Source organism: Rhinopithecus roxellana, chromosome 8 (assembly GCF_007565055.1).
Source record: "Rhinopithecus roxellana isolate Shanxi Qingling chromosome 8, ASM756505v1, whole genome shotgun sequence".
NCBI classification, from domain to species: Eukaryota; Metazoa; Chordata; class Mammalia; order Primates; family Cercopithecidae; genus Rhinopithecus; species Rhinopithecus roxellana.
Window position 1 is genome coordinate 36,332,721 of NC_044556.1, and position 71,155 is coordinate 36,403,875.

At 41.8% G+C, this 71,155-nt stretch overlaps 2 protein-coding genes across 3 annotated transcripts; both read left to right on the forward strand.

The window, feature by feature from the left end:
• Positions 1-3,529: 3,529 nt before the first annotated feature.
• HIPK1 (homeodomain interacting protein kinase 1) lies at positions 3,530-52,191 on the forward strand. 2 transcript variants are annotated; one of them, XM_010371975.2, is made up of 16 exons: positions 3,530-3,784; positions 14,564-15,641; positions 26,899-27,022; positions 28,752-28,871; positions 29,666-29,752; positions 30,728-30,912; positions 31,222-31,384; positions 32,152-32,377; positions 36,672-36,793; positions 37,737-37,871; positions 40,502-40,644; positions 42,129-42,311; positions 42,803-43,009; positions 44,316-44,557; positions 46,188-46,318; positions 47,373-52,191. In XM_010371975.2, exons 2-16 carry the CDS (start codon positions 14,566-14,568, stop codon positions 47,859-47,861), a joined length of 3,633 nt encoding a protein of 1,210 aa, XP_010370277.2. In that variant the 5' UTR covers positions 3,530-3,784; positions 14,564-14,565; the 3' UTR covers positions 47,862-52,191. The 2 variants fall into 2 exon arrangements, with proteins under 2 accessions (XP_010370277.2, XP_010370278.2); XM_010371976.2 differs by having other exon boundaries at positions 40,505-40,644; positions 47,373-47,861.
• A 1,626-nt stretch (positions 52,192-53,817) lies between these two features.
• On the forward strand, positions 53,818-56,674 carry OLFML3 (olfactomedin like 3). The gene is made up of 3 exons (XM_010371974.1): positions 53,818-54,056; positions 54,755-55,040; positions 55,371-56,674. The coding sequence occupies exons 1-3, from the start codon at positions 53,943-53,945 to the stop codon at positions 56,189-56,191; spliced, it is 1,221 nt and encodes a 406-aa protein (XP_010370276.1). The 5' UTR covers positions 53,818-53,942; the 3' UTR covers positions 56,192-56,674.
• Positions 56,675-71,155: the final 14,481 nt, after the last annotated feature.

Consider the following 71,155-nt stretch of genomic DNA (forward strand, 5'->3'; position numbering starts at 1 on the left):
AAGCAAAAGGGGCAAGATGTTAATAATCTGGGTAACAAGTATATGGGTCCTCTTTTTGTCACTCTTGCAACATATCTGTATGTTTAACATTATTTCCAAATAAAAAGTATCCTGGGGTCTGGATTTTTAAAAAAATCATTGAAGTTTTCCTACTGTTGGCTCAAGGGACTTTTCTGCTTTTTATCCTTTACTGCAGACCTTCACTCTAATCTGGTTTTCCCAGTTTCACAACCTGTTGACTTCTATTTAAATTCTCTTTTTTTCCTAGCCCCTAGGATTCATAATTTGTTTGAATAGTTTGCCTAGCTTTATGGTTCAGTTTCTCTCAAGACACAGCCTTCTCGTCAGCTTCTCCTATTTGGTCTTAAGCACTGCCGCTCTTGGGCAAGTGACTTCTTGCCTGCAACACTGAATCTAGGCTCTAGGTCCTAGAAGGATGTCAGACCCTGAATGAGACTTGAATGCTTCCAATTGCTAACTGCTCCATCTCCCTCTCCAGCTGCTCTGTCTTTGTTTAGGAGGATATATTTCATATATCTGCCCCTTTCTCACCTTCTTTCCTGTTTAATCAAACCCTCATCATAGTTTTCTGATTAGGATCCCTTTCTCCAGTCTTTACCCACTCCAGCCAGCTATCTTCCTCCACCATCACTAGTTCTCTCTCACATTACCTGTCTGAATAAACTTCTTTTTTGAGACGGAGTCTCGCTGTGTTTGCCCAGGCTAAAGTGCAATGGCACGATCTCGGCTCACTGCAACTTTTGCCTCCTGGGTTCAAGAGATTCTCCTGCCTCACAGCCTTCTGAGTAGCTGGGATTACAAGCATATGCCACCACATCCGGCTAATTTTTGTATTTGTAGTAGAGACGGGGTTTCACCATGTTGGCCAGGCTGGTCTCGAACTCCTGACTTCCAGTGATCTGCCACCTTGGCTTCCCAAAGTGCTGGGATTACAGGCATGAGCCACTGTGCCTGGCCACCTGTGTGAGTAAACTTCTAACAGCTCTACATTGCTTTTCAAAATCTGACTCAATTTACCTTATTACTTCTATATCCTGCCGCTTCTCTGCTTAACTGTAAGCTCCTTCAGGGCACAGACCATGCCTTTTCTTCTGTGTCTCCTTAATTTCTTTTTTCTTTTCTTTTCTTTTTTTTTTTTTTTTTTTTTTTTGAGACGGAGTCTCACTCTGTCGCCCAGGCTGCAGTGCAATGGTGCGATCTCGGCTCACAGCAGCCTCCACCTCCTGGGTTCCAGTGATTGTCCTACCTTAGCCTCCCGGGTAGCTGGGATTACAGGCATGCACCACTACACCTGGCTAATGTTTGCATTTTTAGTACAGACAGGGTTTCACCATGTTGGCCAGGCTGGTCTCAAACTCCTGACCTCAGGTGATCTCCCCGCCTCGGCCTCCCAAAGTGCTGGGATTACAGGCACGAGCCACAACACCCAGCCCCTTAATTTCTTATATAGTGCCTGGCACCAGAAGATGCTCTGTAAATAGTTACTGCATGGACAAATGATGAAACTTTGAAACTTCTTTGACCTTACTATGCTCAAATATCACTTCTGATGTTCTTCTCCGACTCTCTCGCTTATCTTACACATGTCTGCACACGTTTTTGCCTCAATAGACTGTAAGGTCCCTGAGGGAAAAGACCATGCCTTATTCACCTGTCTCATGCATACCTGACCCAGTGTCTAGAAGAGTGTATAGCACAGAGCAGGCACACAAGCAGTTAGCTGGATGAATGAGTGAACGATACTAAAGAGGAGAAAATACAGACTTTAAGAAGCTCCCCGTATAGTGAGAAAGACTGAGGACCTAAAAGCAATGAAAATAGAGGTTAACAAGTGTAAATAAAGAAGGTACAGGTTAATTTAAGTAATCGGATGATGATGTAGAATTCAAATAAAATAAGAGTCAATCAGCAAAGGTTCCCGAGAGGTGAATTCTGAGAGATATTTGAAAAGAGGAAAGGGACATAACTTGAGAGAGCAGGAGTTTAGGAACATGTCAGAGAGTTAGGTTGAACGAAGGCATGATAAACAGTGTGTTTGAAGCTTACATTTTGAGCAGGATCTGTTATACCTAGACCACAGGTTTCTGCCTTTTTTTCTGGCTCATCAAGCAGGCATGTTTACCCACTCTTTTTGTCTTCATATTTCCCAGGTCGGCCCAATGTGAGGACTTTAAGTTCTTTAAGTAGTAGAAGGAAGTTTCTGTGAAAATATGCAAACAAAACTGCCTTGTGGGATCGAACATTTTTGGTAACCCTACTTCTCTAGGGAAATAAACTTCCCTGTTCCAGATAAAATGGAACTGCTCCCCGTGTTGTTAAGCCAGAGAGAAAGTCAAATGACTTCCCTTAAAAGGTACTTCAGCACATTTTACAAAAATTATAGTTTTTTTTTTTTGTGTGTGTGTGTTATGGGGATCCAAGGAAATCAAAGATGTTAATGAGTGAGATCTGAGAAACAAAACTTGATAGTAGAATTTTGTCTTAGCCACATCTGCCCTTCTCCTCAGAGAGTATATGCAAATACCGATGGTGCCCGACAGTCACTTTCTAGGGCTCAGATCACTGCTGCCTCCAGCACTTGTGGGATGGAAAAAATGAAGAGATTACAGTTGCCCTAAAAATGTCCCCCACTTCAGGAATCTGAATATTTTACACAGCAGGAGATATATCGGAAGTCCTACAGAATCTCTTGATTTTGGGAGATCGCAACTGCTTTTCCATTAGGATAACCTAATTTTCAGTGTCCTTTTTCTCAGAATGTTGTGCCAACGCGTTCTGTTTCCTAAATACCCAGCCTTACTTCCTTCTGGTAGAGGCAAGAAAATTATGCTAGCATTCGCTCACTGCATGTTTTGAGCGTTTGAATTCAGATTACAGCTATTCTCTCTCTTCCTAATGTAAACACAGGTTCCCAAGGCGGCAATGGGAGACTCCCCTAAGGGGCTCTTGACGTACAGGGAGACTTCCAGACAGGGTACACAGATGTCACATTGCTAGAACGTCTCTAGACGGCAACGAAACATTAAAGCCTAACCTGAGGTAATCCTTCACCGGCAGTGGAGCTCCTCTAGGCACTGTCTTCCTGTACACTGCCCAGGCTCTGGGGGTGTCACACTAGACTGTGGTGATGTCACACTAGCTGGGATGACATTTTACAGTTGGATCCCCTACCACTGCCAGGCACCTTTAAATCACCGCGGAGTCTACGGTGCGGAGGGGGCGGGAAGTCCAGCCCCCGCACTCGATCCACGCTGGCTCCCCACGGAGGCCTACCCACTCGAGGCCCACCCACTCCCACTGCGATCAGTACTATGCGGTCGTCCTAGAGAGTCCATTCATCTGCACTTCCGCCTCAGTAGGTGTCATGGCGCGGGGCGGGTGAATAGTTCCGGCGAGGCGGGGCCGTCCGGGTTGAGGGGCCGGCCGCTCGGCGTTCCGCTCGTCGGGTCTGGCGACAACGGCGGCTGCGGAGCAAGGGGCCCGGCGGTAGCCCCGGACGGCAGCAGGAAGCCGAGGCGGGAGCGCGCGGGGCTGAGGCGGCGGCGGCGGCGGCGGGAAGGGGCTGGGTGGTGGAGCGGGTGGGAGGCTGAGGAGGCTCCCCCTGCGGGACGGGCGCGGGGACGGCTCCGGGGGGCGGGGGCCGGGGCCCGGGCCGGCTCGCGCGGGGGGTATGATGACCCGGCGGCGGGGCCCCAGATCTCGTCTCCTCCGCCGCCTCCTCACGGCAGCCCCAGCTCGCGGCTGAGAACCAGACACACCGGCGGTGAGTGGGGACCGGCAGGAGGGGGCCTTGGCGGGGAGGGACTTCCCCTCAGCTCCCCGAGGCGGGGCCGGCCGCCGGCTCTCTTGGGGCGCCCAGCCTGCGGGGGGCGCCTTCCTCAGAGGGCCCCTGCCCGGGACCGGGCGCCGCGTCCTGCGGCCCGGCCGCGAGCTGAGGGGATTGCGTTCCCAGGAAGGTGGGCAGGCTCCGGGCTGTTTTTCGGGGCAACTCCCCCTGCCTCCTGCCACTTCTCGCCTGGGCGTGTTGTCCTTAAGTGACGGGACCGCCTTGCGTCTCCTCACTCGGCCGGTTTTTCCCCGGCTGTCGTGGCAGGTTCCCAGTGTGTGGCTTGTGCGGGTGTATTTCACAGCTCGGCTTGTCACCATGATTTTGGGTTATTTGTGCTGTTTGGGACCAGGAAGCCGTGCCTGGAGCGGACGACAGTGGGGTGGGTGTGGGAGCTTTTCTGTCGTCTTCGCTGATGTTCTGTAGTCGTTAGGCTTGTAATTTGTAATGACAGTGGAGACTGCGTGAGACCAGCCCACCTAATGTATATCTGTGCAAGGCAGATCTAGAGGTCTGGCCCAAAGGGAAACTTTTGCTGTCACCACTTTCAAAGCTTTCGTTAAAAAAACAAAAAAGGAAAGGTGGAGAAACAACCAAAATTCTGGTAAGACCCACACTGATCACAGGTCTGTGGGGAAGAGTCCCCTTTTTGTGCCTAGCAACCAAGACCTGGAGTTCCGTCTCCAGGAGCGTTGGTTTAACCTCCAGTTTGTTGTGGTGACGAGCCCTGTGTTTATGCTGGGGAAAATTTCTTTCCTGCTTGGGGAGGGGGGTTGAGGATGGGAGGATGGGGGTAGGGAAGAGAAGGAAAAAAACCCCAAGCTCCAGTAAGTCTTGTCTTTACTTAACCACTGATTCTGTTGTAGGTAAACTCATTTAGAGGCAGTCCTAGATGCTCTTTTTGTCTATTAGTGACACTTTGGGAATTCTCAGTAATTGCATCAAAATAATACTTTCAGCTTTAGACTCTCTGTCCCAATCTGTTCTTTATCTTGTTTCTTAGTAACTGGTGAAAACAACAGTGTGGCTTCCTGCTCCTGATGAAATGGGGTTAAATTAAGTGGCTGATGCCCTCAGCAAACCTACAATTTTCCTTTTGTTTGTGTAAAGCTATTTTTGATTTTTGGTCTGTAGGGTTTTGGTTTTTTTTTTTTTTGTAAGATTATAGAGAATACAAACCATTACTAGGTTTTTAAATATAGAAGCCTAAAAGCTTTCTATAAAACAGTTTAAAATCTAACAAATCATTTGACTTAATTTTCATTATTCATCTGGTGATTTTGGATCTTTACATGCAATTATCTCAGGGTTCTATGTTAGAATGCTGGTATGATGAAGGGTGTCATTGACTTTAAGATACTGTTCCTGGCTTGAAGGATATTTTAGTAAAGTACTTGCGGTTGGAACTGGAGGCAGCCAAGCCAGTAAAGCATCTTAGAATAAAATGGTGAATGAGATCTTATAAATAACTGACTCTGGTTGGCAAGTAGAACTTTTGCTGGTGATACCTTCATGAATAGTTTATCCTATCTCTCGACACTGTAGTTTTGTGGATTTTAGAGCAAGTTCGTTGGTAACTTGAGACTTCAAACCAAACCAGAACTTCCTTCTAAAAGAAAAAGATAATCTCAGAGTTCATAATTGTTTGGAAAATAGACTTCTTTCATTCTGTGCTTTTGTTTTTATAAGCACAGCTCCATCAATGATTTGTTGGTACAAATCAGTGAGTCATACCGGCCTTGTGAAGTTCTTACACTTGGAACTTGTGCAGCTTGTTATATATTGTAACTGGTCTTGAAATTTGAAGTAATTTTGCAAATATGAGCTGCTTGATCTGCCACCTGCATGAGGTATAACAGCAGTCTGTATTTTTTAGGTCTTTTAAAAAAAGTTTACCATTATTCCTCCCGTTTTCTTCCCTTCCTCTCCCTTTGTGCCATTCTGAACACAAGTCATCAAGATTATTTTCCTTTGAGTACCACTTCAACAATCACTGGTTTGTCTCTTGGTTCCTTTTGTTTTTGTTCCTGATCTTCCTTTTAGTTGTTGGAACCCAGCTCCTAAATGCCTAATATATTCCTGTAGTGCATAATTTGGCACTTCAGAAATTTATATCCTGTTTTCACATTTTTCTTTCTTTTTCATGTGTTTTATCATTTCAGCAACATTTTAAGTTCTTTGAAGGTAAGGAAACTGACATTTCTTTTAGATTCTTTAGGGGTACCTGGTACAGTGCTTTCCCAGAGTGCTTAAGGAAAAGGAATGAGAAGACCTGGATTCCTTGCCAGCATTGCTACTCATTAGCTCTGGGTAAAACTCGTTTGGCCTTTTTGGATCTGCTTTTTTTTTTTTTTTAAATTTGAGACAGGGTCTTACTTTGTCACCCAGGCTAGAGTACCATGGTGGGTTCAGGCTGGAGTGCTGCGGTGGGTTCAAGTGATTCTCATACTTCTGCCTCCTGAGTAGCTAGGACTACAGGCACTACAGGCACACACCACCATGCCTGGCTAATATTTGTATTTTTAGTAGAGATGGGTTTTTGCCATATTGGCCAGGCTGGTCTCGAACTCCTGACCTCAAGTGATCCACCTGCCTCGGCCTCCCAAAGTGCTGGGATTACAGGTGTGAGCCACTATGCCTGGCCTGGATCGCCTTTTTCTCATCTTGGAATTAGGGGGTTTTAGCATCTTTTAAGGTCCCTTTTATCTGTAAGAGTTCCAGTACTTTTTTGCCAGTGTCTTCTGCTCCAGTTAAATATATCTCCTTACTCTACACAGCTTTTTATTTTTCCACATCCTTTGGCATACTAGCATGGCAAAAGTCATCTCATTCTTCTGAAAGAGCCTCCTCCATCTTCCATTCTCCAAACTGCTATTGCCTTACTTAAGTCCCGTTTTCCTTCAGCTTTTGCTGGCATATTGTTTATGTTTCATATTGGTCTCTGCTTTGTTAATTTTAACTTTTTCTTATCGTGGAAGCTCCTCACGGTATAGTTTTCTTAATTCTAAACTTTGTAGACCTATAGACCGTCGTGTGCAGGTACTAAAATGTAGTGCCTTTTTATTAAATACGAAGCACTTTTTTTTTTTGGGGGGGACGGAGTCTCACTCTCTCGCCCAGGCTGGAGTGCAGTAGCATGATCTTGGCTTACTGCAAGCTCCGCCTCCCGGGTTCACGCCTCTCTCCTGCCTCATCCTCCCAAGTAGCTGGGACTACAGGCGCCTGCCACCACGCCCGGCTAATTTTTTGTATTTTTAGTAGAGACAGGATTTCACCGTGTTAGCCAGGATAGTCTTGATCTCCTGACCTCATGATCCGCCCGCCTCGGCCTCCCAGAGTGTTGGGATTACAGGCATGAACTACCACGCCTGGCCAAGCACTTTTCTTTTGTTCTGTTGCCATAGTCATTCCAAATAAATCTAAGTGAACTATTGATTTTGATACAAAGCAACAGCCTCTGCCACATTGAAGAAGTGAGCTTTAAGTACAGACTAGAAGGGTAAGTGAAAGGAAAAGAAAAGTCTAAGGGGGAAAATGAAGTTCAGAGAGGAAACATGTTGAAGGAACTAGGGCCAGGGAAGGCAAGGTGTATTGTGGGAACCCAGAGAGACTTGGTAGTATTGGAAGAGAAAGTGCCTGGGGAAAAGCGCAGATGAAGCAAGGCTATGCAAGTAATCATGGTCCAGATCTTGCAAGGCCTGGTAATCCAAATTAGGAATTTTTTGGTCTTTTTCGTTAAGTTTTTCAGTGGGGGACAGATACCTTTTTTTTTTTTTTTTTTTTTTTTTTTTTTTTTTTTTTTTTTAGATGTGCATTTTTAAAGCTTCACTTGAAAGGTGAATAATGAATTGGGAGAGGGGAGCTTAGAAAAGGGGCTTGAGGATAGCATCGTGCCTCACACCTGTAATCCCAGCACTTTTGGATGCTGGGGTAGGTGGACCACTTGAGCCTAGGAGTTTGAGACCAGCCTGAGCAACATGGTGAAACCCCATCTCTACAAAAAATACAAAAAAAATTAGCGGGGCGTGGTGGCATGTGCTGGTAGTCCCAGTTACTCTGGAGGCTGAGGTAGGAGAGTGGATTGAGCCCTGGAGGTCAAGGCTGCAGTGAACGAACCATGATCATGTACTGCACTCCAGTCTGGGTGACAGAATCTCAAATAAAGGGGGGAAGTTGAAAGTACAGTCTGGAGGAAACCAGTTAAGCTGTTCAAGTATGGAATTGTGCAGTAGGGGTGGAGAAAACTTAGGAGAGTAGAGAGTGAGTTAGGTGTTTGTTGGAAAGAATTTTCTTCCCAAACTTGTCTCACTTTGGTTTTACAGAAGATGTACTCTTATCGTCTGTAAAAATATGTATCAGAGTATGTGATCGACAATATGTACCCTTGTGTTCATGTCATCTGAGGATAAGTGCTAGAACAAGAAATCAATATATAGTATAGTTTTTAGGTCATTTGGCTAACCAACTGTTAAATTGTATGAAGGAGGCAAAGATGACATTGAGCAAAAGCAACAGGAATTTATTACTGGTGTGTCAGGAAAAAAGTTACTGAGGGATAAGGACAAATCAATGGAAGATGATTACCTTGGTTGTCATATCCAACTGTTCCATTCAGGGTTATAATATTTGGATGCTTTTAATAAGATTATCTACCTATAGTGCTTATAGTGTGGAGCACCCAGCAAACGATGTTAAATGGATGTGACCATGCCAGGGAGTGGGAAAGTTGTTAATCTGTTTTTGAAAGCCTTGGATTCTAGCAATTATCTTTTAGCAATAAGTACAAGTACCAATGGCCTTTTGCCCGTCATTGCTAATTTGGTATTAATGTACTGGGCAAATTTTGTCATTATATTGAGATGACTAAGTCCTTGGAAAGTCAGGTTTGAAATGTAAAGACTTCATTCATTGCTGGAGTCAAGAGGTGCAGCATTTGCAGGAAGTCAAAAATAGCTTTTTATGCCAGGTACAGTGGCTCACGCCTGTAATCTCAGTATTGCGGGAGGCCAAGGCAGGAGGATTACTTTAGAGCAGGAGTTTGACACCAGCCTGGGTAACATAGTAAGACCTCATCTCTGGAAAAAAAAAAAAAAAAAAATTAGCCAAATGCGGCATGTGCCTGTAGAAATTAGCTAAGCGTCCTGGTTGTGTGCCTGTGGTCCTAGCTACTTGGATGGCTGAAGCAGAGGATTGCTTGAGCCCAGGAGTTCGAGGTTACAGTGAGCTGTGATCACACCACTGCATTTCAGCCTCAATGACAGTGGCGAGAACCTGTCTCAAAAAAAAAAAACAAAAAACAAACAAACAAACAAACAATGAATAAATAGCTTTTTTTTAAAAAAAACAAAACTTTTAGGTTCAGGGGTACATGTGCATGTTTGTTACATAGGTAAACTATATGTCACAGGGGTTTGGTGTACAGATTATTTTGTCATTCAGGTAATAAGCATAGTGCCTGACAGGTATTTTTTCTGATCCTCTCCCTTCTCCCACCCTCCACCCTGAAGTAGGCCCCAGTGTCTGTGGTTGACCTCTTTGTGTCCATGTGTTCTTGTTCTTTAGCTCCCACTTATAAGTGAGAACAGGCAGTACTTGGTTTTCTGTTCCTGTGTTTGTTTAGGATAGTGGCCCTCCAGCTTCATCCATGTTGCCTGTTGCTGCAAAGGACATGATCTCGTTCTTTTTTGTGGTTGCATAGTATTCCATGGTGTATATGTACCACATTTTCTTTAGTCTACTATTGATGGGCATTTAGGTTGAATTTCATGTCTTTGCTATTGTGAATAGTGCTGCAGTGAACATGTGCTTGTGTCTTTATGGTAGAATGATTTATATTCCTTTGGGTATATACCCAGTGATGGGATTGCTGGATCTAATGGTAATTCTGTTTTAAAATATTTGAGGAATTGCCACACTGCTTTTCACAATGGGTGAACTAATTTATACTCCCACCAGCAGTACAATTGTTCCCTTTTCTTCACAATCTTGCCAGCATCTGTTATTTTTTGACTTCTTAGTAATATTCATTCTGACTGGTGTGAGATGGTATCTCATTTTAGTTTTGATTTGCATTTATCTAATGATTAGTGATGTTGAACAATTTTTCATATGCTTGTGGACTGCAAATGTGTCAAAAATAGCGTTTTAATTTATTGGGTTGCTATTCACATTGAATTAAAAATATCTGTAATTTGCCTCATAAATTCTGATATACAGTAAGTTTTCCACAGGTGTTAATTCTGTTTTTGTTGTTGTTTGAAAGCTCTCCACCTAGGAAGAGACTTGCCCCCCCACTTGCAAAGGCAGGTTTAATGGAACATAGTATCTTTATCCTCTGTCTAGAAATTGCTATTTTAGCTGAATTTCAGAGTAGAATATAAATGAGTCTGTTGGTTTTTCTAGGCCAAGATTCTGTGATTCTGTATTTTCTTCTCACCTTGTGTTAGTTGAGGTCAGAATGAGTCTCAGCCACATTGTAAGAGCCCTGGTGGTCTGATACTGACTTTTTGTACGTCACACCCTTGCTGTGGGGAAGACCAGTAAAAGAATTCTGAGTTGTCCTTTCCCTTTGGGTGAACTAAATTTGTCCTTATGGATAAAGATTATAATCATTTAATATTAAAACATTCTGAAAAATGTCCTAGAACTTGTGCTTTTTTCAGTGTGCAGTGTGAAGATCTGAAATCATAAGTAATCTTTTATTATGTTTTTTGGGTAAAAAGTTGGCAATAATGTCAACTCTGCTAAATGCAAAATTTTATAGAGTATCTAGTTACGAATACTTGTTTTTTTTTTTTTTTTTTTTTTTGAGACTGGTCTCGCTCTGTCACCCAGGCTGGAATGCAATGGCGTGATCTCGGCTCACTACAACCTCCGCCTCCCGGGTTCAAGTGATTCTCCTGCCTCAGCCTCCTGAGTAGCTGGGATTACAAGTGCATGCCACCATGCCCAGCTCATTTTTGTATTTTTAGTAGAGATGGCATTTCACCATGTTGGTCAGGTTGGTCTCAAACTCCTGACCTCATGATCTGCCTGCCTTAGCCTCCCAAAATGAATACCTTTTTAAAAATTTGGTATTTCATGAATTCTTTTCAGTATTATTACTTTTATGACCCCCCTATTCCTAGACAGTTGCTGCAAACTGCAAATTTTCTATTTAGATTCTTTCACTACTTTCAGTTACATAGAAGTCATGTTTATGTTTTTTGATAGATTGTTAAAATTAGCAGGTGAACAATATTAACATTGTTAATGGAAAACAAATTTAGAAAATTTGCTTTCTTTTGTTGTTCAACAGGTTGGCTTAATTTTATGATAAGAAATACTTATATTTTAATAGGTGCATTTTGTAAAGGAGCTACTTGGTTTCAGATTTTTCTTTTATTATGTTTGGTATTTCAGTGAAGTAGATAGAACAAGATGATTTGTAAATTCAGTCTCACAGTTAAATTGTACTGACTTTAGCTTTTAATTTGTACTTTTTTTCCTCTTCAAAGTTTATATAAATTATGGAAACTCTTAAAGTAAATCTCAACTGGGTTTTAGAAATTGAAGGCAGAGGATTTGTTCTTTCCAGCTGACTAGTCCAGTGCAGGTAGTTTCTAGTTGTATTCAGGCACAAAGAAATGCACATACTGCCTTTTGATTTCTGTAACATCCTTTGTCATGTTTCCTTCCTTTCTTGTTGTTTGTGTTTATTCTCTTGTGATTAGTAACGTTATACTATATGGATTGGAGTAGAGACTTCCCCCATGACTCAAGGACCACACAGATAAAAGGGAGGGAAGACATTAAAAAAAAAAAAAAAAAAGCAAGGACTGAGCATTTGAAAATACTGCATTTGAATATGAGTGGTAGGGAGTTGTATTTAATAGATAGGAGATTGGTAGGCAGGGGTCAAGTAATTCATCCAACAGATATTGAGTATGTATATATTGTCAGTCTGTAGTAGGCTTTGGTGGTATAAGAGAAGAGCAAGACAGAGATTGTAGATGTCCTAGAGCTTATACTGTAGTTGGGAATGTAGCATTAAAGAAATGCTTTCAAGTTAACAGGGTGCTGTGGGAATGCATGGTAGGGGCAGGGGATGATTGTAGGGAGCATTTCTACATGTGGCAGAGGTGACAGAGGGCAGTTTTCGCAGCAGAAAGTCTTAAACATATTTAGAGGGCCTGGAGGTGAGTGGCCTTCCAAGAACTAAAGAAAGAAGGGCAGTGTGGCTAGAATGAGGGTTGAGGGGAGGGAATCAAAGTGGGGAGATGTTGGAAGGCAGCAAGCAGATTTTGGAGTGCATTTTAAGGCAGGTTGAGACAGTTTTTTTTTTTTTTTTTTTTTTTTGGAGACAGAATCTAGCTCTGTTGCCCAGGCTAGAGTGCAATGGAGTGATCACAACTCACTGTAGCCTCAATGTCCCAGACTCAGAAGATTTTCCTGCTTCAGCCTCCTGAGTAGCTGGGACCACAGGCATGTGCCACTTATACTTGGCTTTTTTTTTTTTTTTTTTTTTTTTTTCAGTAGAGATGGAGTTTCCCCATGCTGCCCTGGCTGGTCTTGAATTCCTGGGGCTCAAGTGATCCTTCCACCTTGGGCTTCTAAAGTGCCAGGATTACACGCATGAGCCACTGCGCCTGGCCTAATTTTTCTTTTCTTTTCTTTCTTTCTTTCTTTTTTTTTTTTTTATGCTAATGCTTCCCAGGCTGATCTTGAACTTATGAGCTCGAGTGATCCTCCTGCCTGGGCCTCCCAAAGTGCGGGAATTACAGGCACGAGCGACTATGGCCAGCCAAGTTGAGTATCTTGGACTTTATCTCCAAAGCAATGAGAAACCATGGGAGAAGGGGATGCAAGGTGGTTAAAAAGAGAGAGCGGTTATCCGATTTGCATTGTTTAAAAGCAAAGATCTATTAAGTGGATTAAAGGAGATTAGTTTGGAAGCTACCGGCAGTTTGAACTAGAATGGTGCCAATAAGGTTAGGGGAAAAGGGCTGATTTGAAATAGGAGCTGGGGGGCAGTGGCTCATGCCTGTAATCCCAGCACTTTGGGAGGCTGAGTGGGGTGGATCACCTGAGCTCAGGAGTTTGAGACCACCCAGGCAACATGGTGAAAACCCATCTCTACTAAAAATACAAAAAAATTAACCGGGTATGGTGGCGCACGCCTCTAGTCCCAGCTACTTGGGAGGCTGAGGCAGGAGAATCGCTTGAGCTCCAGAGGCGAAGGTTGCAGCGAGCCGAGATTGTGCCACTGCACTCCAGCCTGGGCTACAGAGTGAGACTCTGTCTCAAAAAAAATAAAAATAAAAAAAAGAAATAAAAGAAATGTACTTGGGAGATGGAATGGATAAGATAGAGATTAGATATGGAGGAATAAGGGAGAAGAATGAGTCGGAATAATAGTATTAAATATGTGTCAGACACTATCACTTTACAGGTATTAAATCATTTAATTCTCAGAACAACCCCATGAGGTAGGTATTGCTATCACCATTGTGTAGCTGAGGAAACAGACATCCCTGATTTTTTTCTTTTTTTTTTGAGAAAGAGTGTCACTCTTTCACCCTGGCTGGAGTGCAGTGGCACGATCACAGCTCACTGCAGCCTCTACCTCTGGGCTCAGGTGATCCTCTCACTTCTGCCTTCTGAGTAGCTAGGACTACAGGCGTGTGCCACCATGCCTGGCTAATTTTTTTTGTTTGTTTTTTGTTGTTGTTGTGTGTGTGTTTGTTTTAGAGACGGTTTCACCATGCTGCCCAGGCTGGAGCTCCCTCATTTCTGGCTTGAGGCACTGGATGTGTGATGGCATCTCATAATTAAGATAGAAAACTGAAGGTGGAGTGGAGGCTCATAAGTTTAATTCTGAATGTATTGAATATGAGGTGTTTATAAAATATCCAAGTTGCAGTGTTAAGTAGTCATTTGGATATCGGGTTTGGAGTTCAAAGCGAGAGAATTCTGGGTTAGAGATAGAGATTTTAGTCTTTTGCAGATGACTAATTTTGAGGCGTAATTATTAAAAAGGGGGAAAGTGTAGAGCAAGGAAAGAGGGATTACTATAGAGCCCCAAGACATATGAGATTGGATAGTTGAAAATGGAGAAGATAAATATGAAATGGCTTGTATGCTATGTCAGGTGTTTGGACTTTATTCTGAAAAGATAACTTTCAGTTTAATCTTTGGGCTTATTGAGCTGGAAGTGTCTGTGGGATATTCAGGGACAGAAAGCTGGACTGTTCTTTATCCTTTCCTCATATTTTTCTGCCAACTTTCCTTGGTTCTTCAGAATATACTCCCTAGCTTTCTCATCATCTTGGTTACTTTTTTTTTTCTTTTCATTTTAGTATTTTTATACTAGAGACAGGGTCTCACTATGTTGCCTAGGCTGGTCTTGAACTCCTCAGCTCAGGAGATCCTCCTGCCTTGGCCTCCCAAAGTGCTGGAATTAAAGGCTTGAGCCACTGTGCCTGGCCCATACTGGTTACTTTTTTCTCTTAAAATGTGGTAGACAGTTGAATGCATTTTATGTATGACTTGAGCGGAGTGGATAATCTTCACTTTGTCCAGCAGGTTGTGTATACTGTTTCTATGAATATAGGTCAAGATGAGAACATTATTACATCATGTTTCTTTTATCAAGTAAAAGTGTGTGTGTATATGTTTTAAACCTAAGCCTTGTATCTCTTATCCTTGTGGTCTTATTCCTCCTTTCTCTCAATGTAGGTATGGCATCACAGCTGCAAGTGTTTTCGCCCCCATCAGTGTCGTCGAGTGCCTTCTGCAGTGCGAAGAAACTGAAAATAGAGCCCTCTGGCTGGGATGTTTCAGGACAGAGTAGCAACGACAAATATTATACCCACAGCAAAACCCTCCCAGCCACACAAGGGCAAGCCAACTCCTCTCACCAGGTAGCCAATTTCAGCATCCCTGCTTACGACCAGGGCCTCCTCCTCCCAGCTCCTGCAGTGGAGCATATTGTTGTAACAGCCGCTGATAGCTCGGGCAGTGCTGCTACATCAGCCTTCCAAAGCAGCCAGTCCCTGACTCACAGAAGCAACGTTTCTTTGCTTGAGCCCTATCAAAAATGTGGATTGAAACGAAAAAGTGAGGAAGTTGACAGCAACGGTAGTGTGCAGATCATAGAAGAACATCCCCCTCTCATGCTGCAAAACAGGACTGTGGTGGGTGCTGCTGCCACAACCACCACTGTGACCACAAAGAGTAGCAGTTCCAGTGGAGAAGGGGATTACCAGCTGGTCCAGCATGAGATCCTTTGCTCTATGACCAATAGCTATGAAGTCTTGGAGTTCCTAGGCCGGGGGACATTTGGACAGGTGGCTAAGTGCTGGAAGAGGAGCACCAAGGAAATTGTGGCTATTAAAATCTTGAAGAACCACCCCTCCTATGCCAGACAGGGGCAGATTGAAGTGAGCATCCTTTCCCGCCTAAGCAGTGAAAATGCTGATGAATATAATTTTGTCCGTTCATATGAGTGCTTTCAGCATAAGAATCACACCTGCCTTGTTTTTGAGATGTTGGAGCAGAACTTATATGATTTTCTAAAGCAAAACAAATTTAGCCCACTGCCACTCAAGTACATCAGACCAATCTTGCAACAGGTGGCCACAGCCTTGATGAAGCTCAAGAGTCTTGGTCTGATCCACGCCGACCTTAAGCCTGAAAACATCATGCTGGTTGATCCAGTTCGCCAGCCCTACCGAGTGAAGGTCATTGACTTTGGTTCTGCTAGTCATGTTTCCAAAGCTGTGTGCTCAACCTACTTACAGTCACGTTACTACAGGCAAGTGGCAAATGCTGAAAGAGTTCTGTCCTTATATTTAGCATATACCCCATAGGCTACATATAGCAGTGAATTGGTTTATAGATTCTGAGATAGAAATAGGATATGTTTTAGCTCATTCTATGTGTGTGACATTCCTATATATGACATTTTCTTATTTCTGAAATTTTATCTAGCACTGGAAAAATTAACTCAGTCTGATTCTGAAAGTTGTTACTAGTTGAATTATACTAGCACCTGGTTCTTTTCTTTAGTATCATTATACCTCATTTTCCCATTTTATTTATTTAATTAATTTATTTTGAGACGGAGTCGCGCTCTGTTGCCCAGGCTGGAGTGCAGTGGCACGAGCTCAGCTCACTGCAAGCTCCGCCTCCCGGGTTCACGCCATTCTCCTGCCTCAGCCTCCTTGAGTAGCTGGGACCACAGGCACCCACCACCATGCCCGGCTAATTTTTTTGTATTTTTAGTAGAGACGGGGTTTCACCATGTTAGCCAGGATGGTCTCGATCTCCTGACCTTGTGATCTACCTCCTTCCGCCTCCCAAAGATCTGGGATTACAGGCGTGAACCACTGCAGCCGGCCTATTTATTTTTTTTTTTTGAGATGGAGTTTTACTCGCCACCCAGGCTGGAGTGCAGTGGTGTGATAACGGCTCACTCAGCCTCTACCTCCTGGGTTCAAGTGATTTCTCCTGCTACTCCTGTCCCGAGTAGCTGGGACTACAGGTGCCTGCTACCACGCCTGGCTAATTTTTTTGTTTTTAATAGAGATGGGGTTTCACCATGTTGACCAGGCTGGTTTCGAACTCCTGACCTCGGGTGATCTGCCTGCCTTGGCCTCCCAGTGATTACAGGCGTGAGCTACCATGCCCAGCCATTTTCCCATTTTAAAGAGTCTTGAAATATACAAAGATATTTATTTATTTGTAATGAATCTGAGCATATGCTGCTGTTTTTTCGAAGCTCTTCTCTTGGCAGGTAAAATAACTTGGGACTAACTCCAGGTTTAACTCTAGTAACATTTTATTCTTTTACATTTTCTTCTGTAGTAGCATGAATTGGATCAGATGATTGCTACAGTCTCTTCCTGTCTTAACGTTCTCTAAATACTTTGAACTTATTGGGTTATCCTAGAATGGCCTTGACCCAAGTACCTTATACTTTAATGATATATATTTCTAGATTGATACTTTTAATGTAGTTACCATTTTAACATATAATAATTATTGGGGCAGTATGTAAATGCTGATATATATGCTTTTGTCTATATCATAACCAAGGCTTTTAAAATGTGCTTTTTGTCAGCGCCCGTTTACTTACTTGCCTAGTTATTAATTTTAAGGAATCTAATATTTAGTTTTAATGGCCATACATTAAATACAAATCATGTAAGCATCCAATCAAGAAGTGAAATAATAAACAAAAACATAGATAACCTATAAAATATGTTTATAAGGAGCTATGCATGCCAGATACCTGTAATAAAATTTGAGGAAATAGAAATTCTGAATTAATAATTTTATATTATGTGTGAAAATAATGTGAAGATATTTTAACCCATGCAAGGACTCAGAAAAAATGTCATCTGCATGTTTACTATTTTAAAAACATTGTGCTAAGATCTTTGTAATAGGAAGTTTACAGTTTTGACCATTTGGTACCACTCAGTGTGCTAAGGATATTCACAGTGTTGTGTAACCATCACCGCTGTCTGTTCAGTATATTCACAGTGTTGTGTAACCATCACCACTATTTCCAAATGTTTTTACCACCCAAAACAGAAATTCTAACCATTAAGCAATAACTCCCTATTCTCCCTTCTTCCTACCATGGTAATCTTGATTTGACTTTCTGTCTCTATGAATTTGCATATTCTAGATACAATATATGTCTTTTTGTGTCTAGTTTATTTCACTTAGCATAATGTTTTTGAGGCTGATCCATGCTGTAACATGTTTCAGAACTTCATTCCTTTTATGGCTGTATAATATTCCATTGTTTGTATATACCACGTTTTGTTTATCCGTTCATCTGTTGGTAGATATTTGGGTTGTTGCTACCTTTAGGCTGTTGTGAATAATGCCACTATGGACATTGGTGTACAAGTATCCTAGTCCCCATTTTCAGTTCTTTTGGGTATATAACTAGGAGTGGAATTGCTAGGTCACATGATAATTCTATGTTTAACTTTTTGCAGAATTACCAAACTATTTTCCACAGAGGCTGCATCGTTTTACATTCCCACCAGCAGTGGATGAACATTCCAGATTTCTCCACATTTTCTCTAACATTTGTTATTTTTTTTTTATTTAAAAAAAATTGTTTATTTTTACAGAGACAGGGGCTCCCTCTATTGCTCATGCTGGAGTGCAGTGGCGCGATCATAGTTCATTGTAGCCTCCAGCTCTTGGGCTTGAGCAATCCTCCCCCCTCAGCCTCCCAAGTAGGTAGGACTACAGTCACACTCCACCATACCTGGCTAATTACTATTATTTTACTTTTTGTGGAGATGGGGTTTTGAGGGTCTCATTTTGTTGCCCAACCTAGTCTCAAACTACTGGCCTCAAGCCATCCTCCTGCCTCAGTCTCCCAAAGTTCTGGGATTACAGGCATGAACTACCACTCCTGGCCTTGTTTTGGTTTTTAAATAATAGCCATGCTTTTTTTTTTTTTTTTTGAGATAGAGTTTCACTCTTGTTACCTAGGCTGGAATGCAGTAGTGTGATCGCGGCTCACTGCAGCCTCTGCCTCCCGAGATTCTCCTGCCTTAGCCTTCCGAGTAGCTGGGACCACGCGGGCACCTGCCACCACACCCAGCTAATTTTTGTATTTTTAGTAGAGACGGGGTTTTACCATGTTGGCCAGGCTGGTCTCGAACTCCTGACCTCAGGTGATCTGCCCTTGGCCTCCCAAAGTGCTGGGATTATAGGCGTGAGCCACTGTGCCTGGCCAATAATAGCCTTTTTTTTTTTTTTTTTTTTTGAGACGGAGTCTTGCTCTGTTGCCAGGCTGGAGTGCAATGGCACAATCTGGGCTCACTGCAGCCTCCACCTCCCAGGTTCAAGCAGTCCTGCCTCGGCCTCCCGAGTAGCTGGGACTACAGGTGCCACCATGCCCAGCTAATTTTTGTATTTTTAGTAGAGACAGGATTTCACCATGTTGGCCAGGATGGTCTTGATCTCTTGCCCTTGTGATGCACTGGCCTCAGCCTCCGAAAGTGCTGGGATTACAGGCATGAGCCACTGGGCCCAACCAATAATAGCCATCCTTATGGGTGTGAAGTGGTATCTCATTGTGGTTTCGATTTGTATTTCCCTAATGATTAATGATGTTGAGCATTTGTTTTATTTTGTTTTGTTTTGAGACAGAGTCCCACTTTGTCATCCAGGCTGGGGTGCAGTGGTAGGATCACGGCTTACTGCAGCCTTGACCTCTCAGGCTCAAGCAGTCTTCCCACCTTAGCCTTTCTGTAGCTGGGACTATGGGCATGCACCCCCACACCTGACTAGTTTTTTGTAGTTTTAGTAGAGACGAGGTTTCACCGTGTTGCCCAGGCTGGTCTCAAACTCATAGGCTCAAGTGATATGCCCACCTCAGCAACCCAAAGTGCTGGGATTACAGACATGAGCCACCATGCCCAGCCCGGCATTTTTTTATGTGCCCGACATTTGTATATCTTCTTTGGAGAAATGTCTGTTTAAGTCCTTTCCTCATTTATTGAATTGGGCTTTTTGTTGTTGAGTTGTATAGTCTATATACTAAATTTTCATCTATTCCTTGGGTTACCTTTTTACCTGTTGATAGTGTTTGACATGGAAAAGTTTTTAACTTTGGTGAAGTGTAGTTTGTCTACTTTTTCTTTTGTTGCTTGTGCTTTTGGTGACTTACCTAGGAAGTGATTGTTAAATCAAAGTCATACAGATTTTCCACTGTTTTCTGTTAAGAGTTTTATAGTTTTAGCTCTTATATTTCAGTTTTTGATTCTTTGTTGATTTTTGTCTATGGTCGAAGTTACAAATCCAGTGTAATTCTTTGGCATGTGACTATTCAGTTCTTCAAACACCATTTGCTGAAAAGACTATCCTTTCTGCATTGGGTGGTTTTGGCACACTTGTTGGAATCATTTGAACATATATACAAATAATTCTTATCTTCTATTGCTTTCCCATTTTCAGTTTTGGGCTGTCTGTTCCATTAATCTATGTATGTCTTTATGCCAGTACCACACTGTTTTGATTATTGTAGCTTAGTAGTAAGTTTGAAATCAGGAAGTGTGAGACCTCCAACTTTGTTCTTTTTCAAGATTGTTTTGGCTATTTGGGGTCTTTGAGAGTCCATATAAATTTTAGGATGGGTTTTTCTGTTTTATACAAAAATCATAATTGCTTTTTATTAAGGATAGCATTGAATCTATAGATCGCTTTGGGTAGTGTTGACAGCTTAATATTAAGTCAGTCCATCCTTACTTCTTTATATCTTTTTACAGTTTTATAAAACTGGTAATTTTTACTTGAGGTGAGGTAAAGAAACTCTTAGAGCCTTCGTTTTCTGGTTTTATGCTGCCCTAGGCAACCTTGGCTAACTTTAAGAATCTCATCTCTATTTATTTATGCCTTGGGAGATTTAAGTTCCAACTACATTTGCTTTTTAATACTCTCCTTTGAGCAGTCTCACCACCAGCCACACCCACATACATATATATAGCATACTCTACTGATGAACTGAAGAGTTCAGCACAGCATCCCATTTTGAGTCCTCAGGAGGGACTAGGCAGACCACAGCTGAAGGAGGAAGGCTGATCAGCTTTTCCTTTCTGTCTTGACTGTGCGTACAGGTGTTCTTTAAGTATTTGTTTGCCCTGTCAAAGACAAAGTGCATTCTCTTGTGATAACAGAGTAGTTTTTAAATTGAAAAAGAGAGAGCAATAGGAGATAAAAATTTTTTGACTTTGTTATAATTGGGACATGTTAATACAAAATAAAATGAATTATTTGACTGCTTAGCTTTCTGTAATATGTAATTCTTTTGGATAATTTTCAATGTTAGGTTGCTGATCTTTGTATTTTTTTATCCTTTTAATTTAAGCTGTCAATTGATTCATTTTGGTTTTTCTTTTTTATAGAAACTACGATTTTCAAATCTTCAAAGTTACCTTCGACAGAGCTTTCTTTAAATTCACTGCATTATAGTTGTTGACTGTAATTTTAAGTGGAGCTAAGTTTGCCTCTTAAAAACAGGAGTTCATTCTGTGTGTTACTGAGTAATTACCCTGTATACTGAAGTTCAGTACCCAGGGCTTGACCATGTTTAGGATTTAACATGAGTGTTCTGTTGTGTCACAGTAATACTTGATAATGAGCCTAAGGCAGATGGAATAGCAGCTCAGGCATTCCTTCTTTATCACAGTTTTATCCGCAGTGGTCCTCTTAAGCTTCTTTCATGTTGCTTTGTTGCTGTATTAGAGACCATTAAGTCCTCACCCTTCTGTCTTTCAAAAAACCTCTGTGAAATCCATTTGGCTGGTGAAGCATTCTGACTCCAAAGCTAGTCCTCCTCTTACCCTGTTTTTTAGTTTACATTGCTTTGTCTTTCTGATAACTTGCCAAAGTATTATCAGCTCACATAAATTTGCCACCTCGCTGTGTCCATTGGTCCTGGGCATGGCTAAATGATTCAGGCAGTGGAAATAATATACTTTATTCTCTGGCTCGCTGTAAATGTGCAGACTCCAAGCAAAGCTCCTGTCTTTGGGGCTTGAGTTTAAGAGACAAAGGTTTGCCATGCTTACAAGCTGAACGTTTTTCCATACTGAATTAGCCAGCCTTTATTTCAAGCTGAATCACTTTGTTACTTATGGAAGGAAAAGGTCTAGAGAAGGAAAATGTATCTTCCATTTATCCTAGACAAACAAATAATCTAATTTCCTCTGACAGTCAAACTATAGTTTCACCTAAGCCACTGATGCAGGAAGTTAGGTTTTAAGTAACCTCTCTAATCTGGTAAGTAAGTAGGTTTGATGTCTCTGAGATAGGAAGAAAGAAACGAGAATGTTCATGGAAATAATCAGTGATTTGTGTTAAGTGATTCTAACCTTAGCTTGCTCTGGGTGCCAGTGAAATTAACCTCAACAATGTTGGTTGGAAGAATTTTTCAACTTAAAGAAGTTTGAAGCTGGGGAACCAAAAGGCAGGGATTGTTGTTTCTATCACTTAACTGTAATAACCAAAGCCTGTTTAGTATTTGTTTTTTAAGGATGGGATGTGTCTTCAGAGAGGAGACTTGCCGTCTTCAAAGCACAATCAATGCCATTTTCCTACTGAAGTGAACACGGCCAGTTTTAAACAATTTCTTTCACTTTCCTGTGCTTCTGTAGTTAACCTTTTTTACTGCCCAGTTAGAATGTTAAAGCTGGAAAGGGACCTGGAAGAGTAATTATCTAACTCCGCTTCCTTATTATACAAATGAGGTAGAACCAGAGTTTTACTTGTCTATAGAGTTTATATTGAGGGATTAAGAAATAATGAGGCCAACAGGAAAGATGTAATGAAAATAATTCTAATAATTATAATCTGGATTCACAGTTTAAAGTATTCAGTCCTTAGAGATGAACCTGCTCGAGTGATGCCTTACTGTTCAGTAAAGTAGAAAATAACTTGTCTTTTTGCTTCGTAGAGTTTGGGTAAGTCTAACATTTATAGGCCCAAATAATACAAAGCCCTCAATGAACTAAGCAGCCTTACTGGTTTTTTGTTTATTTTTGAGACAGGGTCTCAGGCTGTAGTGCAGTGGTGCAATCATGACTCACTGCAGCTGTGACCTCCTGGGCTCAAGTGATCTTCCCACCTCAGCTTCCTGAGTAGCTAGAACTATAGGCATGCACCACCATACCTGGCTAATTAAAAAAAAAATTTTGGTAGAGATTGGGTCTTGCTGTGTTGCCCAGGCTGGTCTCAAACTCCTGCTCAAGCGTTCCTCCTGCCTTGGCTTCCCAAAGTGCTGGAATTATAGGTGTGAACCGCTGTTTCTGGCTATATATATATATATATATATTTTTATCTGCTTTCCTTTTTTGTTTTTCCTTTTGCTATTTGCCTTTTTATAAGGTGGATGTGGTAGAGTTGCTGTTTTGACTGAGCTTTTGCTGGAAATCCTTAACTGCTTTTGTCACTCCAAAAGCAGGGTGAGACCAAATGAAAAAACTTTCAGCCAATCTTCAGTTTGTTTTTAAAAAATGGGACTTGGGGGCTGTGGAAGTGATACTTTCCTTAATTTCCCAGAAAACTTTAAGCTCTAGACAGTTATCATATATTATTGCTACCTTCCCTTCCCCCACTCCCCCGACGGAGTTTCTCTCTTATGCCCAGTCTGGAGTGAATTGATGTAATCTTGGCTCACTGCAACCTCCGCCCCCTCAGGTTCAAGCGATTCTCCTGCCTCAGCCTCCGGAGTAGCTGGGATTACAGGCACCTGCCACCACGCCCAGCTAATTTTTGTATTTTTAGTAGAGACTAGGTTTCACCATGTTGGCCAGGCTGGATTTGAACTCCTGACCTCAGTCTATCCACCCGCCTCGGCCTCCCATAGTGCTAGGATTACAGGCGTGAGCCACTGCGCCTGGCCTATTATTGCTACCTTTTAAAAAAGCAAGTTGTAGAGTGGCCTGGCCATTCTTTGTGACCTACCTTTTGGACTTCAAAATGTCTTTCTAGTATGGTAGGAATAGCAAAATCAATATGCTGCCCTCCAATTGATGCTTCCAAATGTTCTAAACCCAGTTTTTATTTTGGCACATAGCCAGTTGTGCTCCTCCTGCCAGCTATTTTTGGCACTGTCGTGAACTTGGAAATTAATGATTCTGCTCACTAGGAGTAGAAAATTTTGTTCCTTTTCAATTTTAGAAAAGCTTTTATGTTGTTTCTGGGTAGTCTTACTCACTAGCTTATTAATGCGCTTGTCAAACTTGTGCAGTGTTAAAAACATGCCATTATGGTTGAGATTTCGTTGAACTCTGAAATTCCATCAGTAATATGTGCTTCTAGCCACCTGTAACAGGAATATCACTTTTGAGGGTTACTTCTTTTCTTTTCTCTTTTCTTTTTTTTTTTTTTGAGACAGAGTCTCACTCTGTCACCCAGGCTGGAGTGCAGTGGCAGGCACCATGTCGGCTTACTGCAACCTCCGTCTCCTAGGTTCAAGCAATTCTCCTGCCTCAGCCTCCTGAGTAACTGGGATTACAGGCACCCGTCACCACACCTGGCTAATTTTTTATATTTTTAGTAGAGGTGGGGTTTCACCATGTTGACCAGGCTGGTCTCAAACTCCTGACCTCAGGTGATCCCACCCGCCTCGGCCTCCCAAAGTGCTGAGAATACAGGCGTGAGCCACCACACCCGGCCAGTTATTTCTTTGGTAAACAAAACCACAGTTCAAATTAAATACTACAAAAACTGATGATATTGGTGGTTCCACCCACAGCTGTTAAAAGGTGTAAGCCTGAAGAGGCTTGGGTTGACTGCTATTTCTATTTAAGGATCAGAAAAGCTTTCAGGCCCTGTGGAGTCCCCAGATTTACTGTTTTCTAAGGGCCACTATTTATGTATAAATACTAGGGGGGGATTTTTTTTCTTTCCTTCTATGCCTAGTTTGCTTAGATGGGGAGGGATATTCTTATTTAGGGAAATTATATTCTCCATGCTTAATCCTTGCCTTCCCTCAACCCCCTGCACATATACACAAAGCAACAATAAGCACATATCACTTGAAAGTAGTTTCAGAAACTTAAGTATTCTGTGAGGAGACATGGCCAGTTAGATGGTTCTTCATGGAGAGATCTGTTTTCCATTTAACTCCTGTTACATGAGGAATCTGGATCTGGAGTGTCCTTATAGATTGTAATTCCATGACTTGTAAGAAGGAAAGGAAATTCTTTGGAGAAGATGATCAAGTGCCTAAGAGCTGAAATCTTGGATCCAGATAGCTTGGGTACCATCCTTTTTCTTTTGTTGAGACGGAGTCTTGCTCTGTTGCCCAGGCTGGAGTGCAGTGGCACGATCTCAACTCACTGCAACTTATGCCTCCCAAGTTTAAGTAATTCTCCTGCCTCAGCCTCTGAGTAGTTGGGATTACAGCCGCCCGCCATCATGCCCAGCTGATTTTCGTATTTTTAGTAGAGATGGAGTTTCACCATGTTGACCAGGCTGTTCTTGAACTCCTGATCTCAAGCAGTCCACTCACCTTGGCCTCCGAAAGTGCTGGAATTACAGGTGTGAGCCACTGCGCTGGCCAAGAGCACCATCTTTTAGTAGTTGTATAGCCTTCAGCAAGTTACTTTAACCTCTTAGTGCCCAGTTTCTTCATCTGTAAAATGGAGATAATACTTTTATTACATAGAATGTAAGGTGCCATTGATTATAAGATACAACATTATTTTTGTATCACTTAGAAAAGGAAAAGCACTGCCATTAAACTAAAATATACCATCATTTGTAAGAATCTTCTTAATTTCAGAGGTGCTGAAATGTAAAAAGATGTGTATCTTAGAATTGATGACGTATAATAATAATACTTTGATAGGATTGTTGTAAGGATTAAGTGACTCAACATTTATAAAGAACTTAGAACAGTGCATGGCACACAGTAGGCACTATTTATGTGTCATTTATTATTGTTATTAGTGTTACCTGTTATTTTCTTTTTGAACCCACTTATTGCTTAATTAGTCACGGTTTGACATTTGCCCTTGTATTCCACCATGTCAAATATAAATTTATGTAGATGAGTATGTACTTTTACTTATTGAGAAACAGTGTAATACATAATATACTCAACTCTGGAGCCAGACTGCAGGGATTCAAGTCCTAGCTCTGCCACTTATTTGACTGTGACTCTAGGCCAATAACTTAATATTTCTTTTTCTCAGTTTCTTCTTATATAATGGGGATAATTCTATTTTAGATATGTTCGTATATATAAAGGTCTGAGTTTATGGATTACCTTAGTCATCTTTTTAAGGTTCCCTAGTGTTTTATTTCTCACTTGGACTGTTAATGAAAATGAATATTTCTAAAAAGCACACTGAAAGTTCAGAGTTTTAAAATAATGGTAATATAATAATGTTATTATATCTAACACCTATTAGTATTTACCATGTGCCATGCACTGGTCTAAAAGCTTTCATATATTTATTTAAGCTTTACAACAACTCTGTGTGGTGGGAACTCTTACTGTCTCCATTTTATAGATGAGGAACCTGAGGCACAGAGATATCAAGTAATACACCCGAAACTGTTAAATGATGGTACTAGGATTCAAACCCTGACAGGCTGGCTCTAGAGAGTGTGCTGTCAACACCATGTCTCTTCAGAAGGCCTTTCTTATTTTTTTTTTCCAGAAGGCATTTCTGTCATGAGGAGTTATTGACCAGGGTTTTTTTTTTTTTTTTTTTTTTGGACTGTCTTGCTCTATCGCCCACACAGGAGTGTAGTGGTGTGATCTTGGCTCACTGCAACCTCTACCTCCCGGGTTCAAGCAATTCTTTTGTCTCAGCCTTCTGAGTAGCTGGTATTACAGGCATCCACCACCACGCCTGGCTAATTTTTTTATTTTTAGTAGATTCGGGGGTTTCGCCATATTGGCCAAGCTGGTCTCGAACTCCTGACCTCAGGTGATCCGCCCGCTTCGGCTTCCGAAAGTACTGGGATTACAGGCATGAGCCACTGTGCCCAGCTGACCACGTCTTTTAATTGATTTTTTGTGTGTGTGTGTGATTGAAAAGTTTCTAGGAATAATAATAAACAAGATGTATTATCCCTTATCTCTGATTGCAAAATTCACAAAGCTCTCATAAATGAAAATTGTTCTTTAAGTTTGGTACAAATTCATTTAATTGGCAAGACCTGACTTGAACCATTGTAAAGCTATTTGAAGTCTTTATTTAGCCAATTTAGTATGACTGTTCCATGTTTTGTTGCAGAAATATTAATGTGTTTGATTATAGGGCACTGCACTGAACTCCACTGGGATTATTATATAATATGTACTTTGTGTTCTGCATTACCTTTCTGAAATTCAAAATATTCTGTATTCCAAAGCACATCTGGCCCTGAGTTTCAGATGATAGATTGTATACCAAAGATTTTTTTCCATTTCATTGAATAAATGTTCCTTTAGCTAATACTAAAACAGGACTTAGTCATATAGTTAATTTTCCCAAATAATGTTTATTTTTTTATCTGATATTTTTTGTTTTTGCTAGAGCTCCTGAAATTATTCTTGGGTTACCATTTTGTGAAGCTATTGATATGTGGTCACTGGGCTGTGTGATAGCTGAGCTGTTCCTGGGATGGCCTCTTTATCCTGGTGCTTCAGAATATGATCAGGTAAAAGTGTTTATTTGGATGGAAATAGAATGCAAATAGTTACTTGTGAAATAGATTCTAGAGAAAGAGAAGTACTAAGTACTCCTGAAGTATTTAGATAATAGGGAAAGAGTAGTCCAATTACTACTAAAGAACTTTTTAAAGAATAGTAGAATTTTCTCTTCCTGCCTTTTAGGCTAAAGTATGTTTGCAATTCTATAATAAAAAGAAGAATTTTATATTACTTAAGGTTGATACTTTGCTAGATCTGTAATGATTTATTAGAGACTTAACTTTCATTAACTAATGTGCTTTGTGAGTTAGGAAAGTAGAGTAAGGATGAGGAACTGGAATTTTAAGAGAACTTCTGCTTAATCAGAACTATTATAATTTTCCTTTACACATGATACACTGAAGTACTTTCTTCAGACTGAAACACTTTAGGTCCCAGAAGCTGTGACATACTGAGTCTCTAAGATAGGATTTAGAAAGGAAGTCATCTGAGTTGTAGTAATAGATGATCTGTATCTCAAAATAGACAAACTTTAGGAGATACACTATAATTTCCTAAGGAATTTGTCCATTAAGGGAAAATGTTTTACCATGGAAGTAAATTGTGAATTCTCATTTCTTGTTATTTTTTTTGAGATGGAGTCTTGCTCTGTCACCCAGGCTGGAGTGCAATAGTGCGATCTCGGCTCACTGCAACCTCTGCCTCCCTGGTTCAAGCAATTCTCCTGCCTCAGCCTCCCAAGTAGCTGGGATTACAGGTGCCCGCCATCACGACCAGCTAATTTTTGTATTTTTTAGTAGAGACAGGGTTTCACCATGTTGGCCAGGCTGGTCTTGAACTCCTGACTTCAGGTGATCCGCCCGCCTTGGCCTCCCAAAGTGTTGGGATTACAGGTGTGAGCCACCGTGCCCAGCCTTCTTATTTTTAAAAAATGTTTCTACCCTTTATGATGTTAGCTCCTTGAGGGTAGAGATTGTTTCATATCACTGGTATATCCTCAGCTCCTAACACTGTGTCTGGTACACAGTAAGTACACAAGTTTTTTTTTGTTTGTTTTTAAGTTTTTATTTTTTTAGAGACAGTCTTGCTCAGTCACCCAGGCTGGCGTGTAGGCGTGGTCATAGCTTACTGTAGCCTCTGGCTCCTAGGCTTAAACGATCCTCTCACCTCAGCCTCCCAGATAGACGGGACTACAGGTGCATGCCACCTTGCTTGGCTAATTCTTTTATTTTGTGTAGAGTTGGGGATCTTGCTATATCAGCCTAGGGTGGTCTCAAACTCCCGGGCTCGAGCTATTCTCCTGCCTTGTCCTCCCAAAGTACTGGGATTACAGGTGTGAGCCCCCATGCCTGGTCTATATTGTCAAATATCTTTACATGTCCATAAATATACTTCTACCTTATTTACAATGTCTGCGTGGTATTTTGGTTTCCAGTTACAGGATTTAGAAAGGAAGTTATCTGAGTTGTAGTAGATTCCACAGATTTGAAGTATTAGAAGTCAACAGGAAAAGCAAAGATTATAGCCAAAATTTTCAAAACTGGATTTCCTTGTAAATAATGGATACAGTAGCAGTGGATGGGTTAGTATATATAGGTATTTACAGATAAATTTCAGTTGTATTGATTAAAGAATTGATTTCTTCTTTTGCCTAAAGTTAATAATGTTTTGGTGTAAAAGTCTTTAATAATTTCCCTTTTCACTTCAAATAGATGTTTAATGGTTTTGATGTTTCAGATTCGTTATATTTCACAAACACAAGGCTTACCAGCTGAATATCTTCTCAGTGCCGGAACAAAAACAACCAGGTTTTTCAACAGAGATCCTAATTTGGGGTACCCACTGTGGAGGCTTAAGGTCTGTCTTCCCTACTATCCTTACGATTCCTATACTCCACCCCTCACTCCCCAACTTTGAATTCAAAGTTTATTAAATTCTTCAGGTAGAGGAGGGACAGGAGAGGGGGAAACATTTTGAAAAATTATTTCTTTGTACCCGTTTGGCCTTATCCTTGGTTGAAAAACAAAACATTAAGTGCTAGTTCAGTTGGCTGAGGTTATTTTGTATATGTTCAATCCGCAGCTGATAGAAAGTTTGGAGAGTAGTGCTCACCATTAAACGATAGGACTAGAGACATTTAGTAATGACTGATTTTTAGAGAATTCTCAATGAACATGATAAAATCACATAATTTTCTAACTGCCCACATTCAGGACTTCTATATTTTTTCTTGAAACAAATACCTGCTTTTTACTTCTGAGCCTACTCTGTCAGGTTCAGAAATATCTGAGTAATTTGACTAACTCTGTGACTGTGCCTCTGATCCTGTTGAACAGTTAGCGTTTGAGATATCAATTCATTTCAAAGTAGCTTTAAGAGAATAATGGTAGTGTCCCTTTTTACCTGACATTCTTCAGGAACTGTGCTGTATCATTACTTGCATGTTTATTTTATCACTGTTGAAAGGGTAGCTAGATATCAAAGTCACATCTGTCCACTGGAAGATTTTCTGGTTGTGAATTACTTTCATGTTTGCCATCTATGGTTGGCAGGGTGACCACACTTGTCTCTTGTATTCTGGCTTTAGTTTTGAATAAAATGTGAAAATAACATACAGATGGAATTTAAGGAGGAGAATCTTTATTTTATAGACGCCTGAAGAACATGAACTGGAGACTGGAATAAAATCAAAAGAAGCCCGGAAGTACATTTTTAATTGCTTAGATGACATGGCTCAGGTGAGTATGGAAAGTTTCAGAAAGTCAGACACTTATTTTTAAGCAGAGACACACTTCTCTTGATTATACTGAAGACAAATTTAATGTTATCTTTATAGTATTTGTTTTCAGTTTTTATAAAAAATGCATTAATATTCTGCCATGTATTAAAGGAACATTTAAATCCTAACCAAGTATATTTTTAGAGATTACATATTTCTCTCTTGCTTTTTACTTAACTGGTCTTGTTACATAGCAGTGTTTTAAAATATTATTGAAAGTTTCTTGTCCCATTTTCTCAAATACTTGAGAGCTATATTTATTGAGCACCTATTATGTTACAAACTCTGAACACTTCACACTTACTTAATTTTTTCAACAGTAGAAACTTTTATATTTAGGTAGTAACAATCACTATTGCTCAACTACTTGTTCCAATTTTTTTTTTTTTTTTTTTTGAGACAGAGTCTTACTCTATTGCCCAGGCTGGAGTGCAGTGGCATAATCGCAGCTCACTGCAACCTCTGGCTCCCGGGTTCAAGCGATTCTCCTGCCTCAGCCTTCCAAGTAGTTGGAATTATAGGCATGTGCCACCATGCCCAGCTCATTTTAGTATTTTTTTAGTAGAGACGGGGTTTTGCCACATTGGTCAGGCTGGGCCTCGAACTCCTGACCTCAGGTGATACACCTGCCTTGGCTTCCCAAAGTGCTGGGATTACAGGCATGAGCCACCATGCCCAGCCCCCAAATTTTTAATGAGAAGAAATTGTTTAGCTTTCTTCTACCACTAAATTTAGATGAAGATTTTAATTAAGCAGCATAAAAAGAGCTTCCTCCTGTGAAAATGATTACACTTTCATAAAAAGAATTTCCCTGGGTTTCTCTTTTGATCATAGTTTGGAGGGAAACACAGACATAGTTTGGAGGGAAGGCAGCTATGTAGTGTCAGTGCTAAAGGTTAAGTGAAGAAGTATAATTCTGAATTTTCTTTGGAAGGTGAATATGTCCACAGACTTAGAGGGAACAGACATGTTGGCAGAGAAGGCAGACCGAAGAGAATACATTGATCTTTTAAAGAAAATGCTCACAATTGATGCAGATAAGAGAATTACCCCTCTAAAAACTCTTAACCATCAGTTTGTGACAATGACTCACCTTTTGGATTTTCCACATAGCAATCAGTGAGTATGGTATATTCTGGGGCTTTTGCCATGTGGTTCTTTGTTGAGTTACTGCCTTAATAATAGCACTATCAAATGAGCCAGCCACTTTGGTGCTTATAAATCTGGCTCAGCAGTGCTTTTCTTTCTCACTGAAACATCATAAGATAAAAATTAGATGTGTATTTTTCTTCCCTATGATTACACAGATTCTTGATTTATTTTATCTGAAAGTGATTGGGGAAAAAAAACTTTGATCCATGTTCATCTTGAGTTATTTGCTGTTTAAATCTCAGCATTCATTTAATGAATCTTTAATCTCTTTTTCAGTGTTAAGTCTTGTTTTCAGAACATGGAGATCTGCAAGCGGAGGGTTCACATGTATGATACAGTGAGTCAGATCAAGAGTCCTTTCACTACACATGTTGCTCCAAATACAAGCACAAATCTAACCATGAGCTTCAGCAATCAGCTCAATACAGTGCACAATCAGGTATTCAATAAATAATTTTGGAAACTCAAGCTTAAGTGGGATAGAAACTAGTAAGAATACAGGGCAAGGTAAAGAACCAATTTTTGTTTTGGTGGTCTTGTTGCTTCTTAGAAATTCTCTACGTGACAAAAGTTGATGGAAAACAGGGTAGACTGATAATACCTACCAGGCACAGGCTAACTAAAGTTAAATATAAAGGCCTAATCCATGCCCTCATATGTTCAGCATCATCAAATAAATGGAGTCTGACTATTGTACTACTTACCGCTGTTAGTTGTACTAACTTTAACCAAATGACTTTCTCCCTGTTAGGAGAAGGATTTTATATCTCTTGTTACTGTATTGAAAGGTTTCCAATCATTAACTTTAAGGGTGGTTTTGCATTTGTTTGCTGGCCAGTGATATTTACATTTAGGTTTGTTTCTGAAGATGTAAGCTTCCCAGTTTCTTGACTGAGTGTCCTTTTTTAATGGAAGAGCCTATGAGATTTGGTGAGATCTTCCATCTGGCAATTTTTGTTCAGAAGTAGTTGGGGTTTGTGTAGCCACAGCCAGCATAGAGCTATTCTTTTTTTTATTTGCTTATTTGACCTTATAATATGCCTTCGATTTAGGGACTGGGAAAATTTCTTAAGCAGAGAGTTATTTCAGAGGCAGCTAACATTACATTTTAAAACATTCTAAGTTTTTCTGGATAAATTCTCTATATGTAAAATTATTGTGTCTCTACTTAATACAAGTGTACAAATATAATCCTTTTGTTTTTAGGCCAGTGTTCTAGCTTCCAGTTCTACTGCAGCAGCTGCTACTCTTTCTCTGGCTAATTCAGATGTCTCACTACTAAACTACCAGTCAGCTTTGTACCCATCATCTGCTGCACCAGTTCCTGGAGTTGCCCAGCAGGGTGTTTCCTTGCAGCCTGGAACCACCCAGATTTGCACTCAGACAGATCCATTCCAACAGACATTTATAGTATGTCCACCTGCGTTTCAAAGTAAGTGGGGAAACTCCTGTATCATATGGTATTATATCAGACCTACCTGCTTCAGCAGCTCTAGTTGTTTAGTTCTGATCTTTACAAGTTTAAACTCTGTCTCTGATGATGAAGGTAACTAAAATTGGGTGATATCACAAAATGGGTTTTCCCTTTTTATATTGGCTATTTATCTAATTATGCTATCTGATGCATTATAACAGCTCACTTTATGTTTCCTTAATTGAATTGCCTCACACCAGTTTTCTTGCCCATTGAGTCCTTGTGTCAATGTCATATGCCTTGTATAAGCATGTATCTGTCAATATGTAGAATCTATACAACTTGAAAAAAATTCGTTGTAAGCAGAATTGCTAAATATTGGATCTTATTTCCTGTATCATTCTATTATAAAAATTATGTTCCCAATAAAAATGATTTTATTCTAAAATGTAAATACCATGTTCAAGAATGTGGAAATGTCTTAAATTACTTAAGGATAGAAAAATCATTATTTACTGAACTAAAAAATCCTACAGGCTGAGGTGCTTGTGTGGGGCAGGCATTAAGATTATCTTCTTCAGCTTATGAATCATACAGTTTCTGCAAACTCCTATCAATAGAGGAACAGAATAGCTGAAGGAGGAGGCTGAGTCCCTGTGTTGCAATACGATTTTAATTTTCACATTCCCATCCTTCTTAATTTTCACATTGTTGTTCTGTAATCTAGTCTGTCCAGTTTCTTTTTTCTGTATATGGGAAATGTGTGTTTAATCATTTGGTAAGCCATTTAGAAGAATGTTACTTTAAGGCTAAAATCCAATGACACATTTGACTTTCCCAAGAGAAGGTCAGTGTCAGTACCCTGTGAGAATAAACCAGGATTCAGGTGTCTCAAATAACACTTTACATAGAAGCAGGTAGCATTTTTGCCTTTTTACATCAATTACTTATTGACTGTGACTCTCTTGTTTGTTTGGTTTCTGACAGAGTTGGAGCAAGCAGAAGGAAAAGAGGGGCTAGGGAAGTCTGAGAGATTACCAGGAGGACAGGAGAGCAATAGCGATGTAAACCAGGGAGAAACCACAGGGAGAGCGGAGGAACAGATTCAAAATCCGTAAATGCACATTTAGCCTAACTTACCAAATTATTTTCTGCATATGCTTCATAATAGTAAATTCTGTAGTTGGGGTTGTTGTATGTTGAGTGATTCTTCCACTGAGCTTAGCAGATTAGCCACTTTTTTCACCACTTTTTCCAAAGAGTTTCATTGGAACAATTTTCAAATGTGGGACCCTGAAATTTTTTGCTGCTTCTCAGATGATAAGAGATGAAGCAGAAGAACTTTTGAGTTCCTTTAACAAAACAAAATGTAGACTAAAGAAGTTAGAGGGGAAAAGTGGTATAACCCTTTTTACTATAATTAGGTAAGTATAAGCTTTGACATTTTTCCTATCTAGGAAGTATAAATAACCTGAGGAGCTAGTAGAGCATATTTAAAATTTTCCAAATGAAAAGGGAGTTTTAAAATTAAGGTGATTATGATGATGCCTGATATGTATTATTATATGCCAGATAATGTTCTAACTGCTTTTACATGTATTAATTTATCTTCACTAACAATTCTAGGAGGTAGGGTAATGTCATTATCTCCAATTTATACATGAGAATTTTGAGCATGGTTCCTTCATATGCCCAAAGTCCTATAACTAATAATTGCAGAACCATGATTTGAACCCAGGCAGAGGAGTTCATAGCTTCTGTATTTTGAAGTGTTATTCCTCATTGCCCCTCTGTTGCCAGCCACCACTATTTGCTCATTTCTGCGCAGCAATGGTCTATTCCAGGTTGCCCACTTTTCTTGGACCATCTTGTTTTTTTACAAGATGGCTATACGTTACAGGAGGATAGATCCTCATCAGTTAGGCAGTTTATTCTTTCCATACTTCACTGGTTCTTTATTTAAAGGACTATGTTCAATAAAACAAAATAATAACAAAAAATGAAACTATAATCCTTTTTAGGTCAGGAGCCAGGGAGAACCTTCCAACAGTGTTGCCTTTTGTTAAATTCTTTGTTCCCACTTTTGGGCTCAGCCTAAAGTACAATAGCAGTCTAATACATTAGAATCACATTTGTAGGTCAGTACTATAAATACAGCTTTCCATACTGTCCTGGTTGGCCAAAATAGATACACATTTTGCTTAGTAGTAACTACTATTCTGTAATTTTGTCACTTTTGCTTTATTGCCTGGGAGCCATAGATGAGCTTCTGAAGTAAACATTTCCTCCTAAATTTTACCAGTTTGTAGGAGGCTATTATACAATACCAATGTCTTATAGTTAGGCATGTATCCATGTCCTACTTTAGGCAAGAATTTTGTGTGGCTTAGCCTTATTAGATAACATTGCCTAATGAAGCATGGCTGGCAACTTTTTAATCTTGATATATGAATTTGTTACTTTTTATTTTTATACAAGTAGAACTTAAAAAGATACTCCGATTTTACTATGCCCTCTTATTTTGTACATTGCTGGATTGTATTTTTCTTCATGACAGCCTGTTATTAAATTACTCATAAATTACTGAAGTGGAAAATTAGAAGACTGACTTGCTGAAAACAGCAGTATTAGGTCTATGAGTTATGCTCATTTGATACCTCCATAGCAATATTAAGAGAAATTAGTTGGTAATAGTTGAGAAAATGTCACTGAAGGAGTCTTTAATTAAAATCTTTATATCCTTACTTAACAAAATTGCAGATATTAGTGAGTTGGAAGTATAATAGAAACTTAAATTCTTTATATTGCAAGTTTTTAAAGTACAGAAGCAACTGAAGACTCTCAAGTCTTGGCAAAAAGAATTGTCTTTAGTTGTGCTTTTCCCCAGAAGGAGATCTGTTTGTAGGAAAGATTTATTCAACATTTGTTCTAAGAGCATAATGAATAAAAAATAAGACATGGTCATTGTTATAAAGGCACTGTTACAAAGAAGAATTCTTGATTTTCTTAGCTGTCCATTAACTACAAAAGAGCCCTATTAGATGTCAATGACAAGAGTAGATTTCTAAAATAAGTAGAAGAAAGTTTCTATAAACCAGAGTGTCTGCTTTTAAAATATTCTTATGCTAGGCATAATTTTTTCAGTTCATGCCTGGTTAAGGATAAAATATATGTCTGATTTATGGACTAGGTTATATTTTTTTGAGGAATGGGGAAAAGTGTAAATAAAAAGGTAACTTAGATTATAAATTATTGAGCTTTTCATAATATTATCTGATTCTCTAAAAGTTATATTTAAGCCTTTGCTTTTAAAGATTAGAGTTTTAAAATCAAGTTTTTTTCCCCCTAGTGGATTAAAAAGTGAATAATGCTGGGCGCAGTGGCTGACACCTGTAATCCCAGCACTTTGGGAGGCCAGGGTGGGCAGATCACGAGGTCAAGAGTTCGAGACCAGCCTGGCCAACATGGTGAAACCCTGTCTCTACTAAAAATACAAAAATTAGACGGGTGTGGTGGTACGCGCCTGTAGTCCCAGCTACTTGGGAGGCTGTGGCAGAAGAATCGCTTGAACCTGGGAGGCAGAGGTTGCAGTGAGCCCAGATCACGCCTCTGCACTCCAGCCTGGGTGACAGAGCAAGACTCCGTCTCAAAAAAAAAAAAAACAAAAAGAAAAAGTGAATGTAATTTACTAAGTGAAGGCTTGTTTTTGCCTGTACTGTTAATGGAAATGGGATGAATATTGTGTTTTAAATTTTGTAGCATAAAAAAAATTTAGAATTCCTTTAAGCCAACCCTCGCTATATCAAACATCTTTCCATTAACCTAACCTGAGGGGAACAGTCTCCCTTTTCTTAACTTCCAAGACTTCTGTGAATGAAACTTCTTTTTTTTGGGGGGATGGAGTCTTGCTCTGTCGCCCAGGCTGGAGTGCAGTGGCCGGATCTCAGCTCACTGCAAGCTCTGCCTCCCGGGTTTACGCCATTCTCCTGCCTCAGCCTCCCGAGTAGCTGGGACTATAGGCGCCCGCCACCTCGCCTGGCTAGGTTTTTGTATTTTTAGTAGAGACGGGGTTTCACCGTGTTAGCCAGGATGGTCTCGATCTCCTGACCTCGTGATCCGCCCATCTCGGCCTCCCAAAGTGCTGGGATTACAGGCTTGAGCCACCGCGCCCAGCCTAACTTCTTTGTTTTAAGTGTCTAGGACTAAAACCTGAATAGTGGATTATTTGAACAGAAAAGCTGAAAACAAAATAATCTAAAACAGTACTCCCAGACCCAGCGAAACTATTTAACTGTGATGCTGTTTTCAACAGCTGGACTACAAGCAACAGCAAAGCATTCTGGATTCCCTGTGAGGATGGATAATGCTGTACCAATTGTACCCCAGGCACCAGCTGCTCAGCCACTACAGATTCAGTCAGGAGTTCTTACGCAGGTAAAAGCTAGAGCAATGTGGATACTCAATATTGCTAAACACTGTTGAGATTCAGATATTTTGTCCTAGAAAATGGTATTTCGTTTGACTCTAAGATCTTTCTTGGTCATGATTCAGTGGACTTAAAATGAAACATCTCTATGGAACAATATGCTCATTCCTAACACTATTGCAACTGTGCCATTGTCTTCCTTAGACTTGCAGGGAAAAATATCCAGACATTCTTGAGAAATGGTCTTCTGAGTAAGTTTAGTTTAATTTTGCGGGATGAAGTGTTTTTTTTTTCGTTGTTGTTGTTTTTTAAATGTTGGCGCTCATACAAAGATAAGTATATATGCAGCATTTTGATTCTAAAATATAAGGTTCCACTTTTGCACCGTTTGTGTCCCTTTTGCTCACTCTTAGAATATCACAGTTGAGAGGCTGGATCACATCAGGATGCCTCTTCACGTATTACATTCCTTCATTCCTTGTGTTTAACCAGACTGTAGAAAGCTTTAAAACTTTATACTTGCTATGGAACATTCGACTAAGATGATAGAGAAAATAGTGAAGTATTTAAATAGCAACAAACAGTATATTTTATATATTATATATAAATGTTTGTGGCCTATGACACATAGGAAATTCTCAAATCCAAAAACCCTATTTTGTGAACAGGAGGAAGAATTCTTAATAAATATCTTTGTTTCATAGAACTGATACCCTGAATCTAGCCCAAGGAGGATTCCTATATTTCTTTGTTTTAGGCCATTGGCATTTGACGTTGTGGGCCAGTGCTGTACAAAGTTGAAGGGGGAAAGTCGTGTTTGGTATATGCATTTTAGGTGCTATCAAATTACTGTTCATTGTCAGTAATAACTTGGGGGGAATGAGAACCCTTCTGAATCCAGATGTCCTGCCTCCGTGTTTGTTTCACTCACCTGCCTAATCTACGTTTCAGGGAAGCTGTACACCACTAATGGTAGCAACTCTCCACCCTCAAGTAGCCACCATCACACCGCAGTATGCGGTGCCCTTTACTCTGAGCTGCGCAGCCGGCCGGCCGGCGCTGGTTGAACAGACTGCTGCTGTACTGGTAATTCCCCTCACTTGATTGTGTTACTAACGGAGTTTCTTTGGTTTCTTTCTTTTTTGTTTTTTCCTGTTTGTTTTTGTTCTGTTTTTTTCTGGTTTATTTTTCAAAAAAAATTTTTAGCTTAGTCTTTGCAGAGGGCATGGAAGCATGTGCCATCTTGTGGCTGTGTTCTTGCTACATCTTTTAATGTCTCATTGTTTTCCTCCCCAACATTTGCTGTAGCACTGTCTGACTGATGGTTATGTGGCTCTGTAAGGAGCCAGATCCCTTGATTCTTCTTTGCCAGCCTAGTGTGATAAAAGCTCTCAATATAGCCTCAGAAGAGCTTCAACATTGTTACTTGTTTTCTGCCTTATCTTTTACCCTCTGATCCTTGAGCATGAAGGAAGTGGCCTTTAATTTGGCTCAGCTACAGGTACCCGGATGGCCAAAATTGAACTCCTTGCCAAGGTAGCTTTCTCCTTTTCTTGCTGTTTTAAGGTTCTAAAACTTTTCTGCATGTGGAAATGCTTGAGATGCTCTTAATTTATTGCTTTATCAGTTGATATTAACCATCTTTCTATGGACACATGAAGATAGCTCTTTTTGCCACTCAGGATCAGTGGCAGCTTATATCTTACATTTAAAGATATTCCCTTTAGAATGTATATCATATTGGAGGTCATATTGTTGGTTGAAATTAAAAGTGAACACATTTTTAGGAGTTTTGGGAGGAATTAATTATTTTACAAATAGGTTTTTATACAAACGTTGAAAGTATGGCCAACAAACTATGCAAATACATATGCAAATACAATATCTTTGTTATTAAAAGTCATGGGGAATAGTTACTTAATATAGCTGCAGTTGTAGTATTGGACTTAGAGATAGAAAAAAACAAGACTTTGAGGTGTGTTTCAGGATTTGTAACCTTAAGAGTGATTTTTTGGATGTGTTTTGGTTTATTTGGGGAGTTAGAATTGTTTATTGGATATCCAGCATTTTATCATTTGAAATTTAAAATTAGGTAAGCATCCAAAAACCTGAAAGGCACTATTGAATCCTGTTATTTCTCTGTTTTCAAAGTTGCTTTAATTTCATTTGTTGTTTCTTAACTATTCATGTGAGTGAAAACACTTCCAGAAACATACTTTGGTTGGAATTTGGTTTTCAGTTTAAAAGTCTTTGTCACTTCCAGATTAATTTTCTTGTGAGCATAAAACCTGAGTGTGAGGGAGTCAGGTATATTTCCAGCTTGATTGATCCAAGCCGCTGGTTTTAACTCACTCATCTGTAGTTTCGAGGTTGGAATGCTAGTTGACACTTCTCCTTTGCTGCTTCTCTTAAGTTTGCACTAGCCATTTGCTAAGCTTTGCATATTTTTGTTCTTCCTCTGTCAAAACAGTTCGTCGCTTGGAACGCCAGATTTCTGCCTCACGTTGGAATGTTATTTCTTGCTTTGTATTAAACTACATGCTTTGTCTTGTGCAGGTGTTGGCTTATGGAAAGACGCATGGTGTGACTTAACATACTTCTTTTATTTTTTGTTTTGTTTTGTTTTGTTTTAAATTCTGCTTATGGTAGCAGATGTGTTTGCAGTTTCTCTGCTTTGAAGGCTTCTTGTTTGGAACCAGTATTTGTAACGAGTGGATCTGTTACTTGCAGAAATATTTTTAAAACAGTGTGTTGATGGCCTTGCAATTTGAAATTCAAGAAACAGAACCATATGTACCCAGGCATTGTAGGTAATCGTACTGCAAAATTCAAGTTTAAAAAGGAAACTTCCAAATCTGTTTCCATTTTTTTTTTCAAAAAATGCCAGAATTTCTGTGAGGAAGAAGTACAGAAAACATTTGTTGCTCTGTTTATTGCAAGTGACATGGCTTTTTAAAAACTAGAAATCATGCATTTTCTTGTAGTGATTAGTTTTTATGTGGAAATATTCCTGCAAAGGATACATAAAAACATATTTTAGGTAACTATTAGAAACAAAGTATGATGCTTTCTGCATCTATTTCACAAACATCTTACTTTTAACCTTATTTTGAAATTCTATTATGTGGCTATAAATGATGAAGTTAGCTTTTTCTTGCTGGCGTAAGATTTTTTTTCCCAAAAGGATTAGGCCTTTGGTCATCCACATCTGGCTCCATTTTCCAAGTACTACCCTTTGAAAAAAGGGAACAGCTCTGCCCTTTGTTTTATGGGTTGAATTGATCTGATATCTTATCTGATTGGCAGTCAGATTAAAAAATTTTTAATCTCCAGGGAGTCCTCTTAACTCTTTCTAGGGATATATTTTAGAATTTTTGCAAAAATGAAACTCCAGCATTTAACCAGCTCTTATCTCTGAACCTTCGGACTCCTTTTCTCTACAGTATAATAGGAGCTCTTAACCGCAGGGATCTTCTTTTCTTTAATACCAAGGTGGTCAGGTTATGGGGGTGGGTGAAAGAAAGCAGTATGTTTTCTTTCCCCATTCATAAGACTTGTAACTTTGAGCCCCTCTGACCTTTCTTTTTTAATCTCTGCAAGTTAACAATCTACAAACAACTTCTTTTAAGATATGAATTTTTCTTTCTTTAAAAAAACAGAAGAAAAAGCCAAGAATGAATCAAGTCTGTATGTTTTTTGTGTGTGTTTCCTTACAGCAGGCGTGGCCTGGAGGGACTCAGCAAATTCTCCTGCCTTCAACTTGGCAACAGTTGCCTGGGGTAGCTCTACACAACTCTGTGCAGCCCACAGCAATGATTCCAGAGGCCATGGGGAGTGGCCAGCAGCTAGCCGACTGGAGGCAAGTGTTCTGTGTTACTCTGGGACATTTGTAAGGGCAGATCCCATAGGGTGGGAGCACTTGATAATAAGGAGAGACTAGTAAGAAAATAAAGGAAAATTTGACTCTGTTGGAATCCTTTAAGAACCCGTATCAGGCTAGGAGACGGTGTTATAAGAAAACTTTGAATATAGGAAAGCAATAGGTTCTTAAGAATCATTTCTTCTAGATTTTTTAAAGAGAGTCTTAAGTGATTAGAAACCATACAGTGAGATCCTAAAGCCTGATAATCTAGGTCCCCAACTTTATTTTTTATAATGAAAATCCTTTTTTCTTTTTTTAAATTTTTATGGTTACATAGTAGGTATGTATGTTTATGGGGTACATGAGATATTTTGACACAGGCATGCAATGTGAAATAAGTACATCATGGAGAATAGGGTGTCCATCCCCTCAAGCGTTTATCCTTTGAGTTACAAACAATCCAGTTACACTCTTTAAGTCATTTTAAAATGTACAATTAAGTTATTACTGACTGTAGTCACCTATTGTGCTATCAAATAGTAGGTCTTATTCTTTTTTTTTTTTTTTTTTGTGCCCATTAACCATCCCTACCTCCTCACTAACCCTCTACTACTCTTACCAGCCTCTGGTAACCATCCTACTCTCTATGTCCATGAATTAAATTGTTTTGATTTTTAGATCTCATAAATAAGTGAGAACATGTGGTTTGTCTTTCTGTGTCTGGTTTATTTCACTTAATGAACTTGAGTTCCATCCATGTTGTTGCAAATGACAGGATCTTATTCTTTTTGTGGCTGAATAGTACTCCATTGTGTATATGTACCACATTTTCTTTATCCGTTCATCTGTTGATGGACACTTAGGCTTCTTCCAAATCTTACTGTGAACAGTGCTGCAACATAGGAGTGCAGATATCTCTTTGATATACTTATTTCCTTTCTTTTGGGTATATACCCAGCAGTGGGATTGCTGGATCGTATGGTAGCTCAATTTTTAGTTTTTACAGGAGCCTCCAAACTGTTCTTCATAATAGTTGTACTAACTTAACATTCCTACTGTGTACAGTTGTTCCCTTTTCTCCATATCCTTGGCAGCATTTATTATTGCTTGTCGTTTGGATATAAGCCATTTTAACTGGGGTGAGATAATATCTTATTGCAGTTTTGATCTGCATTTCTCTAATGATCAGAGATGTTGAGCACCTTTTCATATGCCCGTTTGTCATTTGTAAGTCATCTTTTGGAAAATGTCTATTCAAATATTTTGCCCATTTTTTGATCGTATTATTAGATTTTTTTTTCCATAGAGTTGTTTGAGCTGCTTATATATTCTGGTTATTAATCCCTTATCAGATGGTAGGTACTCAACTTTGAAAAAATAAATGCAGCTGCATTTTGGCTAATTGCTTTTGATGTCTCTTTGGTCCTGATTCTTCATTGGTTTTGGAATTCACTCTTCTCTCTTTCTTTCTGTTGGTACAGGAATGCCCACTCTCATGGCAACCAGTACAGCACTATCATGCAGCAGCCATCCTTGCTGACTAACCATGTGACATTGGCCACTGCTCAGCCTCTGAATGTTGGTGTTGCTCATGTTGTCAGACAACAGCAATCCAGTTCCCTCCCTTCGAAGAAGAATAAGCAGTCAGCTCCAGTCTCTTCCAAGTGAGTCTGTGTTACAGCTGATAGTTAAAACTGTGCCAATTTGAGAGATATGTTGCCTTGCATTTGGAATATTTTATAGACATATCATATAGATATGAAGCAGCAAGTCGCTGCCAAATTGAGGAAGAGCAAATCATTTCATCTGCACATGTACACCAGGTGTGTCCTGGTTATGATGGTCCTTTCTCTCTGCTGCCACTTTGAATCTGGGGCATTTTATGATGTTTTTATTTTACTTTACAGAGTGAAATTTAGTCCTGGGATAAAGGACTCATAAAAGTAAAATGTCTTTTGTATTTTGGTGTTCTTGTCCCTGGAAACTCTTGCCAGCATGGTGCTTATTTTCATTGGAACTTGTATAGTTAAATGTATTTGCTTAATGATTATGTAAAAAGGAATCAACGAGTAAATTGGAAAGCAGTCTGGGGAAAAGATGTACAATTTGGAAGGCCAAGGACTGAATCATCTTTCCATGTGAACTTTTCCTACAGGTCCTCTCTAGATGTTCTGCCTTCCCAAGTCTATTCTCTGGTTGGGAGCAGTCCCCTTCGCACCACATCTTCTTATAATTCCTTAGTCCCTGTCCAGGATCAGCATCAGCCCATCATCATTCCAGATACTCCCAGCCCTCCTGTGAGTGTCATCACTATCCGAAGTGACACTGATGAGGAAGAGGACAACAAATACAAGCCCAGTAGGTAAGATAAGTGAACGGTTCCTGGCTCTGTTGGTCTTAGACTGTTGGCTTCAGGCAAGTGGGCCCAGTTTGGCCTGTGAAAGAAAGGACCAGCAGGGCACGGTGGCTCACGCCTGTAATCCCAGCACTTTGGGAGCTTGAAGCCAGAAGATCACCGGAGGTCAGGAGTTCAAGACCAGCCTGGCCAACATGGCAACACCCTGTCTCTATTCAACATACAAAAATTAGCAGAGCGTGGTAGCACATGTTTGTATCCCAGCTACTAGGGAGGCTGAGGCAGGAGAATCACTTGAACCCAGGAGGCAGAGGTTTCAGTGAGCTGAGATCGTGCCACTGTACTCCAGCCTGAGTGACAGAGCAAGACTGCATCCCCTTCCACCCCCACCCCAAAAAAAGGGCCGAAGAAAAAGGTATTTTGGAAGCATAGCCTTCGATGGGGCTTTTGGTGTTGGGCATACAGAAGAGGGAATGATCTCTTGCTTTTACCTGAGAAGGTAGGATTCACACATGAAAGTAACTTAGGAGACTTTACAGAGTCATACGTAAATGAAGTTTAAGTGAACTTGGAAGAGAAAATTTCGAATGAATTTAGAGCCTGTTAGTTCAAAAGGACCAATTGTAAGATGGTAGAAGCAATATACAGGAGGTGTTAGAGGTGTGGACTCTGAAGTCATTCTGTCCTGGGTCTGAATCCTGTCTTCACCACTCATCACTTCTTGTGTGACCCTGGGCAAGTTCCTCATCTCCCTATTCTTTAGTTCCCTCATCTGCAAAATGGTGTTAATAGTACCTACTTCATAGGATTGTTGTAAGGATTCAGTGAGATGTATGTAGAGCATGAGAGTAGTGCTTGATACGTAAGTACTCAGAAGTTAACTGCTGCTAATATTACCTTTATTATTACCATCTTTATCATCATTGTTATCATGGGAGAACCAGAGACAGATCATCTAAGAAACATTGCTTAAAAGGGCAATTGAAGCTCGGTATGGTGGCGCATGCCTGTAATCCTAGCACTTTGGGAGGCCAAAGCAGGAAGTCACTTGAGCCCAGGAATTTGTGACCAGCCTGGGAAACATTGTGAGATCTCATCACTACAAAAGATAAAAACAGTTGGGCATGGTGGTACACACCTGTAGTCCCAGCTACTCGGGAGGCTAAGATGGGAGGATAGCTTGAGCCCAGGAGGTTGAGGTTGCAGCAAACTGTGATCACTCCACTGCACTCCAGCCTGGGTGACAGAACAAGACCCTGTCACACACACAAAAAAGAACAATTCAATTTTCATGTATTTTTCTTTTCCTCAGCTCTAGCCTGAAGCCAAGGTCTAATGTCATCAGTTATGTCACTGTCAATGATTCTCCAGACTCTGACTCTTCTTTGAGCAGCCCTTATTCCACTGATACCCTGAGTGCTCTCCGAGGCAATAGTGGACCCGTTTTGGAGGGGCCTGGCAGAGTTGTGGCAGATGGCACTGGCACCCGCACCATCATTGTGCCTCCACTGAAAACTCAGCTTGGTGACTGCACTGTAGCAACCCAGGCCTCAGGTAAGTGTATCTTCACAACTTGAGTTGAATTCTCCTTTGATGTGTGTATGCTTAAATATTTTGCCATAATCCACTTATGTCAGTGGTAGAGACCAGTGGTTTAGACATTCTTAAAGAGTCCTTAATTCAGAAATCAGTTCCCTGCACAATGGGAAATTATTTTTGGCCATCACTTTATCTTCCTGTGTTTATTTTGCTTGGATTAATGCACAAATGAGATTGTAGTCTCAGAAACACATTCAGTGCTGATGGGAGAAAGCAGACAAGACGTGTGATATTGCCAGAAGTATTAGGCAATTAGGTTTGCCATAGATGATTTGAATTTGGCAATCGAGATGTAGACAGGACTTGATAATACTGAAAATGACTACAAAAGTGTTTTGGAAAACAGTTATATTCTTTAGATTTTTTTTCTCACCCAGTGTCATAGCAGTGATGCTTTTGTTGGTTCTATTACCAACCCAATGACTTCCATCTTCTTTGCTCTGATACATACTGGACTTAGGCTCCCTGGTTCAGTTATTGTGTTAGTTGGGTAATAGTAGCTGCAGTAACAAATCCTAGATTTTTGTAGCATAACATAGTAGAATTTTACTTCTCTCTCATATAACTTCTTGGTACAAGTGTTTGATTCCTGAGCATCCAGTCAGAAGGAGAAAGTTTGAAGGAGGCACACACATGGTTTAATCTCTTTAGCCTGGAAATAAGTGGAAATAGTGAATACTTCTCACATGGCTCCACCTAGATGCAAGTGAGCCCAGGCAATGTAGTCTTGTCAAGGCAGCTGCTTTTCAGTGACAACTTCATACCAAGAAAGGGGTTGGTGAAGTTTAGGTATCAACATAAACCTGGGCCATACCTGTAAAAATTATGTTTTATTATGTATTATCTTACTGCCATAGACATAAACAGGGTTATAATTTGAGGGTATTGTGTTACACCTCTGTGTGATTCTTTTCAGAAGTAGACAGTTGTCCCATTGCAGACAAGGGAGAAAGCTTCCTGATGCCAGGCTACTGAACAGAATTATTAGGACCTCCATGCGCTCTTGGGTCCAGAGAATATAGGCTATCACATGAAACACTGAATGGATGCTCTGGTTTTCCTAATGGGAACACAGAAGCAAGCAAAATTTCACATTCAGCTGTCCTGTAATTTCTTAGAATTTGAAGACAGTAAGTGCCCGAGATATAATTTTGCCTTCTTTTAAACCCTCTTGACACTTTAATATCCTAAGAATTGCCAATAGCTTTCTCAGCTTCATATTGTCATTTCTGTGCTTGTTGAATCCCTTCCTACATAAAACTATAAACTCTTAGAGAGAGGGACGGTGTCTTAGCATATTTGTATTTCCAGTCCTTCCTTGTATATAACAAAGAGATTATAGTTATAATATTTATAATATTGATTTAAGTGAACAAATCTCCTATGTGGAGATTTGTGCCAAGACAGAAAAGAAATGGGTGATACAGGTTATTTTCTTCTGGGATAAATAGAATTGAGGAAGTAAGACATACATGAGACCTTAATGCTTGCAAACTACATACAAATGTGGACTAATTAATATGATGCCATCTGAGGTTAGCTCAGTGATGTCTACTCATAACTATTAAGCCTGATGCTTTTTTAGGTCTCCTGAGCAATAAGACCAAGCCAGTAGCTTCAGTGAGTGGGCAGTCATCTGGATGCTGTATCACCCCCACAGGGTATCGAGCTCAACGCGGGGGGACCGGTGCAGCACAGCCACTCAACCTTAGCCAGGTAAGCGCTACGGGCTACTGCCTTCTCTTTGGGCCCTGCACTGTTGTTACTTTCTGGAGAACCCTGCTTCTGGCTGGATGCTGAATAAAGCCAAATGAAGCCCCTTTTGTGTCAAATAATTTTGTGTTCTGTGGCTTACGTCGTACCGCATGTGCTGCATCTCATCATTCACTCTTTGTGTTCAGGATGTACATTCTAGGTTTTCCATCAAACCTCCCTAAGTCTACCCTGGAAAGTTAGAGAAACGTCTGGGATTTAGAAAGAGCCTGGGAAGTTTAACCATGTCTGTGATAGGCATATGCTTTGAGATCAGATTCTCTTTATCCCCCAGGCCGTGAGTAAGCTGATCCTTACCTTGTTTACTTGAGTCAAGAGACTGAAAAGCTCACTGGCCACCAAATTCAACTGGTTCTAGGTCCTGCTTGTTGCTAGAAGTCTGGGATTTGGGACTTCCCCACTCTCCGAACACCCCCTGCCCCAACCCACCCTTCTACTTCTTTCATTACCTTATTTGTGTTCATTCTTAGAGGCTAAAATTCGAGTGCTTGTATGATGTCCACCAGTAGTGAGAAAGTTCAATATGAGGGTGTGTGAGAGAGAGCACATGCAAGTGAAAATGTAAGTTTGAGTTAGTGTATGTATTTTAGGCTCCACATTTCAAGAGGGGTATGAAGAACTTAGAGGAGAAGAACAAAAGAAAGCAATGGTAAGAAATAAAGGTTAGGAAAAATTCAAATTTACTGATGCCAGAATAGGGTGAGTTGAGTCACCAGTTATTAAATTGCAGGAGTGGGGAATCCTGTGGTCTCTTGATTCTCCCTCTTCCTGTCATACTTACAAGCAAACTGCTGCTACCTGAGCCAGGTTAGGATCTATCTTGCTAAGAGGCAGAAGGAGGGGTGGCTGATTTCTGACAGCATTCAATGCCAGTCTGGGAGATTATGTGCTGTACCCATTCGGAAACAGTACAAGTCAGGACCTGAGCTCTTAACTTGGCCTTTCGTGCCCTGAACCAGAGTGACCTCAAGATTCCTCACTTCCTTCTTTCTTCCAGAACCAGCAGTCATCGGCGGCTCCAACCTCACAGGAGAGAAGCAGCAACCCAGCCCCCCGCAGGCAGCAGGCGTTTGTGGCCCCTCTCTCCCAAGCCCCCTACACCTTCCAGCATGGCAGCCCGCTACACTCTACGGGGCACCCACACCTTGCCCCAGCGCCTGCTCACCTGCCAAGCCAGGCTCATCTGTATACGTATGCTGCCCCCACTTCTGCTGCTGCACTGGGCTCAACCAGCTCCATTGCTCATCTTTTCTCCCCACAGGGTTCCTCAAGGCATGCTGCAGCCTATACCACTCACCCTAGCACTTTGGTGCACCAGGTCCCTGTCAGTGTTGGGCCCAGCCTCCTCACTTCTGCCAGCGTGGCCCCTGCTCAGTACCAACACCAGTTTGCCACCCAATCCTACATTGGGTCTTCCCGAGGCTCAACAATTTACACTGGATACCCGCTGAGTCCTACCAAGATCAGCCAGTATTCCTACTTATAGTTGGTGAGCATGAGGGAGGAGGAGTCATGGCTACCTTCTCCTGGCCCTGAGTTCTTAATATTGGGCTATGGTGAGATCCTCCTTTACCCTCTTGAAACTTCTTAGCCAGCAACTTGTTCTGCAGGGGCCCACTGAAGCAGAAAGTTTTTCTCTGGGGGAACCTGTCTCAGTGTTGACTGCATTGTTGTAGTCTCCCAAAGTTTGCCCTATTTTTAAATTCTTTATTTTTGTGACAGCAATTTTGGTACTTGGAAGAGTTCAGATGCCCATCTTCTGCAGTTACCAAGGAAGAGAGATTGTTGTGAAGTTACCCTCTGAAAAATATTTTGTCTCTCTGACTTGATTTCTATAAATGCTTTTAAAAACAAGTGAAGCCCCTCTTTATTTCGTTTTGTGTTATTGTGATTGCTGGTCAGGAAAAATGCTGATAGAAGGAGTTGAAATCTGATGACAAGAAAAGAAAAATCATTACTTTTTGTTTATAAACTCAGACTTACTTGCCTATTTTATTTTAAAAGCAGCTTACACAAGTCTGTATTTTTACTATCAGGCATTTCTCCTCAAAATCTCATCTTTGTTTATTGGACATTTAAACTTACAGAGTTTCAGTTTTGTTTTAATGTCATATTATACTTAATGGGTAATTGTTATTTTTGCAAAACTGGTTACGTATTACTCTATGTTACTATTGGGATTCTCTCAATTGCTCCTGTGTGTGTTATAAAGTAGTGTTTAAAAGGCAGCTCACCATTTGCTGGTAACTAAATGTGAGAGAATCCATATCTGTGTGAAAACACCAAGTATTCTTTTTAAATGAAGCACCATGAATTCTTTTTTAAATTATTTTTTAAAAGTCTTTCTCTCTCTGATTCAGCTTAAATTTTTTTATTGTAAAAGCCATTAAGGTGGTTATTATTATATGGTGATGGTTGTTTTATTATATGCAAAATCTCTGTCTGTTATGAGATACTGGCATTGATGAGCTTTGCCTAAAGATTAGTATGAATTTTCAATATTACACCTCTGTGTTTTGCTCATCTCTCCCTTCTGTTTTATGTGATTTGTTTGGGGAGAAAGCTAAAAAAACCTGAAACCAGATAAGAACATTTCTTGTGTATAGCTTTTATACTTTAAAGTAGCTTCCTTTGTATGCCAGCAGCAAATTGAATGCTCTCTTATTAAGACTTATACAATAAGTGCATGTAGGAATTGCAAAAAATATTTTAAAAATTTATTACTGAATTTAAAAATATTTTAGAAGTTTTGTAATGGTGGTGTTTTAATATTTTACATAATTAAATATGTACATATTGATTAGAAAAATATAACAAGCAATTTTTCCTGCTAACCCAAAATGTTATTTGTAATCAAATGTGTAGTGATTACACTTGAATTGTGTACTTAGTGTGTATGTGATCCTCCAGTGTTATCCGGGAGATGGATTGATGTCTCCGTTGTATTTAAACCAAAATGAACTGATACTTGTTGGAATGTATGTGAACTAATTGCAATTATATTAGAGCATATTACTGTAGTGCTGAATGAGCAGGGGCATTGCCTGCAAGGAGAGGAGACCCTTGGAATTGTTTTGCACAGGTGTGTCTGGTGAGGAGTTTTTCAGTGTGTGTCTCTTCCTTCCTTTTCTCCCTCCTTCCCTTATTGTAGTGCCTTATATGATAATGTAGTGGTTAATAGAGTTTACAGTGAGCTTGCCTTAGGATGGACCAGCAAGCCCCCGGGGACCCTAAGTTGTTCACGGGATTTATCAGAACAGGATTAGTAGCTGTGTTGTGTAAATGCATTGTTCTCAGTTTCCCTGCCAACATTGAAAAATAAAAACAGCAGCTTTTCTCCTTTACCACCACCTCTACCCCTTTCCATTTTGGATTCTCAGCTGAGTTCTCACAGAAGCATTTTCCCATGTGGCTCTCTCACTGTGCATTGCTACCTTGCTTCTGTGAGAATTCAGGAAGCAGGTGAGAGGAGTCAAGCCAATATTAAATATGCATTCTTTTAAAGTATGTGCAATCACTTTTAGAATGATTTTTTTTTTTCCTTTTCCCATGTGGCAGTCCTTCCTGCAAATAGTTGACATTCCTAGTAAAATATTTGCTTGTTGAAAAAACGTATAACAGATGAGTTTATACCAAAGAGCCTATTGTATTGCTTACCGTGTCCCCACACTATGAGGAGGAGTTTTGTGGTGCCGCTGGTGACAAGGAGCTCACAGAAAGGTTTCTTAGCTGGTGAAGAATATAGAGAAGGAACCAAAGCCTGTTGAGTCACTGAGGCTTTTGAGGTTTCTTTTTTAACAGCTTGTAGAGTCTTGGGGCCCTTCAAGCTGTGAAATTGTCCTGGTACTCTCAGCTCCTGCATGGATCTGGGTCAAGTAGAAGGTACTGGGGATGGGGACATTCCTGCCCATAAAGGATTTGGGGAAAGAAGGTTAATCCTAAAATACAGGTGTGTTCCATCTGAATTGAAAATGATATATTTGAGATATAATTTTAGGACTGGTTCTATGTAGATAGAGATGGTGTCAAGGAGGTGCAGAATGGAGATGGGAGATTTCATGGAGCCTGGTCAGCCAGCTCTGTACCAGGTTGAACACCGAGGAGCTGTCAAAGTATTTGGAGTTTCTTCATTGTAAGGAGTAAGGGCTTCCAAGATGGGGCAGGTAGTCAGTACAGCCTACCAGGAACATGTTGTGTTTTCTTTATTTTTAAAAATCATTATATTGAGTTGTGTTTTCAGCACTATATTGGTCAAGATAGCCAAGCAGTTTATATAATTTCTGTCACTAGTGTCATACAGTTTTCTGGTCAACATCTGTGATCTTTGTGTCTCCTTTTTGCCAAGCACATTCTGATTTTCTTGTTGGAACACAGGTCTGGTTTCTAAAGGACAAATTGTTTTGTTCCTTGCCTTTTTTCTATAAGGGACAAGATTTGTTGTTTTTGTAAGAAATGAGATGCAGGAAACAAAACCAAACCACATTCCTGCCCCCAGTCCAATAAGCAGATACCACTTAAGATAGGAGTCTAAACTCCACAGAAAAGGATAATACCAAGAGCTTGTATTGTTACCTTAATCACTTGACTAGCAGTGTGTGGCTTTAAAAACTTTAGAGATTTTTCAGTCTTAGTCTGCAAACTGGCATTTCCGATTTTCCAACATAAAAATCCACCTGTGTCTGCTGAATGTGTATGTATGTGCTCAATGTGGCTTTAGATTCTGTCCCTGGGGCTTAACATTGTTGGCCCTGACAGGAAGGGAGGAAGCCCAGTGAATTTAGTGAGCAGCTGGCCTGGGTCACAGTGACCTGACCTCAAACCAGCTTAAGGCTTTAAGTCCTCTCTCCGAACTTGCATTTCCAGCTTCTTCCTTTCCAGGTGAGAGAAGAAGCGGGGAAGGGTTCAGTGTAGCCACTCTGGGTTCATAGGGACACTTGGTCACTCCAGAGTTTTTAATAGCTCTCAGGAGGTGATATTATTTTCAGTGCTCAGCTGAAATACCAACCCCAGGAATAAGAACTCCATTTCAAACAGTTCTGGCCATTCTGAGCCTGCTTTTGTGATTGCTCATCCATTGTCCTCCACTAGAGGGGCTAAGCTTGACTGCCCTTGGCCAGGCAAGCACAGTAATGTGTGTTTTATTCAGCATTATTATGCAAAAATTCACTAGTTGAGATGGTTTGTTTTAGGATAGGAAATGAAATTGCCTCTCAGTGACAGGAGTGGCCCGAGCCTGCTTCCTATTTTGATTTTTTTTTTTTTTAAACTGATAGATGGTGCAGCATGTCTACATGGTTGTTTGTTGCTAAACTTTATATAATGTGTGGTTTCAATTCAGCTTGAAAAATAATCTCACTACATGTAGCAGTACATTATATGTACATTATATGTAATGTTAGTATTTCTGCTTTGAATCCTTGATATTGCAATGGAATTCCTACTTTATTAAATGTATTTGATATGCTAGTTATTGTGTGTGATTTAAACTTTTTTTGCTTTCTCCCTTTTTTTGGTTGTGCGCTTTCTTTTACAACAAGCCTCTAGAAACAGATAGTTTCTGAGAATTACTGAGCTATGTTTGTAATGCAGATGTACTTAGGGAGTATGTAAAATAATCATTTTAACAAAAGAAATAGATATTTAAAATTTAATACTAACTATGGGAAAAGGGTCCATTGTGTAAAACATAGTTTATCTTTGGATTCAATGTTTGTCTTTGGTTTTACAAAGTAGCTTGTATTTTCAGTATTTTCTACATAATATGGTAAAATGTAGAGCAATTGTAATGCATCAATAAAATGGGTAAATTTTCTGAATCGTGGCTGTTTTTGACTTCTGTTATAGGATATAAAGGGGATCAATAAATGACGTCTTTGAAAGTGGCTAAGCATATTATATTTGAGCATCAGTAGAGTACTAGAGACAATTTCATTCTTCATACAAATCTCCATACTGGAAATGAATAGGGTTTGGCAGGGAATACTTCCCAAGAATTCAGTGTCCAGGGCCCTTACTTCACATCATCTGGATCTGACCCTTTGAAAGAGGTAGAAGATATCTGAGACAGGCTAATTAAGCTTTGTTTCCTAGTATATTTTGCCAAATAGCAGTAGCAGAATGAAAAGATGAGTCACCACAGGAAGCTGCTATTTTTCCCCTCCTTTCAAGCTGTACTGTTAAGAGTCATGGTTCTTTTTAGAGAAGGAACCTCTCTGATCAGATTCTCTTGATTCTAAAGTGAGTAGAATTTCTCCCGATAAATAAATAGGGGGTTGTTTGGATTAATGACTGCAGGTCTCTGAGTAAATACTCTATTTGATTTTTTTTTGGACCTGTGTGTCAGGCCATGTCTACCTTATGGTGGCCATTAATTCATTTTGGATGCTCCTGCTGCCTTAGTTGGGGTATGGAAATGAGAAACACTCAGAAATACCCTTTTGGACCACAACCGAGAGAAATAACCAACAGTCTTTTATCCCAGTGGTAAGGGGGTCAGAATACACTGATTTAGACTGCAACCACATACATACATGTATATGTATTTCAGATTCTGTCCCCCCCCCGCAATAAATGAATGTATAGTAAATTAATGTGAACTCATTGAACACTCCTCAGTTTTGGTGAGAGAATATACCTGGCCTCTTTCAAGCAAAGGAAAGCCATGTAAAACAGCGCTGCTGTCAGCCTTCCTTCCAGACAATCAAGAGTTAATTTACTAACTTCTCAGTGACCTCTTTTTTTTTTTTTTTTTTTTTTAAATCTCAGTTATATTTTCTTCCTTGGGCTAAATCAGAGAGAGATTTGCATAGCCAACCCAAGCCTATCCAAAATAGTAATTGGATAGTCTTGGGGGAAATCTGCATTTTAGTGGTGAAAACCCCTGTAAATTCAATATATTTGGCTTTTGTGGAAAATTTTCCTCGTGGGGTGAAGTCTAAGCCTTAGTTTCTATATTAATCATGAGAGATGACACTAGGTGCTTAGCACAAGGTGGCGCCAATGAGCTTTAGACTAAGTTGGGCTTGACCACTTGGGCCTTTTTTTTTCCTGCTTCCTCCCCTCAAATCTCACCTCCCCAGCTTCCAGCTTCTACTGAACACGGCTGAAAACAACCCACTCATTGCAGGGAAGGGAAGGATTAATGAAAGATGATAGTTTCTTAAGAGGTCAGCACTGGTGAAACTTTCCTGAAACAGGAATGGCGTTCGCTGAGTTTTCTCTGGGGTCTCTGCTTCCTGCAGCTAGCTTCCCTGCTTGACTGCCCAGAGGCCTCTGCCTTTGGGTTTCCATCTCTTTCCCCTCCAGGGGAGCCTACAGCCTAGGCGGGAGGTGGTTAAGGCTTCTGGCTGCTGTGCAATGGGGCCATCTGTGTTTGATCAATCCTGGCGGAAAGGAGGGGGTGGGGATTGTAAAGAGACTGAAAGCATTCCAGAGTAGTGAGAGAGACCCAGAGATCAGAAAGAGAGAAGGCACCGCCCCCACCCCGCCTCCAAAGCTAACCCTCAGGCTTGAGGGGAAGAGGCCGACTGTAAGTTCCTTCTACTCTGGCACCACTCTCCCGGCTGCCATGGGGCCCAGCACCCCTCTCCTCATCTTCTTCCTTTTATCATGGTCGGGACCCCTTCAAGGACAGCAGCACCACCTGGTGGAGTACATGGAACGCCGACTAGCTGCTTTAGAGGTGAGGGACCCCTTTCTCTTCCAGCCCAGCCTAGAAGGATTCCAGGTCTATTGGTTCAACCAGTTTGTTAGGGATCTGGGGATAACAAGAAAGGGCTCTGTAAGACTACAGAAAATTCTCCCATAATAAGAAGACCTTCAGAATGACAAGCCCTCCTCTTTCCCCACATAGAACAATTCCAAAGCAAATAGATTTTTGCGTTTTAACTCTGGGATTAGATAGAAGAAGGGGGCAGAGTGGAAACGAGAACCAAGATTGTGGGGCTGCATCTCCGGAGGAGCTGATAATTCTGTTGAAGTTGGAGGTTCCCAGGGAACCTATAATTCCCTGTCTTTTTAACAGGTTGAGATCTGTAGCATTTTAGTTCCCAGAGGATAATTGCTAAGGGAACAGAGACCTCTTCACACCTTCATGCGCTTAGACCTGCCTAGAGGCTCAGGTGACTCAGTGGCACTGCTCACAGAGAACATGGGCTGGAGGACATGGAGTCAGGGTAGGGGCCTAGGTGAATCTCAGCTAGGCTCTTTGCACATTTAGCACCTCTGCACATCTGGTTTCCTTTTCTGCAGGAATGGAAGGGGATATTGAAGCCTGGCTGAGTTTTCTCTTTTTTTCCCATTCCTGACTCCCGAGTTGGGCCTCTCCCTGCCTGGGAGTTGTAACCCTGCAGCCTCCCTCCTGATCCCTCATCCCTTCAGGAACGGCTGGCCCAGTGCCAGGACCAGAGTAGTCGGCATGCTGCTGAGCTGCGGGACTTCAAGAACAAGATGCTGCCACTGCTGGAGGTGGCAGAGAAGGAGCGGGAGGCGCTCAGAACTGAGGCTGACACCATCTCTGGGAGAGTAGATCGTCTGGAGCGGGAGGTGGACTATCTGGAGACCCAGAACCCAGCTCTGCCCTGTGTAGAGTTAGATGAGAAGATGACTGGAGGCCCTGGGACCAGAGGCAAGGGAAGAAGAAATGAGAAGTATGATATGGTGACAGGTAAATGATCTGAAAGCAGGTCCCTAAATCTCTCAGAACCGATACTCTTCCTTCCTTGCTTCTTACTCTTTTTTTCTCTTTGTCCCAGTCCATTGTGGCTCTGTCTTCTGGAATCTGTTTCAGGGAGACCTCTGTAATGCCAGGTCTATTAAGGAGAGGTTCTGGGGATCCAGGCTGCTGTGGTACCCGCTCTTTCTCAATTCTCCCTAAGAGTGGAGGCATCCACTGGGCAAATGCTCACTATTCTCCAGATCGCCTACCCTGGGGGAGTTCCTGCTGGAGGCATCTAATTCTTGCCTCTATTTCCTTTTCCTGTGCTTTTCTCATCAGACTGTGGCTACACAATCTCTCAAGTGAGATCAATGAAGATTCTGAAGCGATTTGGTGGCCCAGCTGGTCTATGGACCAAGGATCCACTGGGGCAAACAGAGAAGATCTACGTGTTAGATGGGACACAGAATGACACAGCCTTTGTCTTCCCAAGGCTGCGTGACTTCACCCTTGCCATGGCTGCCCGGAAAGCTTCCCGAGTCCGGGTGCCCTTTCCCTGGGTAGGCACAGGGCAGCTGGTATATGGTGGCTTTCTTTATTTTGCCCGGAGGCCTCCTGGAAGACCTGGCGGGGGTGGTGAGCTGGAGAACACTTTGCAGCTCATCAAATTCCACCTGGCAAACCGGACAGTGGTGGACAGCTCAGTATTCCCAGCAGAGGGGTTGATTCCCCCATACGGCCTGACAGCAGACACCTACATTGACCTGGCAGCTGATGAGGAAGGTCTTTGGGCTGTCTATGCCACCCGAGAGGATGACAGGCACTTGTGTCTGGCCAAGTTAGATCCACAGACACTGGACACAGAGCAGCAGTGGGACACACCATGTCCCAGAGAGAATGCTGAGGCTGCCTTTGTCATCTGTGGGACCCTCTATGTCGTCTATAACACCCGTCCTGCCAGTCGGGCCCGCATCCAGTGCTCCTTTGATGCCAGCGGCACCCTGAGCCCTGAACGGGCAGCACTCCCTTATTTTCCCCGCAGATACGGTGCCCATGCCAGCCTCCGCTATAATCCCCGAGAACGCCAGCTCTATGCCTGGGATGATGGCTACCAGATTGTCTATAAGCTGGAGATGAGGAAGAAAGAGGAGGAGGTTTGAGGAGCTAGCCTTGTTTTTGCATCTTTCTTACTCCCATACATTTATATTATATCCCCACTAAATTTCCTGTTCCTCATTCTTCAAATGTGGGCCAGTTGTGGCTCAAATCCTCTACATTTTTAGCCAATGGCAATCAAATTCTTGCAGCTCCTTTGTTTCATACAGAACTCCAGATCCTGAGTAATCCTTGTAGAGCTCAAAGAGTCAAAACCCTCAGTGTTCCCTCCTGCTCTCCTGCCCCACGTCGACAAATTTCAGACTAAGATGACCCAGACCCAGAGCGCTAACCTTGTATGGGGGCAGGCCCCAGGAGCAGGCAGCAGTGTTCTTGCCCTCAGAATGACTTGGGGAGGGAGAAATAGGAGGGGACGTCCAGCTCTACCCTCTCTTCCTCACTCCTCCCTTCAGTGTCCTGAGGAACAGGACTTTCTCCACACTGTTTTGTATTGCAACATTTTGCATTAAAAGGAAAATCCACTACTCCTCTCCTGTGTTTGTTTGGGTAGCCCTCAGATCAAACTTCCCCCGACCATCCATTTTCTCCCTCCCAACCCATCTGCACTCCTTGAGTCATATTAAGGACTTGGCTGGACTCCCTTTGCTGAGGAAGAGTTTACAGTGAGGTGCCTGGGGGAATCGGCAGAATCCCGCCACTTTAGGAGGCTGGGCGAAAGGCCTCCTTCCACACCCACTGCCATCCACAGCAGCCAATCCACAGCAGCCATCCCAGAACCTCAGTGGCACCGTGCCTCTGACTGTGAGACACTGGGGCCCAGGGCAGAGCTTCCAATTCCGATTCTCAGAGGACTTTGAACTACAAAATGGATGTTAGTTGCATTGCAGTCTAGGGTGGAAACCAGAGCCCTGAATGCCTGCCTGTGTTTTTAGTAAGAACTGAAGTTTCTCCTCTAAAGTGGACTGTGCCCCGCACCCCAGACCTCTCCACTCCCACCTCCAGCGTTGCGCTCCTGCAGGGCCAGGTTGCACAATCGTTCTTGGTCTAAACTGCTCTGATTTTCCTGCTGCCACAGCGTCTGCGGTTTGGGCAGGGAGGAGGGGCAGTGACCGTGTCCCAGATGTTGGCCTTACCCGGTCCGCAGCCTATTCCTGCTTTCCTCCTCTCCACCCTCATCACCCTCACCTACCCGCTCCAGCCCTGAACCTGGCCGGAACCCGTCAGGACTTCTGGAAACTTAACTCTCTCTGGCCCATACCCTGGCCTCTGGTGTTGGATTGCAGAGGGTAATCTGGGGAAGGGAGAAGGGAGAGGAGGAGGAAGGCTCCGGGCTTTGGACTCCAGTCTCCAGGAATCTGCTGATTTCTGCACCAGGCTCCCACCCCAGCCTCACCCTCACTGCTGCATGCTCAGTGCACAGGGGCAAGGCTGGCTGATGGGCAGGATCCACTGCTTTTATGAGGAGTCCACCTCAGGCAGCCCTGGGGGTCCTCTTGGTTATTTGCCCTAGCCAAGTGCGGGGAAGGGGCACGGCCTTCTCCCCAAAGCACAGCCCTCCTTCCTGCCCCAGGTGGGGTGGCTCCGTCAGGGCCCTGTGAGCCTCCCTTTGTCTTCTTTTCTCCTCAGGCAGAGCTGCTCCAGATGTAGGTTGATGAGGAAGGGGAAAGAAAGACAGTGAAGCACCTCACAAAGGCGCTATTATAGGGAGCCCGGGGCAGGCAGGGGCTCTCTCGCATTCAATTCTCTCCTAATGTGGGGCTGGCAACAGTAATCATCACCTGTCAGCCCACGGAAGGGTCTGCCCACGGAACAGCTGGCTGCGGCGCACGTGGTGCACAGGGAGGGGCTGAGGGGGAAGAACATTCTGAGCGCAGGCCTGGAGAATGCGGTCTGGGCCACAGGGCTGGCAGCGCAGCGTGGGGACTGTGGGTGCCCCATGTGGCAGAGGTGCTTGTCTGCTCCCTGGTGTGACTGTGGGGTTGGTGGGGGGGCACTGCCGGTGTGTGGTAGAGGTGCTTGTTGTCTCCCTAGTGTGACTGTATGTGTATGTGTGCCCGCGTGTGGCAGGGGAGCTTGTCTGCTAGCTGTGTAGCTGTGTGTGATGGGAGGCTGTAGGGTCAGGTTGTGTCTCTGGAGTTACCTTGTTAGAGCACCAAACACCAGGAGCTGCTCTGATGCCCTTGATGAGAGCATAACCTGAGACTCCGGGTGTATAAGTGATGTCAAGGAATGTGTATTTGAAGTACATTCTTAACACCACGTCACTTCCATGAAAACCAGGTAACCAGCTTCTTCCGCGTTACATGTGTGTGCTCGGCTTTGTGGCATCTACCTTTGCCTGATTCCACCTCCACGAGAAAGAAAAAAAGCAAAAAGCATCTTTTCTTTTTTTTAGGCTTACAATTTCTCTGGAAAAGTTCATTCAGGCTTTTCTGAAAGGGCAGAAATCTCTGGGGCCTTGTCATTTATTACTTTTCTCTTCTTTCTTTTTGGCTTCTGTGCAACAGCTAGTGCTATTTTGGAAGCATTTTGGAAGGTGAGTAGAACTGTGTGGGCGGATCCAGCAAACTGTCCAAATTCATTAAACTAAATTATCTGCTGCTTCAGGAGACAGCACCAGTAGCTAAATCCTATCATCCACAAGTAGCCTCAGAACCACCTCAGACCCTCCACAACCCATCACTTGGCAGAAATAGGTTATGACCTCTGATTTGGTTGAATGAAAGACAGTGGAAGGCAAAGGGCCTAGTAGAGGAGAGAGGGGTTAAAAGCCCAAAGAGAAGTCCCACATGTGCCCCAATGCCTGGCCCTGATACAGTAAACACCCAAGGATGGGGATGTGGGAAGGGCACCAAGAACCAGGAGGGGCTACTGTGGTGGAGGCAGCTGTCTGCTAGGTCTTAGGTCCAGATGTTGCTTCTCCTTCACAAGGCAGTATTGAGAGGGTTCCCCTCTCCACCACACTGGGCCTCAGGGTTTCCTGCTTTACCTCCTAAGCTCCCCTCTTTGTTCTCAATATCCTCTCTTCTCCAGTGCTGGTCTCAGCATCTGTCTGCCAGAGAATCCAAAGTGTTTGTCTTGTTCATTCTAATCAAGGAAGCTGAGCCAGTGTTGTGAGCACCCTGGATGGTGGAGAGGGACAGGGCAGAGATGGACAGGATGAAGTTGTTGATTCAGCTGTCAATGTTTCTTCTGGGATGGGCTCTGAGCTAAACAGAAACCAAGCCCTCCTTTTCCTCCTCCTCCAGTGTCAGATTTTCTGAGCCTCTTCTCATCTCTCCCTGAACAGGCACCCCTTCCCTGAGGCTCCTGGGGGCATCCCCTTCCACTGCTCCCCACTCCTCTACCTGGTTTAGAGGAAAGCATGCCCATTTTGAGAGCTGCTGAGACTGTCCTGGTATTTCTCAGGGCCTTCAAGATAGCTCTCTTGAGGGCCTGCTGCCCAGCCTCTCTGTGTCTGCCTTTGCAGTGTAGTGTGGTCTCTGGTCCAGGAGAACTTTTCTATTTCTCTGGCTGGAGAGCAGGGGCTGTCCTGTGGCCTTAGCTCCTGTTGGCAGCTGTGGCCTCCACAGGCCCTGTGGACCCCTCAGCCTGGCTGGTGAGCTTTCCTTTGCCTGGTCTTTAACTTCTGCTTTTACAATGCAGAGCTTAAAAGATTAAATCTTTATTTCTGGATTTAATAACTCCACAGAATTATAAATGTGGAAGCCAATGTATTACTTTAAAGGGCAGAGTGAGAAACTAAAAGTGCAAAACTCTCAGCACTGTCTCCCCAGAACTTGGGTTCTGACCATGCCTGTAACTGGATACCTCTCCAGGACTGCCGAGACCAGCTGGGTCGGGCAGACCCTAACCCAGCGGCGCTAGAGGAATTAAAGGCACACACACAGAAATACAGAGGTGTGAAGTGGGAAACCAGGGGTCTCACAGCCTTCAGAGCTGAGAGCCTTGAACAGAGATTTACCCACATATTTATTAACAGCAAGCCAGTGATAAGCATTGTTTCTATAGATTATAGATTAACTAAAAGTATTCCTTATGGGAACCAAAGGGATGGGCTCAAATAAAGGGATGGTTTGGGCTAGTTATCTGCAGCAGGAGCATATCCTTAAGGCACAGATCGCTCATGCTATTGTTTGTGGTTTAAGAATTCCTTTAAGTGGTTTTCCGCCCTGGGTGGGCCAGGTGTTCCCTGCCCTCATTCCAGTAAACCCACATCCTTCCAGCATGGATGTCATGGCCATCACGAACATGTCACAGTGCTGCAGAGATTTTGTTTATGGCCAGTTTTGGGGCCAGTTTATGGCCAGATTTTGGGGGGCCTGTTCCCGACACAGGTCACTCCTGCACGACCTCTGGGGGTCTACCCAGCTCACATTCCCCCTTCTCTGAGATGAGACAACTTTACTCCCTGGCCATAGTGGTATGCCCAGAGGGGAACACATCAGACTCCCTCCTTGGGAGTTAAAACTGCAGGTCAGAGATGTTAGATCTTAGGAAGTGTGTGAAGGCATCTTTGCCCTGCTACCCAGAGGCAGTGAAAGCCCGACTGGAGGGGAAAGGATGAAGTGGACCCCCGGGAGAAGCTGCGGCAGAAGGGAGGAAGCTGCTGACCCGGGCCTGGGTTCCGGCCCTGTCCCTAGCCATCAATCCTGAAGTCACAGCACACTTCTGGTTCTTGGGTTCTGCAAAGTGCCTGTAAGTTAGTGTGAGTGGATTTCTGTTTCCTAAAACCCAAAGGCAGCTCCTCATCTTTACCTTCCCCACGAAAATTGGTGTATTACCTTCCCCTATCCCCTGGACTGCTAGGCAAATGGCCTTGGCCCTGTAGTCAGGGGTGTCCAGTCTTTTGGCTTCCCTGGGTCACATTGGAAGAAAAATTGTCTTAGACCACACATAAAAGACACTAAGGATAGCTGATGAGCTTAAAAAAAAAAAAATTGCAAAAAAACCCTCATGATGTTTTAAGACAGTTTACAAATTTGTGTTCAAAGCCATCCTGGGCCACATGTGGCCCACAGGCCGGGGGTTGGACAAGCTTGCTGTAGAGTGTTCTTCCCTGCACATGAACCAGAAGAGTCACTAGAATAATGAAAGAATCTCCCCAAAGCCCGGTCCCAATCATTCTACCGAGGCTCGCTCAAGTCACACCTCCTCCACGACACCTTCTAGACGACCTAGTCAGTTCCACATTCCTGTTCTGTTCATTCGTGGGCTGCCGCCTCCCCCATCAGAGGCTGTAGCACAACATTCTTAGAGGTCAACTTGTGTATTAGAAAGAGCATCAACTCTAGGGTCAGAGCCCCTGGGATCAGAGTCTGGCTCTGCCACTTACCAAAGTTACTTAAGGCCTCATCTATAAAATAATATCTACCCAATTGTTGCCGTGAGGATTAAGGATGAAATACGCAGATTCTTCAGTAGTGCACGCCATCAGTGTGTGGTAGCTCTGAAACCCCACTTCCTTTGAGAGAATTTTCTGGCCCTTTCTACTCCCAACTACACAGATCAGGACCGTTTGCTGTGGACCCCTGTTCACTCCCAGGCATAGCCCACTTGGAACCCGTAATGCTCTGTGCTGTTTACTCATGTTGGTGTTGCCAGGGTTTAACACAGAGCCTGACTCATCATTATTTGTTGAATGTATAAATGCTATATATATCCATGCTCCTCCGTCAGGCTGTGAACCCTGGGAACCCTGAGCATATTTGTCTCCTAACTCAGGACCTTGCTCGGGAGTGGCATATTGCCAGCAAGCAGTACATGTTCTTGGTGGCATTTTTCAAGTCAGTTGGTGTATTAGTCTGTTCTCACGCTGCTAATAAAGACATACCTGAGACTGGATAATTTATAAAGGAAAGGGTTTTAATTGACTCACAGTTCCACATGGCTGAGGAGGCCTCACAGTCATGGCAGAAGAGCAAGGGACGTCTTATATGGAGGCAGGAAAGAAATTTGTGCAGGGGAACTCCCACTTATAAAACCATCAGATCTCATGAGACTTATTCATTCCCTCAAGAACAGTATTGGGGAAATCATGCCCATGATTCAATTTTCTCCACCTGGCCCCGCCCTTGACACATGGGGATTATTACAATTCAAGGTGAGATTTGGGTGGAGACACAGTCAAACCATATCCGTTGGACAAAGACAAGATACAGATAAAAACTGAAAACATGCGCCTTTCAATTGCAGAAGGCATTGGCCTTCCCACATGATTCCAATTCGAACATCTAAGGGGAAACTCAAGCTAGGCCAGCACCTTCATGCCCTGAGGCCACAGGGGAGGAGGGTAATAGAACTGCAGAAGGTAAAGTGGAAGACCTAGGTGTTCAGCACCTGGTTCATAGCAAGGGTCCTGGAGTAGTTGAACCTGTGTTTGCATCCCAGCCTGGCCACTTGCCAGAGTGTGATGTGGTACAAGTTACTCCACCTCTGTGAGCCTGGTTTCTTCATCTATGGAATGAATTTAATAGCACTCACTTCGCAGATTGCCGTGAGCGTTAAATGAAATAATCTGTATAAAGCAGTGAGCCCAGTATCTGGCACACAGTAGGTGCTCAATATATATTATTATTATTATTGTTGTTACTAATGTTATCATCATTGCATAAGTCTTTTCAGTTGGCAAAGTGCTCTCACATATTTTCTCTCCTTTGATCTGCACAATAATCCCATGAGATGAGCAGGTATCAGAAACCTGAGGATTATAGAGCTGAAATGATTCCTCTAAGGCCACATAACTGATAAGTATTGGAGCTGGAACTTATGCTACAGAGGCCATGTGAAGGAGTGTGAAGAGCTGGAGCTCTGAACTCAAGTTGCCATCAAATCCTTGCTCTGCCACTTGCTAGCAATGTAATCCTGTGCAAACATGCCCTGCCTCAGAGACTTGTGAGAAATGGATGAGCTAGTGTATTAGTCCGTTCTTACACTGCTATAAAGAACTACCTGAGACTGGGCAATTGAAGAAAAGAGGTTTAATTGACTCACAGTTCCCCAGGCTGTACAGGAAACATGGCTAGGAGGCCTCCAGAAACTTACAATCATAGCAGAAGGGTGAAGGGGAAGCAGGCAAGTCTCACGTGGCTAGCAAGAGGAAGAGAGAGCCAAGGGGGATGTGCTACACACTTTTAAACAACCAGATCTCACGAGAACTCACTCACTCTCATGAGAATAGCAAGGAGGAGATATGCCCCCATGATCCAATCACCTCCTAGTAGGTCTTCCCTCAACACTGGGGATTACGATTCAACATGAGATTTGGGTAGGGACCAGAGCCAAACCATATCAGCTAGTGTTTATAAAATATCTTGCAGAGCATCTAGAAGAATAGATGTTCAATAAATGTTCATTCCTAGGCCCATGACTCTTGCTATTTTATTTTTTGGGGGCAGGGGACAAGTTCTCACTCTGTCACCCAGGTTGGAGTGAGATCTCGGGTCACTGCAACCTCTACCTCCCAGGTGCAAGTCATCCTCCCACCTCAGCCGGGACCAAGAGCACACGCCACCACACCTGGCTAATTTGACTCTTGCTATCTTGATGTGGAACAGCATGCCAGCGATCATCTCTGCTTGGCATTATAAACTATTTATCTTGACCCAGTGACCCTTCCACTCCTTCCTTCTCCATTTGTACACTGTTCTGTAGGAAGACGTGGCACCTGTTTCCCACCACAGATCTCTGTGTTATCAGTAACAGCAGGGTTGACAGGTGCCCTGCACCAGCCATGAGGGAAGAAAGTAAGGTGCACCGAGACATCCTCCTTCTCTGTGCCTGGACTACCTCTCCCAGCAGTGATGTGTGTGTGTGTGTGTGTGTGTGTGTGTGTGTGTGTGAGAGAGAGCGAGAGAGAGAGAGAGAGTGATAGAGAGAGAGACATTGTGCTCCAAAGCCACATTTTTCCTTCAATCACATTTTCTCTCAAAGATATTTTAGTTGTTCAGCCTGTGTCCCTAGAATTCATCATTATTAACTTTTTGGACTTACCTTGCTGTGGATTTTGACAGATCCTTCAGTGCCATTTTGGTGCACTTCATCTTATGGGTATTTATTACTGTCCAATCTCACATAGTTTTGGTTTTGTAGCTGGTGAATTTTGTGTTCCAGACCTGTAAATCCATGCAGTTGTCAAATGCATGAGCTGTTCTCTATCTATTCTTATTGTCCTTTTGAGGGAAGGAAGATAGTGTGGAAAGAGCATGGATGGGAGTAAGATGAACTTTCTATTTCTATGTAATTGGTCCACATGCTGACTGTCCTGACTCTGCTCCTCATTGACCATGTGACCTTGAACAAGATGCTAACCCCTCTGTGCCTCAGTTTGCTCATTTGCAAAACAGGATTATATTATCTGGATTATCATTGCCTAGGATCATTGCAGTTCAAGCCCTAATGCATAAAGCATTCAGAACTTCTAGCAAGGACTCTTAGGAATCATGTCCTTTGGCTTCCTCTTCTTACAACAGGAGAAAGTGAAGTTCAGAGAGGGTTTTGAGGGTGGGGACCATGCCTTATCCATCTTTCTATCCCCAGGATCCAGACACAGTTAGGGGCATACTGGGTGTCCAACAGATATTTTGTAAATGAGTTGTGTGACCAGCTCCCAGTGACATATCTGTAATTTAGCCCCTCTTGATGACTCAGAGTGATTATCCACATCAATCACTATACTGTGCATCCTGCCAGGATGCCTTTGGAACCAATTATGCTATATAGAATGTGGCCGTTATGCTTTTCTACTTATGTTTCCTGCTCTCTTCTCCCTGGCTGTCAGCTGTCAGTTCTCCCTGTAGCCACTGAATCCACTTTAAGAAACCTCTGTCACTGTTTTGAATGGGCTGTCCACTGTAGTCTGGGGCAGAATAGCAATAAAAGGACTTTGAAAGATTTAAGTTTAGCACACATAGCAGGTACCTTTATTGGAGTCGCAAGGATTATGGTGGAGTAGACCACAGACTGGAATCATTGATTTTTTTTAAATTTCTTTTTTTTAAATTATACTTTATGTTCTAGGGTACATGTGTACAATGTGCAGGTTTGTTACATATGTACACATGTGCCATGTTGGTGTGCTGGACCCATTAACTCGTCATTCACATTAGGTATATCTCCTAATGCTATCCCTCCCCACTCCCCCGACCCCACAACAGGCCCCAGTGTATGATGTTCCCCTTCCTGTGTCTAAGTGTTCTCATTGTTCAATTCCCACCTATGAGTGAGAACATGCAGTGTTTGGTTTTCTGTTCTTGCGATAGTTTGCTGAGAATGATGGTTTCCAGCTGCATCCATGTCCCTACAAAGGACATGAACTCATCCTTTTTAATGGCTGCATAGTATTTCATGGTATATATGTGCCACATTTTCTTAATCCAGTCTATCATTGATGGGCATTTGGGTTGGTTCCAAGTCTTTCCTATTGTGAATAGTGCCGCAATAAACATCATACATGTGCATGTGTCTTTATAGCAGCATGATTTATAATCCTTTGGGTGTATACCCAGTAATGGGATGACTGGGTCAAATGGTATCTCTAGTTCTAGATCCTTGAGGAATCGCCACACTGTCTTCCACAATGGTTGAACTAGTGTACAGTCCCACCAACAGTGTAAAAGTGTTCCTATTTCTCCACATCCTCTCCAGCACCTGCTGTTTCCTGACTTTTTAATGATTGCCATTCTAACAGGTGTGGGATGCTATCTCATTGTGGTTTTGATTTGCATTTCTCTGATGACTAGTGATGATGAGCATTTTTTTCATGTGTCTGTTGGCTGCATGAGTGTCTTCTTTTGAGAAGTGTCTGTTCATATCCTTTGCCCACTTTTTGATGGGGTTGTTTGTTTTTTTCTTGTACATTTGTTTGAGTTCTTTGTAGGTTCTGGATATTAGCCCTTTGTCAGATGAGTAGATTGCAAAAATTTTCTCCCATTCTGTAGGTTGCCTGTTCACTCTGGGGGTAGTTTCTTTTGCTGTGCAGAAGCTCTTTAGTTTAATTAGATCCCATTTGTCAATTTTGGCTTTTGTTGCCATTGCTTTTGGTGTTTTAGACATGAAGTCCTTGCCCATGCCTATGTCCCGAATGGTATTGCCTAGGTTTTCTTCTAGGATTTTTATGGTTTTAGGTCTAACATTTAAGTCTCTAATCCATCTTCAGTTAATTTTTGTATAAGGTGTAAGGAAGGGATCCAGTTTCAGCTTTCTACTTATGGCTAGCCAGTTTTCCCAGCACCATTTATTAAATAGGGAATCCTTTCCCCATTTCTTGTTTTTGTCAGGTTTGTCAAAGATCAGATGGTTGTAGATGTGTGGTATTATTTCTGAGGGCTCTGTTCTGTTCCATTGGTCTATATCTCTGTTTTGGTACCAGTACCATGCTGTTTTGGTTACTGTAGCCTTGCAGTATAGTTTGAAGTCAGGTAGCATGATGCCTCCAGTTTGTTCTTTTGGCTTAGGATTATCTTGGCAATGCGGGCTCTTTTTTTGGTTCCATATGAACTTTTTTTTTTTGAGACAGAGTCTTGCTCTGTCGCCGAGGCTGGAGTGCAGTGGCGCAATCTTGGCTCACTGCAAGCTCCACCTCCTGGGTTCACACCATTCTCCTGCCTCAGCCTCCTGAGTAGCTTAGACTACAGGCACCTGCCACCGCACCCAGCGAATTTTTTGTATTTTTAGTAGAGACAGGGTTTCACCGTGTTAGCCAGGATGGTCTCAATCTCCTGACCTCATGATCTGTCCGTCTCGGCCTCCCAAAGTGCTGGGATTACAGGTGTGAGCCACTGCGCCCGGCCCCCATATGAACTTTAAAAGAGTTTTTTCCAGTTCTGTGAAGAAAGTCATTGGTAGCTTAATGGGGATGGCATTGAATCTATAAATTACCTTGGACAGTATGGCCAGTTTTCACAATATTGATTCTTCCTATCCATGAGCATGGAATGTTCTTCCATTTGTTTGTGTCCTCTTTTATTTCAAGAGCAGTGGTTTGTAGTTCTCCTTGAAGATATCCTTCACATCCCTTGTAAGTTGGATTCCTAGGTGTTTTATTCTCTTTGAAGCAATTGTGAATGGGAGTTCACTCGTGATTTGGCTCTCTGTCTGTTACTGGTGTATAAGAATGCTAGTGATTTTTGCACATTGATTTTGTGTCCTGAGACTTTGCTGAAGTTGCTTATCAGCTTATGGAGATTTTGGGCTGAGACGATGGGGTTTTCTAAATATACAATCATGTCATCTGCAAACCAGGACAATTTGACTTCCTCTTTTCCTAATTGAATATCGTGTATTTCTTTCTCTTGCCTGATTGCCCTGGCCAGAATTTCCAACACTATATTGAATAGGAGTGGTGAGAGAGGGCATCCCTGTCTTGTGCCAGTTTTCAAGGAGAATGTTTCCAGTTTTTGCCCATTCAGTATGATATTGGCTGTGGGTTTGTCATAAATAGCTGTTATTATTTTGAGATATGTTCCATCAGCACCGAATTTATTGAGAGCTTTTAGCATGAAGGGCTGTTGAATTTTGTCAAAGACCTTTTCTGCATCTATTGAGATAATAATGTGGTTTTTGTCTTTGGTTCTGTTTATATATTGGAATATGTTTATTGATTTGCATATGTTGAACCAGCCTTGCATCCCAGGGATGAAGCCCGCTTGATCATGGTGGATAAGCTTTTTGATGTGCTGCTGGATTTGGTTTGCCAGTATTTTATTGAGGATTTTTGCATCGATGTTCATCAGGGATACTGGTATAAAATTATCTTTTTTTGTTGTGTCTCTGCCAGGCTTTGGTATCGGGATGATGTTGGCCTCATAAAATGAGTTAGGGAGGATTCCCTCTTTTTCTATTGATTGGAATAGTTTCAGAAGGAATGGTACCAGCTCCTCCTTGTATCTCTGGTAGAATTCAGTTGTGAATCCATCTGGTCCTGGACTTTTTTTGGTTGGTAGACTATCAATTATTGCCTCAATTTCAGAACCTGTTATTGGTCTATTGAGGGATTCAACTTCTTCCTGGTTTAGTCTTGGGAGAGTGTATGTGTCCAGGAATTTATCCATTTCTTCTAGGTTTTCTAGTTTATTTGCATAGAGGTGTTTATAGTATTTTCTGATGGTAGTTTGTATTTCTGTGGGGTTGGTGGTGATATTCCCTTTATCATTTTTTATTGTGTCTATTTGATTCTTCTCTCTTTTCTTCTTTATTAGTCTTGCTAGCAGTCTATTAATTTTGTTGATCTTTCCAAAAAACCAGCTCCTGGATTCAGTGATTTTTTGAAGGTTTTTCTGTGTCTCTTATCTCTTTCAGTTCTGCTCTGATCTTAGTTATTTCTTGCCTTCTGCTAGCTTTTGAATGTGTTTGCTCTTGCTTCTCTAGTTCTTTTAATTGTGATGTTAGGCTGTCAATTTTAGATCTTTCCTGCTTTCTCTTGTGGGCATTTAGTGCTATAAATTTCCCTCTACACACTTCTTTAAATGTGTCCCAGAGATTCTTTTATGTTGTATCTTTGCTCTCATTGGTTTCAAAGAACATCTTTATTTCTCTCTTCATTTCGTTATGTACCCAGTAGTCATTCAGGAGCAGGTTGTTAAGTTTCCATGTAGTTGAGTGGTTTTGATTGAGTTTCTTAATCCCGAGTTCTAGTTTGATTGTTCTGTGGTCTGAGAGACTGTTAGTTATAATTTCTGTTCTTTTACATTTGCCGAGGAGTGCTTTACTTCCAACTATGTTGTCAGTTTTGGAATAAGTGCAATGTGGTGTTGAGAAGAATGTATATTGGATTGATTTCAGGTGGAGAGTTCTGTAGATGTCTATTAGGTCTGCTTGGTGCAGAGTTGAGTTCAATTCCTGGATATCCTTGTTAGCTTTCTGTCTCATTGATCTGTCTAATGTTGACAGTGGGGTGTTAAAGTCTCCCATTATTATTGTGTGGGAGTGTAAGTCTCTTTGTAAGTCTCTAAGGACTTGCTTTATGAATATGGGTGCTCCTGTATTGGGTGCATATATATTTAGGAAAGTTAGTTCTTGTTGAATTGATCCTTTTACCATTATGTCATGGCCTTCTTTGTCTCTTTTGATCTTTGTTGATTTAAAGTCTGTTTTATCAGAGACTAGGATTGCAGCCCCTGCCTTTTTTTTGTTTTCCATTTGCTTGGTAGATCTTCCTCCATCCCTTTATTTTGAGCCTATGTGTGTCTCTGCACGTGAGATGGGTCTCCTGAATACAGCAAACTGATGAGTCTTGACTCTTTATCCAATTTGCCAGTCTGTGTCTTTTAATTGGAGCATTTAACCCATTTACATTTAAGGTTAATATTGTTATGTGTGAACTTGATCCTGTCATTATGATGTTAGCTGGTTATTTTGCTCATTTGTTGATGCAGTTTCTTCCTAGCATCGATGGTCTTTACATTTTGGCATGTTTTTGCAGTGGCTGGTACCGGTTGTTCCTTTCCATGTTTAGTGCTTCCTTCAGGAGCTCTTGTAGGGCAGGCCTGGTGGTGACAAAATCTCTAAGCATTTGCTTGTCTGTAAAGGATTTTATTTCTCCTTCCCTTATGAGACTTAGTTTGGTTGGACATGAAATTCTGGGTTGAAAATTCTTTTCTTTAAGAATGTTGAATATTGGCCCCCACTCTCTTCTGGCTTGTAGAGTTTCTGCCGAGAGATCCACTGTTAGTCTGATGGGCTTCCCTTTGTGGGTAACCTGACCTTTCTCTCTGGCTGCCTTTAACATTTTTTCCTTCATTTCAACTTTGGTGAATCTGACAATTATGTGTCTTGGAGTTGCCCTTCTCGGGAGTATCTTTGTGGTGTTCTCTGTATTTCCTGAATTTGAATGTTGGCCTGCCTTGCTAGGTTGGGGAAGTTCTCCTGGATAATATCCTGCAGAGTGTTTTCCAGCTTGGTTCCATTCTTCCCATCACTTTCGGGTACACCAATCAGACGTAGATTTCATGTTTTCACATAGTCCCATATTTGTTGGAGGCTTTGTTCATTTCTTTTGACTCTTTTTTCCCTAAACTTGTCTTCTTGCTTCATTTCATTCATTTGATCTTCAATCACTGATACCCTTTCTTCCAGTTGATCAAGTTGGTTGCTGGAGCTTGTGCATTTGTCACATAGTTCTTGTGTCATGTTTTTCATCTCTATCAGGTCATTTAAGGACTTCTCTGCTTTGGTTATTCTAGTTAGCCATTTGTCAAATCTTTTTTCAAGGTTTTTAGTTTCTTTCCGCTGGGTTCGTAATTCCTCCTTTAGCTCAGAGAAGTTTGAGTGTCTGAAGTCTTCTTCTCTCAACTCATCAAAGTCATTCTCCGTCCAGCTTTGTTCCATTGCTGGCAATGAGCTGTGTTCCTTTGGAGGGTGAGAGGTGCTCTGATTTTTAGAATTTTCAGCTTTTCTGCATTGCTTTCCCCCATCTTTGTGGTTTTATCTGCCTTTGGTCTTTGATGATGGTGACGTACTGATGGGGTTTTGGTGTAGATGTCCTTTCTGTTTGTTATTTTTCCTTCTAACAGTCAGGACCCTCAGCTGCAGGTCTGTTGGAATTTGCTTGAGGTCCACTCCAGACCCTGTTTGCCTGGGTATTAGCAGCGAAGCCTGCAGAAGAGTGAATATTGCTGAACAGCAAATGTTGCTGTCTGACCATTCCTCTGGAAGCTTCGTCTCAGGGGTGTACCTGGCCGTGTGAGGTGTGAGGTGTCAGTCTGCCCCTAGTAGGGGATATCTCCCAGTTAGGCTACTCGGGGCTCAGGGACCCACTTGAGCAGACAGTCTGTCCATTCTCAGATCTCAAACTCCATGCTGGGAGAACCCCTGCTCTCTTCAAAGCTGTCAGACAGGGACATTTACATCTACAGAGGTTTCTGCTGCCTTTTGTTTAGCTATGCCCTGTCCCCAGCAGTGGAGTCTACAGAGGCAGGTAGGCCTCCTTGAGCTGCGGTGGGCTCCACCCAGTTTGAGCTTCCTGGCCACTTTGTTTACCTACTTAAGCCTCAGCAATGGCTGGCACCCCT

Excerpts from the sequence above, each read along its gene's own strand:
- HIPK1 (XM_010371975.2), top strand. The coding sequence starts at position 14,566 with ATGGCATCACAGCTGCAAGTGTTTTCGCCCCCATCAGTGTCGTCGAGT. Across the intron at positions 44,558-46,187 it reads TGTAGCAACCCAGGCCTCAG|GTCTCCTGAGCAATAAGACC; the intron begins GTAAGTGTATCT and ends ATGCTTTTTTAG. Across the intron at positions 46,319-47,372 it reads AGCCACTCAACCTTAGCCAG|AACCAGCAGTCATCGGCGGC; the intron begins GTAAGCGCTACG and ends TCTTTCTTCCAG.
- OLFML3 (XM_010371974.1), top strand. The coding sequence starts at position 53,943 with ATGGGGCCCAGCACCCCTCTCCTCATCTTCTTCCTTTTATCATGGTCG. Across the intron at positions 54,057-54,754 it reads GCCGACTAGCTGCTTTAGAG|GAACGGCTGGCCCAGTGCCA; the intron begins GTGAGGGACCCC and ends TCATCCCTTCAG. Across the intron at positions 55,041-55,370 it reads GAAGTATGATATGGTGACAG|ACTGTGGCTACACAATCTCT; the intron begins GTAAATGATCTG and ends TTTTCTCATCAG.